At 69.1% G+C, this 54,239-nt stretch overlaps 4 protein-coding genes across 5 annotated transcripts; 2 read left to right on the top strand and 2 right to left on the bottom strand.

Moving 5' to 3' along the window:
* The first annotated feature begins 1,203 nt into the window (after positions 1–1,203).
* On the top strand, positions 1,204–10,723 carry FAAP100 (FA core complex associated protein 100). Its single transcript, XM_052808459.1, is given in 11 exon segments — positions 1,204–1,247; positions 1,764–1,954; positions 2,916–3,034; positions 3,348–4,312; positions 5,528–5,678; positions 6,404–7,076; positions 7,078–7,195; positions 7,630–7,766; positions 9,085–9,201; positions 9,729–9,815; positions 9,936–10,723. Coding segments are annotated over 10 exon segments (2,658 nt in total). The 5' UTR covers positions 1,204–1,247; positions 1,764–1,789; the 3' UTR covers positions 10,062–10,723.
* A 471-nt stretch (positions 10,724–11,194) lies between these two features.
* On the bottom strand, positions 11,195–14,714 carry FSCN2 (fascin actin-bundling protein 2, retinal). Of its 2 annotated transcripts, XM_052808944.1 has the most exons (5): positions 13,542–14,714; positions 12,146–12,302; positions 11,925–12,046; positions 11,673–11,840; positions 11,195–11,584 (listed from the first exon to the last, which is right to left on the bottom strand). In XM_052808944.1, exons 1-5 carry the CDS (start codon positions 14,362–14,364, stop codon positions 11,379–11,381), a joined length of 1,476 nt encoding a protein of 491 aa, XP_052664904.1. In that variant the 5' UTR covers positions 14,365–14,714; the 3' UTR covers positions 11,195–11,378. The 2 variants fall into 2 exon arrangements, with proteins under 2 accessions (XP_052664904.1, XP_052664903.1); XM_052808943.1 differs by having other exon boundaries at positions 11,673–12,046.
* A 3,967-nt stretch (positions 14,715–18,681) lies between these two features.
* On the top strand, positions 18,682–21,846 carry ACTG1 (actin gamma 1). Its single transcript, XM_052807843.1, is given in 9 exon segments — positions 18,682–18,842; positions 19,244–19,376; positions 19,479–19,568; positions 19,570–19,657; positions 19,660–19,706; positions 19,708–19,720; positions 20,068–20,505; positions 20,619–20,800; positions 20,899–21,846. Coding segments are annotated over 9 exon segments (1,281 nt in total). The 5' UTR covers positions 18,682–18,696; the 3' UTR covers positions 21,043–21,846.
* A 3,994-nt stretch (positions 21,847–25,840) lies between these two features.
* BAHCC1 (BAH domain and coiled-coil containing 1) lies at positions 25,841–54,009 on the bottom strand. The gene is given in 31 exon segments (XM_052808964.1): positions 25,841–27,079; positions 27,168–27,404; positions 28,003–28,935; positions 28,937–29,148; positions 30,138–30,311; positions 30,398–30,520; positions 30,605–30,713; positions 30,797–30,844; positions 30,846–30,873; positions 30,981–31,140; positions 31,143–31,245; positions 31,332–31,439; positions 32,189–32,514; positions 32,621–32,785; positions 33,033–33,276; positions 33,373–33,487; positions 34,308–34,409; positions 34,641–34,777; positions 34,899–35,083; positions 36,284–37,003; positions 37,095–37,452; positions 37,844–38,037; positions 38,674–38,832; positions 38,968–39,176; positions 39,280–39,385; positions 39,473–41,200; positions 41,669–41,791; positions 42,890–42,985; positions 42,988–43,056; positions 51,671–52,004; positions 53,876–54,009. Coding segments are annotated over 30 exon segments (7,653 nt in total). The 5' UTR covers positions 51,846–52,004; positions 53,876–54,009; the 3' UTR covers positions 25,841–26,872.
* Positions 54,010–54,239: the final 230 nt, after the last annotated feature.

The raw sequence follows: 54,239 nt of genomic DNA, 5'->3' as shown, positions 1-54,239 counted from the left end.
CCTCGCCGGGAGCTGGCCAGGGCCCTTCTCACTGCGGTCTCCCCTGGCAGCGCCATGTCACGACTTCTTCCCCTCCTGCTGCTCGCGGCTCTGGGCTCTGCCGCCAAGCCGAAGCACCAGCCGGCGGCGTGGGATGACGGAGCAGATGGTAATCCCCCGCTACACGGGACCCCCTCCCCGCCAGGCAGGGGCTGCCGGCGCTCGGGTACAGGCAGGGCCAGAGCTTCCCTGCCCAACGGCGGGCAGCTGCCCCCAGGTGTGGGGCCGGAGGGGTGCTGGGGTGGGGGTCCTGCCCGCGGCCGGGCTCCTGGGGCTGCTCGGGGGTCCCGTCCCGGTCAACTCGTCCCCTCCGGTCCCCGTAGGCGCGAGGGTGCCGGCGAAGGGCTGCGCCAACCTGACGCTGGTCCTGGACAACTGGAAGTTCGCCATCACCTCCCAGATGAGGAACCTGCTGCTCTTCGACCACCAGAACGTGCTCCCCGACTATGGGAGGTGAGGGGGCCGCGGGGAGCCTGGCGATGACCCTCTGGGGGTGGGAGGATGATCGGTGGGGGTCCCGCACCCCTCACCTCTCTCTCCCCCCCCCCCCCCACTCCCGGGGTAGGATCCGATCGCTGTCGGGGGCCCTGGACGATCTATACCGGGACTTCAGCTCCCTGAAGGAGCAGCTGGGGCGGCTGTCGGCACGCTTCGCCGAGGTGGAAGCCTTCGTCGACCAGCTGAGCCGGGCCCGAGGCCCCGGAGCCCCCCCACGCCACCGGGGGCTACCCCAGCCGGCCCGCAGGCCCCCCGACACCCCGCAGTAGCCACCCCCGCACCCCAGCATCGGCACTGGGGGGGGACGACGACGACACACACGACATCAGCTTAAGGAGCCTCAGCCGAGCCCGGGGTGGGGGTCCATCCCAGCGGCTGGGTCGTGCCCCCACCCGCGGGGGGGGGGGGGCGGCTGTGGGTCAGGCCCATGCTGTGGGGCAGGCCTCTGCCCCCCCCCCCCCCCCGTTCGCCATTAATAAAGCCGCTGTCGCCAGCATCGTCTCGCTCCTCTCTGCGCCCCCGAGGTGGGGGCTTCACCTTCATCCCCCCCCTCCTCCTCCTCCGGTACCGACCCCGGGGGGGGGGACACGGGGGGACGGACCGGCCCAGGCCCGCCCATCACGGCTTTACGGCCTGTCGCAAACTCCCCGCCCATTGCGGCGGCGGCCGCCGCGCAGCCGTAAAGCGGAGCCGCCCGCGCCCCCCGCCCGGTACCCGCAACCCCACCGGGAGGCGATGGGGGGCTGGGGGGGGGGAAGGGAGGAGCTGAGGGGGGGGGGGCACTGAGGTGTGGGGTGGGATGGAGGGTTGGGGGGGGGCTGGGCCGGTGGGGCGGGGGTGGGGGCTGTGGGGCTGAGGCTGGGGGGCTTGGAATGGGGGCTGGGGGGGCTGGGGGACTGGGGTTGATGCTTGGGGGGGGCTTGTGGGGTGGGGGGTCTAGGCCTGTGGTATGGGGGGGGGCTTGTGGGGCGGGGGGTCTAGGCCTGTGGTATGGGGGGGGGTGGGCATGGGTCTGGACCTGCGGGGGGGGGGGGGGCTGTGGGGCTGGGTCACCGCACTCCTGGGGCTGTCAGTGGCCTTCTGGGGGGGGCCAGGCTCAGCCTGCACCCCGGGTCCTCACAGAGGGACCCCATCCCCCTCCCCTTCAGTGCCGGCTGGAGCGTGGGTGGCCCCACCACCACCACCCCCCCCCCTCCCAGCGCTGACCCCCATCCCCGCACCCCCAGGCTGGCACCGCTCCCCTCCCGGCACCATGGCGCAGGTGGGCCACAGGGTGGATTACCTGGCCGGTTTCTGCTGCCCGGTGGGGGGGCTGGTAGCGGGCAAGCCCCGGGTGCTGTGCCACGAGAACGAGATCTACCTCTCCAACGGCAGCGAGTTCGTCTACGTCTACGACCAGGAGGGGAAGGTGCTGAAGGTGAGCGGACTGGTAGGGCTGGGGCTGGGGGGGGGGCTTCACCCAAAGCCCCCCGTGCCGGGAGGGTGCTCTGGGGTTGGGGGCCGGTGTGCCAGGACAGGGCGAAGGTGGTGGAAACGCCAGTCGTGTTCCCTGTCACCGGTCGCCCAGTCTAGGGCTGGGATCCCTCCATCGGTGTCCCCCCCATCCACAAACAAACTTCACGAGCCGCCCCAGACCCCCTTACCTGGCTCTAAGGCCCCTTCTGGGGACCAGCTGCCATCTGGCCCCTCTCCTAAACTTGTGAGACAAACATTTAATTAAACTAGAAAGGCTTTTTTCCCTCCCCAAGCGAAGTGACATCTCTTTCATTTCTCACCTACAAAGGGTTTCACTATTGTCTTTGCTGTGACTAACAGCAGTCGTCGTGTTGAGTTATACACAGCTTCTTTTTTTAATTTGTTCCTATTATCATTTCTAAGAAAGCCAGCGCTGTAATGTCAGGATTTGCCTCCTACACTGCACTCCTTCTCGGGAAAGTAGAGCATGTACTGGCTTTCTGGTCGCTATTTTCCTTCCCCTCAGGGAGTGTGAGCGATGCGCTGCCTCGTTACCTGCAGCCCTTCTCCCGACACCCTGCCGCCCTTCACTGAGGGCGGCTGCCCCTCGCCCAGGAAAGCCCAGCTGGGTCCGCAAGCTGCGGTGCTGCCCAGGGATAGATTTAGTCCTGGAAGTTGCTTGTAATCTGCGTTTGCAGGAAATAACGGCTTTAATTCACAGTTGCGTCAGGGTTGCCCGGGAGGGAGCGTTGTCCAGCGAGTGGTTTCTTTCTTTACCCGGCACGGGTGAGCAGGGCTCTGCCCGGCCTGGCAGCCTGGGCACCGTGGGTCCCTCGGCACTTGCACCTGCAGCGAGCCGCCCCATCCCCACTGCCCTTCTGGGTTTCATAGAAAGATGACTTTTTTTCTGCTTTCCCACCCAGGCCGTGTACCGGTGCCCCGACCAGGTGTGGCACGTGGAGCTGCTGCCCCAGCCCCGGCAGCTCTACATCCTCTGTGCCCACAGCGGCATTTACTGCGTCTCCCTGGACCAGCAGAGCAGGTGAGCCGGCTGTCACCCCTGGGGACGCGAGCCAGTCCCGTGCCGTTAGTCCTGGAGTCCTGGGGCTGCTTCTCGCGGCTGGGGTGACGTGTTGGGCTTCCGCCGCTGCCCTCTCCCTGCCCATCCTCCCACAGGCATGGGAAACATTAGGTGGTTTGAAGCTCTGGCTCTCTCTGGATCGCCGCTCTTGCAGCAGATGCTAAAAGCTGTGCTGCGGGGAGCTTGTTTCCGAGGGCCAGGGTAAGAGGCGGCCAAGGGAAGCGCTGGCTTCGCCCCACGGCTTGGCTGAGAGCTCTTCCCTGTTTGCTTGAAGGTTAATGGAGCAGACGGATGGCGACGGCCAAGAAAGCAATTGCCCTTCCGGCGTCTTCCCTGTGGACTCGGATGCCTGCATCTTCCCAGACTCCAGCCTGTGCATGTTCACTCTGCTCAACAACTTCGTCATCACCTTGTCCCAGGCTCACGGCAAATGGTGGATGAAACTGCACGAGCTTCCACACCCCGAGCAGGAGAGTCCCCCGTACCGGCAGGTCAGCGAGGTGGGCTTCTGCCCCGGCCCCCAGCCCGCTGATGAGGGGGACAGCCCGCCCTCCCGCTTCCTCCCCGTGCTGTGCTGCGCATCCTCCCCAGGCACTGTGGGGTCCGGGGAGGGGCTGTGGTGCTCGGGGGGCTTTGTGCTGGAAGAGCCCCTCTTCAGCCTGCTCTTCGGGATCGATGCTGCCATGCTGGAGTCTCCTATGATCCTCTGCGGCTTCCCGGATGGACAGCTCTGCTCCGTACCGCTGAAGGCCCTCAGCTCTTCAACGGCTGTCGATGGCTGCCATGACGTTTCGAACCCAGACCCCCCCGTGAAGATCCTCCATCATTTGGAAGAGCCCATCGTCTTCATCGGGGCCTTGAGAACAGAGCGGAGGGCGGCAGAGGATGCCGAGGACGAGCAGCTCTTTGGAGACACTGGCTGTGACTGCGTGGTGGCCGTGGGCCACTACGGGAAGATGGTGGCCGTCAAGGCGGATCAGAGGGAGGAGGCGACGGTGCCGGAGCTCAGGGAGTACTACTTGCGCGGGCCCATTCTCTGCGCCGCCTGCAGCAGCGGCAGCCGGATGTATTACAGCACGCACTCGGACATCTCCGCCGTCGACCTGGACTGGGTCGGTGATTCCTCCGACCCCGAGGACGCGGAGAGCTGCACCGGCGTCCTGCCTCCCGTCCTGTCTCCGGCCAGTTTAAGTATCTGTAGCGTTGTGGCTCTTTCCTTGTCTTCTCGGGCATCAGAAGGTACTGCCGGCAGCGGGGCGTGCGCTGGGTCTTGGGGTGGAGCGGGGCAGGATAGCTGCCTATTCCGGCCCGTACGTCTCCACCCCTCCTTACGGTCCAGATTGGGCTCCGTCCTCCATCCGTTCTTGTTGACTCCCCTCGTTTTTGTAAGTCGTTTCTGTCGAGCATGCCGACTCGGGCTGAACGCGAGGCGTGCTGGCAGCTCCGGCTCTTCCCTGCCCGTTCGTGGTTCCTCTCTGCTCGGCGTCGCAGGAGGCGGCCGGTCCGCGCAGGTTCCCACGGGGCGCTGGCACCAGCCCTGCCTGTCCCCTTGGGCTCCCCGCACAGAGGGCAGCCTGCGGGGAGCCCCGAACGAGCTGGGATGAGGCTCGCTTCAGAAAGGGGGTTCCAGGCATGCCGCTGTCTGGACCGGGGGCTTCTGCGTGGCCGCTCGGAGCCTGCACGCACTGCGCGCTCCGGCCCCACAGCTTGGGTGCTAATCGTGTCCCCCCCCACAGCGAGGGCAGTGTGCGGTGCCTGATCACGGCCTGGGCGCACAGCAAGGTGCGGTGCTCGCCCTTGGGAGTGGAGGAATGGAGCAGAGGGCCTAGATGGGGGGGAAAGCATCTCGCAGCCATAGCTGAGCCCCTTGCATGGGGCAACATGAGGAGCAAATGGGGCCAGAACAGGCAGGCGAGTGAGGAGAGGTTCCTGGGGCATCCAGGCGAGAGCAAGGCAGGCAGTCCTGCCTGCGCCCGGCCCCGCTTGCTGCCCATGGAGCTGCATGCGTCTCGCCGCTGGGGACCCTGCATGGCAGCGCTGTCTCCCAGGGTGCTGCGGCCCCCCCGGTGCCTCCCCCAGCGGCTTCTGGCCTTGGCTTGGGGGTGGCCAGCTCCGGGAAGCATGGCTGGGGCGGCGGGGCTGTCGGTGAGCAGGAGCTGCGGGGACAGGACAGGCATGGGGGGGGTGCGTTTCCCTTCAGGGGGGCAGCCCCTTCTCGGGGAGCTGCGTGCGAGGTGGGTGTGCTGTCGTGGTCCGTGTCCTGTCTCCGTCGTACCTCTCTACAGATGGAGGCGATACCTCTGGCTCCCGCTGTCTTGGGGCAGGCAGTGCCATCCTGTGCTCCCCTGTCCCCTTGCATCCATGCCCCCCAGCCATCAGGGAAGCCCCGGCTGCCTTCCCGGCCCCTCCACTGCTGCCCCTCATCGCCTGACCTGTCCCCGTCTCTGCCCACAGGTGAATCGGAGCTGCTGGCCTTGTCTGCCAAAGGCCGCCTCATGACCTGCGGCTTATGCAGCCCCGAGGACACCGATGTGGGGCTGACACCCGCCGAGGCTGGCCGCAGGATTAAGGAGCTGCTGTCCGGGATAGGCAACACATCGGAGAGGTAAAGGGCAGGGCTGCTCTTACTCCGCGAGCTGCCAGGTTTATGGGCACCAAGCTGGGTTTTCGTGCATTGGCCGTGAGGTCTCTGTCAGTAACTGCTCCAACATTTACCTTTCCAGAGTGCAGGAGACTGGTTGGGAAACCCCCCTGACCTCAATAGGCTAAAAATAGTGTTTAAGGGCAGCCCCGCCGGCTGCCCCCCTCCCCTGGGTGCAGCTGGCTCCGGCGCTGCGGGCAGGCTGGTGTTTACAGCCTCGGCGGCAGAAGGTGGGAGAGGCAGGGTGCCAGGCGCTCCCAGACGCCCCACCATGCTTGCCAAGTCGGCAGTAACAGGCAGGGCGGGCACGTGCCTCCGGCCCCCGCGGCCGTCTGCGTGTGGGGAGGGGATGCGGGTGAGTCCCCCCTTTCTTTGTAGGGGGATTCCTGGGGTCTGGCTGGCCGGAGCCGCTCTTCAGGGTCAGCTCGGCTGATGGGGGCTCGTGGGCAGAGCAGTCCTGCAGGCAGCGTGGATCTAGCGCTGCCTTGGAGAAGGAGCTGGGGGGGGTTCCTGGGGTGGCTCGTGGCACCGGGCTTGTGCCAGGGGCTGCTCGGCTCATCTGCCGCGGCAGCGCAGCACCATTTGTGCAGCAGTCTTTGGCACTGGCCTCTGCGGTGCTCTCATCGCTGACCCACCATCCCGGCTGCCATCCCTCCTGCTATTTCAGCGCCGATGCTTTGTCCTTGCAGAGTTTCCTTCCTGAAGAAGGCAGTGGACCAGAAGAACCGAGCCCTGGCCAGCCTGAACCAGGTGATGAACGTGAGTGCGGCTTTGCTGTCCAGCCAAGAAGGCCAGAAGCCCATTGCTTGCACTGTCACTGCCAACTGGAGCTGCCTCCTCCTCCAAGATACCGTCACCATCTCCTGTCTGCTGGAGAACTGCAGCGAGTACAGCCTGGAGGAGGGCTGGACCCTCTGTGTTCAGCTCCTGGCCAGCCCCTGTGCCTTACAGGAGGAGTCCGTGGATTCTGCCACCACCTTCACCTTCCCCATTGACCAGCTCCTCCCTGGGAACAAGAGGGAGCTGACGCTGCCCCTCGGCTCTGCTGCGGACACCAAGCTGGACCTGCCTCTGACCATCTCCTGTGCCCTCTACTACAGTTTACGGGATATTTTGGGCAGCGGCTCCGACTCCTCCGAGGCCCTGGACGACCTCCTGCCCGACGACTCACCCATCCTCTCCCCAGACAGAGAGGGGATCTGCCTGCCCCTCAGCGAATGCACCATTGACATGCTCCAGTGCCTCCGTTTCGAGAGCAGCCCCCCCGGGCCAGATGCCTCCCCACCGGCAGCTGCCCCCCCTGCCCCCCCAGACCCTGTGGAGACCTTCCTCAAAGTATCCCAGGAGCAGACTGAGCCTGAGGGGGGTGAAAGCCAGCGAGCTGCCACGCACCTCGGGAGAGGGAAGCCTGCCCCCCTCGGCAGCGTCCATCAGGGTGTCCTCGGAGCTGCTGAAAAATGCGCTGAAAACCTCTGGCTCAGGTGGGTCCCGGGAGAGGAGCATCCCAGGAACTCCTGGGGTATCTCCTTGGGCAGAGGCGCTTGCATCCTGGCTTGTGGCCATCCCAGGAGAGGCCAGGATGGCACTGTCACAGCCTGTGCATGCAGGCTGGGATGGTCACCAGCCCCTTCCTTGGGCGAGGAGGGCTGCGTGACCCCGTGCAGTCACCCCCTCAGCACGTGTCTGCTCGTGGGCTGACATGTGGATGCCGTGGCAGTTACATGACCAAGCTCAGTTTGTCTCAGCGGGGAGGGGAACAGCCCCTGCATCAGTCTTGGCCTCACAGGGGCTGCACCAGGCACACGCCGCTCCCTCCTGCGCTGGCTGCATCGCTCCGGTCTGAGCAGGGCTGCTGAGCCGCAGGGAGGGCATTCAGCAGCGTAACAAGCTCTGCTTTCTCTCCTTTCATCCCCAGATGTCTCGCTGAGCTGTGCCACGCTGCGCTGGCTGCTGGCTGAGAACGCTGGGGCCGAGGCGCTGAGCAGCAGGGAGGTGGCATCGGTGCGCGGCGCAGCGCCGGACGGAGGCGAGGTGCAGCTGCTTGTCCGAGAGGCAAGGAATGGGTTAGCCCCGCAGAGAAATTCGCTGCGCCCCCATCCCACGAAGCTGGCTCCGTCCCGCAGCCTCTCACTCGTGCCAGGGAGCTGGGTGATGTATGGCCTTGCCGTGCTGACCCCAGGCTGTCATCTGTGGGTCCAGACGCCTGGGAGCCTGCTGGCTGCTACGCTGTGGGGCTGGGGCTTGCGTGCTGGGCTGGACAGGCTGCGTTGCCAGTCTCCCTTCTCCCAACCCAGCACTTTCCAAAGGCTGTGGCCACTTCCCTCCCTCTCCGGGCAAGTATGTGTCCCCCAGATGTTCTCGTTTCCCTGCCAGGCAGGGCAGCGGGTTGCTGCTGTGTCTCTGCACAGCAGGCTGGCTTTGTGAGGGCAGATGTCCCCTCACCATCCTTTCGCTGGCCTGCAGGATCCTTGTCTTTGCCACTGCCTTTCCACTGGAGCGGTGTGGCTCCTGTCTGTGGCCATCTCTTGCCCAGCCCTGCTGAGATGTAGTAGCCCTGGGCACTTGCTGTGTCCCGACCTGGTGTCAGGTTCAGCTCTGGAAGAAGTGGGCTTTCCCTGCTGCTTTGGCTGGCTGTGCTTTGCTGGCTCTGCAAAGTGAGGCAAAAACATGGCTGGATTCGGGGTCTAAATCTGATCTGCTGCAGCTCGTCCCCCTTTAACGTGAAAACCCCCCTCTAAGCGCAAAGGGAAAATACTAATTGCTGCCCAGCTCTTCTGCTGCGGCTGGTTGACCCTGTGCCGAGGGGCCCAGCCGCCTGTATGCTGGCAATGACCTGGCTCAGGTTGATTCACGCTTGAGAGCTCTCATATCACCAATGTGATTAGTGACAGTGTTAATTCTGCTTGGGCTAAGCCTGCCGGATTAAATCCGCTGGGGTGGCAGCCTGCGCCTCGTCAGGGAACGGGCATCCACTCACCCCCAGCAGCAAACGGGCATCCACTTGCCCCCAGCAGCACCGGGTAAGACCGGTGGCCGCTCTCCTGGCTGCGGTACATGCCTCAGCTGCCGTTCCCGGCCAAGGCTGAAGGAGTGGGTGTGAGCTGATGGCCCCCGGGCCAGGCTGGGGGCAAATGCCCCTTGGAGGGGCTGGGCAAGGGGTCTGATGTGCCCAGCTGGGCTGGCGGCGTCTCTCCTGCGTTTGCTCATAGCAGACTGCAGAGCAAACGGGTTGGGAGGGGGTGCAGGGAGTAGGGCTGGGGGAGGAGAGCCTCTTGGGGAGCCCTGTGCCCATGGGGAGGGGTCCTGGGGCTGCCCTCGCCCCCTCCCCTGCCCGGCGATGATTGCAGCGAGGATGTGCTCGCTGTCCCAGGTGGCCATGAACGACCTCAGCCCAGCGGGTCCCATCCAGGCCGTGGAAATCCTGATGGAGAGCCCGTCCCTGGCCGACATGTGCAGGATGCACCACGCCGTCATCCGGCGCATCCAGGTACGCTCGGCCGCCGCCGCGGGGTTGTGCCGCTGGCCCCAGCAGACGTGGCCCTGGGGGGAGACAGGGGGGGAACCCTAAGCAAGCCAAAGGCCTGGGGGCCAAAGCCTGGGGACACAGCCGGGCGCGCCGGGAGGGTTTCTCTGGCACCACCGTGTGGCAGACCAGCCCACCATGGCTGGGGAGCGGGACCATGGCGGACCCCGCTCCCTTCCTGAGCCCCAAGCCTCAGCTCTGGGCGTTTGGGCCATGGAGCCCTGGGAGAGGTGCCTGCTCTCTGCCCCAGGAACGGGCCCCAGTCAGTTTGGCAGCTAAACGGAGCGGGGGCCCCTGCGGTATGCGGGGCCTGGCAGCCTTCCCGGAGGTGCTTCGGCACCGGCACGAGGACTGGGGCGAGCAGGGATGCGCGGCTGCCAGGTGGAGAACTGCCTCCTGCCCGGTGCCGGGGCTGGGGCTCCCCGGGGCTGGGTGCTGCCGCAGCCGGCTCTCTCGGCGCCCGTCCCGGCAGAGCTCTCCACTCCCCGCAGGCGCTGGTGCTGGAGCAGGCGGCGCAGGGCTCGGGCCCCCCCGATCTCCGCATGCAGTACCTGCGCCAGATCCAGGCCAACCACGAGGTGAGGACCTGCCGTACCCCGGTCCCCTCCCCATGGGGTCCACACCGTTGGGACCCCCCCCCCCCCCCGCCACAGCCCCGAACCGACGTGCGTGTCTCAAGCTCCGTCTCCCTTGCGCAGATGCTGCTGAAGGAAGCGCAGACCCTACGCGACCGGCCGCCCCTCGGCGAGGAGGGAGACGCGACGGCAGAGAAGCTCCTGCACGTCTACAGGCAGCTGCGCAACCCCAGCCTTGTTCTCCTGTGAGCAGGGGGGTGGCCAGCGCGCCCCGGGGACCCCGAGCCCCGCCGGCCGGGGTGGGTGCCCACCGGGCCAGCGGTGGGGAGAGACCCCCCGCCAGAGGAGGAGCGGGCCCGGGTGGGAGGGCTGGTGGTGAGGGCAGGGAGGCCGAGGCGGTGGTCCGGGTTGGGGGGGGGGGTGTGCGTGTGTGTGTGTGTGCGTGTTTTCGTGGTCGTGTTGTCGGCAGCACCGGAGGGTCGTGGGGTTCCAGCGGCAGAGCGGGGGCTTCTGGGCTGGCCCGGCCTGACCCTGCCGCCCCCCCCCCCCAGCCCGGCCACGCCGGCGGGCAGCCCCCCGGGGTCGTGCTGTCTTGTGGATCGTTCTAGCCGTGGTAGTTTAGTGCTCTCCCGGCGGCCGCCGTGCCATGCCGGCTGTGGGCTGTGCCCCCGTGCCGCCTTGCCTTTCAGGATCAGGACAAACAGGGTGCTGTGCCAGGGTGCCCAGCGGGCGCCCGCCCGGGGGAGCCCCGTTTTCTGCTGGGCAGGGGAGGGGGTTTTCCACTCCCCCGTTGTTTCTATAAATGATCTTGTATTTCTGTGGTGGTGCAGCGTGTTTTGGCCCAGTCCTTCCCCGCACCGCTCCAGTGTCTGTAAATCTGTCGTCTGCCATGAAAACGATCGTGCCGCTCAGCGAGTGCCCGTCTCTTTTCCTTTCCATCTCCCAGCAGGGCCCTGCCAGCTCCCTGGGGGGCTGCCACCGTTGCCCACCCCCCCCCCCCCAGCCCTCTTGCCAGGCTCCTCCAGCCTGGCAGAGGGTCCATGGGCATCCCAGCCCCTCCGGGCTCCAGCTCCCTGCGCAGCCCCTCGGGGTCCTGCCCACAGCGGGTTTGCTTGGCCGAGCCCCATCGCCAGCTGCCCCTGCGGCACCCCCGGACCCTGCGACCACCGCCTGGCAGCTCTCCCTGCGTCAGCCTGGGGGGGTCCCTGTGTCCCAGAGCAGCGGCAGGGCCGGGATGCCATGGCGGGTGGCGGGGGGGGGGGGGGTCCCATGGCGCACCAGTCTCCGTCTGGGGTTGTGGGTGCCGGGCTGGGCATGGGGAGGGGGACGGGAGTGGATCCTGGGCACTGCAGGAGGGGAAGGAAGATGAAGAGATGCCCCGGTGTGATCCAGACTGACTTTAATGCCGTGAGTGGAGGTGGTCGGGGTCACAGCTGCCGTGGATGGTGCCAGCGCCGGCTCCACCGCCATCCTTTGCCTGGGAACGAGCTAGCGTCCCCGGCCAGCCTGGGAGCGGGGCGGGCTGGGGGATGCCGCAGCGGGGGATGCCTGCCGGTGCCCGGCAGGTCAGTATTCCCAGAGCGTGGCCCGCAGCACGGACTCGCTGTCAGCCCGCAGGGTGCCGGCCGGGTCCCCGCGCAGGTACCGGCCATTCTTCCCTTTGATGGCCATGCGTCCCCGCTCCCGGAACTCGAAGAAGAAATCCTCGGAGAGTTCCCCATCGCTGCACACCGACCCGCTGCTCGCCACGTACCAGAACTTGCCCCCCTGGCCTGCAGAGAGTCCCCAGGGGCAGTCAGGAGGGTCTGGCTGGACTCCCGGTAGCCCCCCGCCCCAGTAGCCCCCCGCTCCGTCACCCACCTTGGATCTGGTAGGCGCCGTCACTAAAGCTGATGTGGAAGACGTCGTAGACGGAGCGGTTGGAATCGAGCAGGTTGGAGCCACGGTGGTAGCAGACGAAGCCGTGCTCGCCCCGCAGCACCAGCATCGGGCGGTTGATCAGCTTCAGGGTGAACTCCTCGTCCTCCCCTGCACAGGAGCCCGGCCCTGAGCACCCCGGGCTGGGCTGGGGAGGGCAACACTGGGACCCCCCCACCCACTCCCGGCACTTACCCACAGTGTCGCTGACGGCCGCCAGTTGCCCGTTCTTCTTGGTACAGACGTACCGGCCGTTGCTGGCGCGCAGGGCCACCCGCCGCCCGCGCCACTCGATGTCGAACATGGTGTTGGCAGCGCTGGTGGCAGACGGTGAGCGTGAGCTGGGGCAGCCTGTCCCCCCCCAGCCCCCCTTCCCCGGCCCCCGAAGCCCCACGCCGCGGCACGGCCCCACTCACACTTCGGTGGCCACGGCCTGGATGCCCCCATGGGCCACGAGGGTCCAGTAGCTGCCGGTGTTGGTGTGCAGGCTGCACTTGTTGGTGTCGCGGTCGATCTGGAGCTGGAAGGTCTCGTGGTTCAGCTCCTCGTCCTGGTTCGCCGAGACGTTGACGCCTGCAGGCGGGAGCGACCGTCGGTGCCGGCCACGTGTGCCGATGAGCCGCAGCTGCGCTTTCCCTCCCCTGGCCCCTCCCCAGCAGCGGTAAATCCTTCTGCGAACAATCGCGCTAATTGGGCTGATTAATCTGATTGCTGCTGTGTCCATCTGGTTAGTGCCGCGGTGCACAACCCCCCTATTTATAGCCTGCCCGCCACCGTCACCCGGCCCTAAGCTGCTTGGCACAGGGGCAGGCGCATTCCCGGTGCCCGCAGGGACAGCAGGGCAGCCAGGGGCATGGCACGGCCACCGCTGCCCGGGCGAGCGGGGCCCCTTGGGGACCCCCACGGGCTCTGGAGGCTGTGGTCCCATCCAGTGGCCTGTGCCCGGCTCCCTGTTGCAAGGTCTGGTTGCGGGGGCACAGCTCTGCCCACCCCCTCCTGCCTGCAGCTGCCTGCCCGGGGCTGCCAGGCTCAGCCCCACGCCAGGGGAGGACGCACGCGTAGCTGCGTGTGCAAACACACGCACATATCTCCACGGCTGCGCGGAGCCCTGCACACGCGTGTGCCCGCGGCGCTGAGCAGAGCCCTACGCGTATGGACACGCACGCAGCACTGCAGAGCCGTGCACACGCTAACACGTGTGCGCACGCCACGCTGGGAAGAGCCCTGTACACGCGCGCACACGTATGGGCTGCACAGAGCTGTGCACGCGCTGTGCGCGCACAGCGTTGTCCGCGCACAAACGTGCGTGGGCTGCGCATGCAAACGCATGCACTGCACGGAGCCCTGCTCACACGCACGTGTGTGTATACACACACACACCCCCCCGTGCACACCCATGGAGCCCTGTTCACACACACACACGTGTATACACACAACCCTCCCGTGCACACCCACGGAGCCCTGTTCACACACACAAGCGTGTGTATACACACACGCAAACCCCCGTGCACGCCCACGGAGCCCTGTTCACACACACACACGCGTGTGTATACACACACGCAAACCCCCGTGCACGCCCACGGAGCCCTGCACAGCCCCACTGCTGCTCCCACCCCGACCCCACTGGCCGCAGCCTCCCCTTTGTTGTTATTGTAGGGTCTCCTCCCGTGGCGGGGGTCCCAGGGGAGCTCCCACAGAGCCCTTCATGGCTGCGGGTGCTTTCGGCTGAGCCGATCCCTGGGAATCCCCTTGGGACAGCCGGGGCTCCCGAGGCAGGCAGGGAGCAGGCAGCGGGGTGCGGGCAGCCCTTACCCTGCCGGATGGAGACGTATCTGCCGTTGGCCGCCGTGAAGACCACCTGGGGATGGCTCTCCTCCAGGTCGAAGAGTTCGTCTTTGCCCGGCTTGGAGCTGCGGCCGGATTTGAGGGTGCCGGTGGGCCCCGTGGGTGCCAGGTATTTGCCGTCGCAGTCCTTGAAAGCCAACTTGCCCGCCTTGAACTCGAGGGTGTAACCGGTACGGGCGCCGGGCTCGGGCACCAGCGTGCCGTCGCAGCGCAGGTAGCGCTCGTCGGCGGTGCGCAGGCTGTACTTCTTGTCCTGGAAGCAGAGGGTGATGAGGGCGTCCACCCCCCAGGGCAGGTTGCTGTCGGTGGCGATTTCGTCCTCGTGGGCGCTGAGGTGAGCGTAGCGGCGGCGGCTGACGCTCAGCAGGTTGGCCTGGGGGTGCATGGCCAAGTGCACGGTCCAGAGCTCGCCCTCCGTCACGCTGGGGGCGAAGCAGGAGAGCCGATCCTCCCGGCCCCCGAAGAAACGCCGGTGCGGGGCCGACTGCAGCGCCCAGCGCCCGTCCGACTGGGTGATGATGCTGAAGCGTTCATCCCGACCCGGCTGCTCGGCCTCGCACCGCACCTTCCCGTCCTTGTCGGCACCCAGGTACCGGCCCAGGTGGCTCTTGAGGAAGACGACGGAGCTGTCGGCTTCATCCTGCTCCAGCGTCCAGATCTGCTTGCGCTTCAGGCTGGGCGCCGAGGCGTTCACCTTGTAGCCGAAGCTCTCCGCCGTCAGGTACCGGCTCTCGCAGTTGATCAGCCCGAACTGGATCTTCAGGACCTGGTGGATCCCATTCGTTGGCATCTTCCGCCGGCGTGGGGCGGCCCCCGGGGGGCCGGCGGGGGCTCCCCGGCCCTACCGAGCCCCGGCGTCGCGGCGGGGCCGGCCGGCTGCACCCGCGGGGATGTCTGCGCTGCCCCGGTGCCGCTGCCGCACTGGCCCCACGGGGTGGCTCGGCACAGCACGGCACGGCAGGGGGGCACCGGGGGTGGGCTGGGGGCTGCACCCCTTTTAATTAGCCGCAGGTAGGATTACCAAGTCCAGCCAGATTGTGGCGGGCACCGGGGTGGCCGTAACCTGCAGCGGGGCTTTCACCGAGACCCCGGGCGAGGGGGCACTGCGGCAGCCCCCGGCCGGCTCCTCGGGGTGCGCGGCCAGCCGCGGAGCCGCGGGTGGAAAACTTGGGTGGGAACCCGATCTGGGCGCGGGACGTCGTATCCGTTCCCGGCGGGCTAAGGTTACCGGCCCCTCTGATTCAGCAGCAGGTCACCCCCAGCCGCGCCGCCTCCCGGCCAGCCCCTAAGCGCCTTACCAATTAGCCAGGCATTTTGATTAGTTTAAACCTTTTATCCTGCTTTGGGGCCCTTGGCCTCCATCTGTCCTGTGGCCCCAAATCCCTCCTGCAGCTGTGTATCAGGGTCACGTCCGCCCCCCCACCCTGACCCACTGGGTGATGGCTGGGACCCCCCATCACCCAGGGCGTGGGGTCCTCCAGCGCCACGGGGCTGAGACCGCCTGAAGCTCGTGACAGCGGTGTGGGTGTGCTGCCTTGGCAGGGGACGGGGGGTGCAGGGGACAGTCCCCACTCCTGCCCTGCAGGCATCTTGCCCCCAGCCCAGCTGGGACCCCCCGGCCGGGGCAGGCACAGCCGCAGGGACCCCAGGCCTCGGCCACGCTCCACCGCAGGCTCCTGGGGACTGGCAGGGACGAGCTCTGCCTGCGCTGGCACCGGGCTCTGCCATCACCTGCACCCCAAAGCGCTCAGACACCCGGTGCCAGCCCCTGTGCCGAGGACCGGTTGTGCACCGGTGATGCCGCTGTGCCACACTGAGGCCCCGGCCGCGATGGCTCCCGCTGCCGCCTTCCCCCCGGCCCCGCAGCTCCGGTGGTCAGCGCGGCACCCAGTTATTGTTCCCGAAAATAGGTCCCGGGGATTGGTTGCCTCATGACTTTTTCATGGCTGGGCTCTGTCTTACCACGCCGGGGGGGGTGCCGCGGCCCCCCAGCCGCTGAGTTACCCGAGCCGTGGCTGCGCTGCCTGGCACGATGTAACTGACCCTCGCCGAAACAGATACGGGTCGGCTTTCGGGATGGGGGGGGGGATAAGTGGGTCAGGGCCTTGCAGGGGCTGGGGGGCTCCGGGGGGCTGGGGGGGTCGTGGGCAGCCCCCGGGTCTGGCAGGGCAGCAGTGCTGGCTCTCGGCGGGTGCACGCCGGCACCTGCCTGGCAGAGCAGCCGGGAGCTGTATTTATACATGTTGCCCCCCCCCCCCCAGCCCTCCCCAGTGGGGGTCAGATTCCCATCGCGGGGGGGGGCCTGCCTGGGCCCTGCCCCACAGCCGCAGCCTGTCCCTGCAGCCCCCCGGCCTGGGGACAGCCGGACCCCTCCCCACGCCATTCCCAGCCCCGCTCCCCAGTGCGGGGGGGGGGGGGGGGGGGCGGCTGCTGAGACCCAACATGCTCATGACAGCCCCTCCTGCCCAAGCATCGCGGGGGGGCCGGGGTGGGTGCCCCCCACCCTGGTTTCCATCCAACACCCTTCCCAGGAGGGATGGGGGGGTGCCGGGCTCCCCGGCGTGGTCCTGACCCTGGTGTGGGGCTGGCGGATGGGGGGGTTTGGGGCGGCGGGGGGGGGCTCGGCCGTGCCCCAACAGCCCAGGGGGTCGGGGTTTGGGCTGGAGCTGGGGAACGGGGTGCGGGGGGGTGTCAGGGTCGGGGTGCTGTGCCCGGCCCCATCCCCTGGGGACCCCATCACACACACAAGCCCCCCCCCCCCCGCGCCAACACCCGGCGACGGGAGGGGACGGTGACTCCGTGTCACCACGGCGACGGAGGCTGCGCACAGGCGACACCCACCCGCATCACCGCGGGGAGGGGCGGGCGCCTTCCTCCTCCTCCTCCTCCTCCTCCTCCTCCCCCCGGCCCGGCCGAAGGTCCCCGGGGCGGTGTCGGGGCCGGGCGTCCCGCTGTCACCGGCCCGATCGCTCCTAATACGGCCGGGACGCGCTGCCTGCGCCCGCCCCGCATCGCGGGTGTCCCCCCCCCCGCTCCCCGGGACCGCCCCGGCCCTGCCCGGCCCTTACTCACCGGGCGCCGGGGCTGCCTTGTTTGGGCAGGAGGAAGCACCGGGGCTGGGACCCGGCATCGCCCCGGAGCCCCCCCCCCCCGGTATCGCCCATCCCTGCAGCATCATCCCCCGGTGTCTCCTCCCTGGGAGCACACACCCCCCCCCCCCCCGGGTGTCGGGGGTCCCTGACTCACGGGGCACCGGGGGAGCCACACCAGGGGGGTCCAGCGGTCGTCGCACCCCGGGATGGGGGCTGTCACCAGCGCAGACCCCCCCCCGAGCCAGACCCCCCCCCCCAGCCCGAGGTGCTGGACCAGGGACGCTGGGCCAGGCCGGGCCGCTTGGCACTGCCATGGGGACGTGAGACCCCTCGAGCCGTGCTGGGACCCGTGTGGGACCCCCCCGACCCTCTGCCACCCACTCAGCGCCGGCACCGCCCTGCCCCGCACCCCCGGCACCCCCGTTTTGCTGCCGCTGCACGCTGACACCCCTCTGCGACGCTCGTCCCGGCTACAGCCGGGCCGGCAGCACCGGGGCCTGCCGGGGAAGGCCCGAGCGTGCGGCTTTCCGTCCCCGAGCGGTGCTGGGGAATCCTCGGGAAGACGGCGAGTTTCCACCGCCGGCTGCTCCTGGCACAGGCGGCGGGCGATGGCAAGGCCGGCAGCCGCCACCATCCACGCGCACCAACCGGCGCGGGAGGGGCTGGGGGCACGGGAGCCGCGCTGCGCGGCAGGCACGTGGGCTGCCGGCACGGTCCGTGGGTCTCCGGTGTAGTGTGTGGCTACCTGACATGGTGCGTGGCTACCTGACATGGTGCATGGCTACCTGGCCACGGTGCAGGGATCTCCGGCACGGCGCGCAGCTCTCCGGCACGGTGCGCTGGTGTGAGCCGTGCCCATGACACCCAGCAGCAGTGTGGGGTGCACAGCCCGTGACACCCCCTGATGAAGCAGAGGGGGGGGCTCAGACACAAGGAGGGCTCTGGGCTGGCGGGGGCCGTGGAGGTTGCCGGAGCTGGGGTGCCAGCCGGGGCTGGTGGGGAGATGCTCTGGGTGGGCCGGTGCAGCCGGGGGGTGCCCGTGGGAGATGCCGAACCCAGGCAGGGTGGGATGCACAGCACCAGTCAGTGGGGTGTCAGCACCGTCAGTGGGTGCACGGCGGAGCCGAGGCAGAGTTTTTTGGGGGTGCCCGGCGCTGGCTGTGCGGTGCCGCGGGGTGGGCCGGCACTGCCGGGGTGCCGGGGGTGCCGTCCATAGGGCGCACTGGGGGCACGGCCTGCCTAAGGGTGCTGGCAGGAGCGCTGGCGTTTGGGGGGTGCTTATAGCCGGGGGATGGACGCGCCGGGTGCGCGGCACCGTAGGTGTTACCGATGGGGGTGTGATGGGGCTCTTGGGGGGGGGGGGCCGGAGCTGCCAGAGTTTGGGGGTGCAGCTGGGGGGGGGGGTGTGAGCCGGGGTGCAGAGCGCTGCCCGCGGGGTGCCCGGTTGCCGCCGGTGGGGGTGCAGGTGCAGGCAGGTGGGGGGGGTGGTGTGGGGGGGGGTACAGGTGCTGCCCCGAGGGGTGCCCGGTGCTGCACTGGGCGGTGGGGGGGGGGGGGAGGTAGCGGGTATTGCTGCGGGTCGGTGGGGTGCCCACGGAGTGGGTGGGGTGCACGTGCTGCCCGAGGGGTGCACGTGCTGCCTGAGGCTCTGCACGTGCTGCCCGGGGGGGGGGGGTGGTGTGTGTATGGTGGGTGGTGGGGGGTGAGTGTTGGGGTTGGGGGGGGGGGGGCGCGGGTGCCACCTTCGGGGTGCAGGGCCAGGCCCGGCCAGGCCCCCCGGCGCTACCGGAGGGGAACCGGGTGCCGCCGGGGGGGGGGATGCCCGGTGCTCGGCTGGGGGGGGGTGGGTGCGCGGCCGGGGGTCCCCACCGGGTCCGGGGGGGTCGCCCCCCCCCCCCAACTATCGCCCCATGCAGGTTCCGGGGTGCAGCTTGGGGGGGGGGGGGGGGCGGGGGCAGCCCGGCAGCCACCCCACGTGGCCGGGACGGCGCTAGCCAATGAGAACGCCTGTTTCTGAAAGATCTCCATATATGGCGATGTTCTCGGCCGGGCGGGCGGGGCCGTCGCCCCCCGGGTATAAAAGCGCGGGGCTGGGAGCGGACGGTCTCACTCAGCCGGCGGCAGCGGACAGGCGGCACCATCTTCCCCAGCGCCGAGAGCAGCCTCCCCCGCACAGGTACCGGCACCGGCCCCGCGGCACCGGCGGCCACGGGGGCGTGGCCCGCGCCCCTGCCGCCCCCTTCTACAGTCCCCCGGAGGGGGGGGGGGGGGGGATAATGGGGGGGTGGGGTTCCTGGCCGGGGCGAGCTGTGGCCGTATCGTGTCTATGCTTCCCCCCTCCCCCCGCGTTGCTGGAATGGTGTCGCCCGCTTGAACAGGGTGCTGTGGGGGGGCACGGCGCGATTGGTGGCGGCGGCGGGTGACGTCAGGGCGCGGGAGATTCAAACGGCGAGCGGGGGGGGGGGGGGAAGGGGAGGGGTCCGTCCCGCCGGGGCGGAGGAGTTGGCGGGGGGGGGGGTGGTCCGGGCCCGCCGCCAGCGCGGCCTCCCGGGTTCGCTGACCCGTCCCGCCCCGCAGAGCCTCCGCCATGGAAGAGGAGATCGCCGCCCTCGTCATCGACAACGGCTCCGGGATGTGTAAGGCCGGTTTCGCCGGGGACGACGCCCCCCGCGCCGTTTTTCCCTCCATCGTCGGGCGCCCCCGGCACCAGGTAGGCGGGAGGAAGAAGAGGAGGAGGGAGGGAGGGGAGGGCAGGGCGGACCGGGGCGGTGCTGCCGGCGGGGCGGGCGCTGACTCAGCTTTGGCTTCGCAGGGCGTGATGGTGGGCATGGGGCAGAAGGACAGTTATGTGGGGGACGAGGCCCAGAGCAAGAGAGGGATCCTCACCCTGAAGTACCCCCTTCGAGCACGGCATCGTCACCAACTGGGATGACATGGAGAAATCTGGGCACCACACCTTCTACAACGAGCTGCGCGTGGCTCCCGAGGAGCACCTGTGCTGCTCACAGAGGCTCCCCTGAACCCCAAGGCTAACAGAGAGGAAGATGACGCAGGGTACTGTCGCTCGCCCGGTGGCCACCCCTCACTCTCATCTTGCTCACAAACCTCCTTTTGTTATGGCATCTTAAACCTGAGTTTGGTTTTTTTTTTTTCTCTCTCCCGACATTTTCAGGGTTCTGTACTCCTGGCATTTCTTCCTTGACGCCTCAGGTTTCTTTTGTTTGTGTTTTCTGCCTGCACTCTTTGCTTTTTCCTTCACACACCGTTTTGGTTTTTGTTTGTTCTTTTTTTTTTTTTTTGCATGTCAGCATGTGTGTTCTAATGTGGGTGCAAGTGACCCAGCTCATGACTTGGTGCTAATTGATTTATTTTTTTTTCCCCACCCCCCCCCTTCCTTCCAGATCATGTTGAGACCTTCAACACTCCAGCCATGTACGTGGCTATCCAGGCTGTGCTGTCCCTGTACGCCTCTGGTCGTACCACTGGTATTGTTATGGACTCCGGGGACGGTGTCACCCACACCGTGCCCATCTACGAGGGTTATGCTCTGCCCCACGCCATCCTGCGCCTGGACTTGGCTGGCCGTGACCTGACAGACTACCTCATGAAGATCCTGACAGAAAGAGGCTACAGCTTCACCACCACAGCCGAAAGGGAAATTGTCCGTGACATAAAGGAAAAGCTCTGCTACGTCGCCCTGGACTTCGAGCAGGAGATGGCCACTGCTGCCTCTTCCTCCTCCCTGGAGAAGAGCTACGAGCTGCCTGATGGCCAGGTGATCACCATCGGCAACGAGAGGTTCAGGTGTCCAGAAGCTCTCTTCCAGCCCTCCTTCCTGGGTAGGTGTGGGCCAGGGTGGTAACTGCCAGGGTTGCCTCTGTGGTGTGGGGTTGGCGTGACCCAAATGAGGTGCTGCGTTGGGTACTAACGAGCCTGCAACTCTTCTCCCCAGGCATGGAGTCCTGCGGCATTCACGAGACCACTTTCAACTCCATCATGAAGTGTGACGTGGACATCAGGAAGGACCTGTATGCCAACACGGTCTTGTCCGGTGGCACCACCATGTACCCTGGCATCGCCGACAGGATGCAGAAGGAGATCACAGCCCTGGCACCCAGCACGATGAAGATCAAGGTAAGAAATGGCAAGATGAGGCTGCAGGCCGGTGGTGGTGGGGAGAGGCGGGAGAAGGCTGGGCCACTCTGACCACTGCTGCTCCTCTCCTCTTGCAGATCATCGCTCCCCCTGAGCGCAAATACTCGGTCTGGATCGGCGGCTCCATCCTGGCCTCGCTATCCACCTTCCAGCAGATGTGGATTAGCAAGCAGGAGTACGATGAGTCCGGCCCATCCATCGTCCACCGTAAATGCTTCTAAACGGACTGCTGGCAGGTGCGCTGCGCCTGCTGCATGAGTTGTCTCACTAGTATATGTTTGCCCAGGCAAATCTATACACCTCATGCTAGCCTCATAAAACTGGAATAAGCCTTCTTTCAAAAGAAACTTGCCCTTGGAAAGTCTGTACCTGATGTTAGACGCATGTCGGGCACTGGGAATGGTCGAGCTGTCACTTTGATTTGACCTTGTTATTCGAGTTAACCGTTCCCTCGGTGTACACCTGAGCGAAATACCCTGTACAGATCCGCTCCCGGCCGTGGGGCCGGCCTGGCACCTCGCCGCGGAGGAGAGCCCACGCCTGACCGGGGCTCCCGCAGCTCGCTACACTGACAGTGGCCCGTCTCCCCGCGCCCTGGGCCGGGACCGGTGTGTACAGGGTATTTGGAGTCAGACTTGCCGTACATCCAGTGTGGAGTATTCCAGATTTCCTGTAGAGGCTGGTAGGAGTCCATCGAGAATTCACTTCTGTCGCTGCCGTTCTAGCAAGGTTGGGAAAACATATCGCATCCGAGCCTTACGAACCAGTTCTTCATTCTCCTCCCACCTGTATCCCAGTCGACATCACGGGGCTGAAGTTACTCAACTTGAGTTGCTGAAACTTTGCATTGACACCTGTAAATTTACGCATCGTTTTAATTTATGTAAGATTTTTGTACGTTGCCTTAATGTTCTCACATGACGGTAGGAAACCAAAATTTGTAAGTCATCCTAAAGTTGAGAAATTGTAATGCCCAACAACACATCATTGTGTAAGGAAAATAAAAAAAAAAAAACATACAAAAAGCGCTGCAGTAAAACCCACCTGGGGGGCTGTGTGTGCTGGGGTGGGGGGTGGCAAGGGGGACCTGAGCTGGAGCTCCTGCCTCCTCTTCCAAGGAAGCCGCGATGGTACTTTGGGGGTTAAAAATGGGTGTTTAGGTGCCAAGCAAGGGATGGAGGGGGGTGTGGTGATGGGTGCTGCCTTCCTGGCATTAGTCCTGGGTGTGCAGCACCCAGGTGGAACTCTGGGTGTTGTGGCTCCCTGGTGTGGAGGGTGAGGGGTGTGGGGTTGTTTTGGCTGCTGCTGGGCCCTGTGGCACTGCCAAGCGCTGCCCTCGTTTCTGCAGGGAGAAAGAAACCCGCTAATTAATGAAAGTGCCGAGGTCAGGCAGTGTAGTCGCTGCCGTTAGGACCGTCTGTGGCAAACGTGGCTCTGCTCGTCCTGGCCTTCACCGCCGTCCTATGCTGGGGTGGCATGGGGGGCACTGGCAAAATGCGCTGGAGCCCCCCGGTCAGCCGGGCACGGGCTCCCAGGCTGCCACGTCTTCCCGGTGCCGGGCCGGTTCTCCACCAAAGGCCGGGCTCCTCTTGACCCCTTTGCCAGCGCTCTTCCTCCTCTCCCCTCCTCTTCACCGGCGCAAAGCAGGCGTGAACCAAAAAGGCGTCCGTCGTGGCTGAGGTGGGTGTCACTGTGCCACAAGGACAGCAGGGGAGGACGAGTTGTGGCTGGGGGTGCTGGGGGCAGCCCAAAGCGGTGCCAGCGCCGGACCGAGGCCCCTTTGCTTGCCGGCACTGCGGTGTGGTGAGCCGCAGGGTGCCGTGCCGGGTTCACGGTACCACGTCGTGTTGCGCTGTGCCGCGTTGCTCCGTGCCGCGTTTGCCCCAGGTGGCCTTACCGGTGTGTCCCACGGTGACACCGCTGCCCGGCCATCCCCAAAGCGTCCCCATTCCCCCCATTTTGTCCTTGCCCGCACCCAGGCCCGTCAGAGCCACTTTTGGCACCAGGAGCCTGGTGTCAGCCCCACGCAGGGCCCGGCTGAGCCCGTGGGGGTGACACCGCGGCTGCCTCAGCACAGCCTGGGTGGGGGGGGGGATCACCATCACTGCTGTGCCAGGGACACCGCGTGGCCCCCAGCTGTTGATTTGGGGGGGGTGGGTGCGCACCCCTCCTTGGGGGGGGGGCCACACACAGAGGGGATGGGGGCCGCGGCCGGGCGCAGCTGCGTGTGCGAGCGAGTGCTCAGTGCCAGGGCGATCTGGGACGGGGGTCAGGCCCAGCGTGGGGAGGGGGGATTGGGGGGGGGTCCCCCCCCCCCCAGCAGCCTCTGCCCTGCCAGCCCAGCCAAGCCGTGGTGTGGCCCCAGGGGTCCCTCCCGGTGGCCGGTGCAGGATAAGCCCCCCCCCCTCCTCGCAGCCCCGCGGCACCTGCGCTCACCAACTGGCCAGCACCCACACCCAGCTGTCCGCCCGTCTGTCTGTCCATCCGTCCGGCCCTCTGTGCACCCATCTGTCTGCCCACCCCTCCCTGCACCTGCCCGTCCCGTCCTCCCCCCCCCCCCCCCCCCCCCCGTCCCTCCATTTGCCCACCCGTCCGCCCGTCCATCCTGCCCGGCCGTCTGTCCGTCTGTCCGCCCCCGCTGTCCGTCGGTCGCGCCCTGTCGCGGGGCGGCCGCCAGGGGGCAGCACGGCTCCGCCGCTCCGCCAAACGACACGAGTTCGCGCGGGCTCAGCTCCGACGGCTCCGGGGACGGGCGGGGGGGCCCGGAGCGCCCCGGGGAGGGGATGGGATGGGGGGGGGGGGGCCCGAAGGAAGGGCCCGGACACCCCCCCCCCGTCCCCGTTACACCAGCCCCCCCCCCCCCCCCCTCCGCCGCGGTCCCTGCAGCCCCCCCCTCCCGCACCCCCCTGCCCCCGCGTGTCCCCGCACCCTCCAACACCCCCCGCACCCCTCCATCCCCCCCCCATGCACCCCCCCTCCCCCCCAATCCCCCGTCCCCCCCCACCGTCCCCCCCGCCCCGGGCGGCTGCCGGCCGGAGGGAAAGGGTTAATGGCGCCCGGGTGGTGAGAACAAAAGGGCTCCCCGCCAGCCAATGGGCGCCGGGCTCCGCATCCCGACACCCTCTGGTTGGCTGCGGCTTGGCCAATCGCGGGCGAGCTCTGCCTGTCCGTCTGTCCCCACGTGGGGAGTGTTCTGCTCCCCCCCACCTCCGCTTGCTTCCTCCTGCCTGCACCCTCCTCCTGCCTGCTTCCTCCTGCCTGCACCCTCCTGCCTGCTTCCTCCTGCCTGCACCCTCCTCCTGCCTGCTTCCTCCTGCCTGCACTCTCCTGCCTGCTTCCTCCTGCCTGCACCCTCCTCCTGCCTGCTTCCTCCTGCCTGCTTCCTCCTGCCTGCACCCTCCTCCTGCCTGCACCCTCCTGCCTGCTTCCTCCTGCCTGCACCCTCCTGCCTGCTTCCTCCTGCCTGCACCCTCCTCCTGCCTGCTTCCTCCTGCCTGCACTCTCCTGCCTGCTTCCTCCTGCCTGCACCCTCCTCCTGCCTGCTTCCTCCTGCCTGCTTCCTCCTGCCTGCACCCTCCTCCTGCCTGCACCCTCCTGCCTGCTTCCTCCTGCCTGCACCCCTCCTGCCTGCTTCCTCCTGCCTGCACCCTCCTCCTGCCTGCTTCCTCCTGCCTGCACTCTCCTGCCTGCTTCCTCCTGCCTGCACCCTCCTCCTGCCTGCTTCCTCCTGCCTGCTTCCTCCTGCCTGCACCCTCCTCCTGCCTGCACCCTCCTGCCTGCTTCCTCCTGCCTGCACCCTCCTGCCTGCTTCCTCCTGCCTGCACCCTCCTCCTGCCTGCTTCCTCCTGCCTGCACTCTCCTGCCTGCTTCCTCCTGCCTGCACCCTCCTCCTGCCTGCTTCCTCCTGCCTGCTTCCTCCTGCCTGCACCCTCCTCCTGCCTGCACCCTCCTGCCTGCTTCCTCCTGCCTGCACCCTCCTGCCTGCTTCCTCCTGCCTGCACCCTCCTCCTGCCTGCTTCCTCCTGCCTGCACTCTCCTGCCTGCTTCCTCCTGCCTGCACCCTCCTCCTGCCTGCTTCCTCCTGCCTGCTTCCTCCTGCCTGCACCCTCCTCCTGCCTGCACCCTCCTGCCTGCTTCCTCCTGCCTGCACCCTCCTGCCTGCTTCCTCCTGCCTGCACCCTCCTCCTGCCTGCTTCCTCCTGCCTGCTTCCTCCTGCCTGCACCCTCCTGCCTGCTTCCTCCTGCCTGCACCCTCCTCCTGCCTGCTTCCTCCTGCCTGCACCCTCCTGCCTGCTTCCTCCTGCCTGCACCCTCCTCCTGCCTGCTTCCTCCTGCCTGCTTCCTCCTGCCTGCACCCTCCTCCTGCCTGCACCCTCCTGCCTGCTTCCTCCTACCTGCACCCTCCTGCCTGCTTCCTCCTACCTGCAGCTTCCTGCCTGCTTCCTCCTGCCTGCAGCTTCCTCCTGCCTGCACCCCTCCTGCCTGCCCCTCTCCTGTCTACATCCCTCCTGCCTGCAGCTTCCTGCATCCTGCCTGCATCCCTGCTGTAGCATCCTCCCCCGGACCCCGCAGCCTCCCCCCCTCCTCCCTGCCCCCCCGGCAGCCCCCTCCTGCCCGCATCCTCCTTCCACCCTCCTGCGTTGCTCCTGCAGCCCCTTCCTCCCCTTTTTCCTCCATCCTCCTCCTCTCTCCCATCCTCCACCCCCCCCCACACCCCAGCACCCTCCATCCCCACTGCAGCCCTGGGTCCCCCCCCTCACCCCCAGCCCCTGCATTCCCGCACCCCTGCAAGGCAGCAGGACGGGGTGCCCTCAGGACGGGGTGCCCAGGGGTTTCGCCCCCCCCCCCCCTTGCCCTGCAGCCCCGGCACCCTGCCCGGCTCCTGCATGCACCGAGCTGGGGAGGCCTCTGCAGGCACCCGGGGTGGGTGGGGGGGGTCCTCATAACTGGGGGTGCAGCTGGGAGTGGCCGCACCAGGAGGGAAACTGAGGCACAGCAGAGAGCAGAGCCGGCGCCAGCAACGGTTCATATATTTATTCATAAGCCAAGTTATCAATAAAAAAGTTCCATACTAAAAGGCCTTTACATAGAGTTTGCTGTTCATAAAACCTTTGTGTTTTTAATCCTTTTTTTTTTTTTTCCTTTTTTTTTTATTGTTGGGGTTTTTTTGTTTTTGTTTTTTTTGTCTTGTTTTGTGTATTTTTTTTTAGTGTTTACACTGGAAAAGCCCCCCGCCGCCGCGCGGCCTGTACACATTTACAGCGCGGGGCGACGGCGGGCAGCGGCGGGCAGGGCTCGGCGGGACGGGCCAGCGTCCGCCGGCACCGCGGCCACCCCGCTATTGCACTGGGGCCGGGCAGCGGTGGCGGGACCCCCCGGAGGAGGTGGGAGGGCAGGGGGAGAAGGGGGCCAGGAGAGCCGCCTCCCCCCCCCCAGCCAGCCTGCCACCCACTCCCCCCGCCGCGCTCGCCGCCGCGCCGGGGACCGAGCCCCCCGCCCTGCCGCCGCGTCCCCCCTATATACAGAGCTCCCCCGCTGTCCTCGTCCCAGCCAGGCTGGGGGAAACAGTGCACTGAAACAGAAACGCGACCCCCCCCACCCCTCCCGCCCCATATTATTATTAATTTTTTTTTTTGTTGGTTTTTTTTTTTTTTGTGGGTGGTGTTGGGTGTTTTTGTTTTTTTTTTTTTTGTTGGTTTGTCTGTTTTCCATAAAACTTCCCGGAAGAAATACAATATTTACACGCAAAATAAATAGAACAACACACCTGATTTCTGCTTTACCTGCTGGCAAACAGTCAGAGGTACTAGGGAAAGTATGGCTTGTAGGGGAGCCCCCCCCCGCCCCCCGTGCCCCCCGTCACGACGATGACGCCCCCGTGCCCCCCACCCCACGTCCCCTGCCCCCCCCAATCCCTCCCCGGCCACCCCGGGCTTTGCATAATTGCCGGGAAGGAGCCCCACGACGGAGGGGGGGGGGGCGTGCGGGGTCGGGTCGGGGGGTCTGCCCGTCCCCGTCCCCCTAACCCGCACCCGGGGTGGGCACGGGGGGTCAGCAGAGGATGGGTACCCCGTCGGCGGTCACCAGCCGGCCCGTGGTGGGGTCGTAGGTGCCCGCCAGGTAGTAGAGGTCCTGCCGGTCCTGGTACTTCTTGCTGCGGGTCATTTGCTCGTAGTGCTCCCGTCCCACCACCTGGCACTTGTGGGAGATGGTCTGCACGTCGTTCTCGTCCTCGTGGCACGACTGGTACAGGGCGTTCTGCGAGCGGACGACACGGCGTCACCGGCCGCCCCCTCGCCGGTGTGCCGCCAGCCTCCCCGCCGTCCCCAGCCAGCCCACCCCTCACCTTGCCGTCGCTCTGCCGCTTGCCCAGCTTGGTCTCCTCGGGGTGGTAGAACCACTTGACCTTGACCACCATGTTGCTGCCCCAGGACTCCCACATGCTCTCGATGCGCCCGATGTAGGGCAGGTTGGGCCGCCCGGCCGAGAGGAAGACGGCGCAGTCCCCGATGCGCAGCGTCTCCTTGCCCCGCACGATGGCCTTGTAGAACAGCTTCCGCGCCTTGCCCTTCATGCCCCGCCGCTGGAGGGGGGGGAGAAACGGTGGTGGGGGGGTCAGGGACGGCGCATGGACCCCCAAACTCGCCCGTGCCCGCCCTGCCAGCTCGGTGAGACCCCAGGCACCCGGGAAAAGCAGCGCCGAGCCCCGCGGGGTGCTCCCACAGCACCCATCCAGCCCTCTGCGCCCTGCAGGCGCCCTGCTCCCTGCACCCAAGTGCCACAGCCGGCGTAAGCAGCACCGAGCACCCAAGCATCGTGCCCACTGAACCCATCCCGCGCATGCAGGTACCTGGCCCTGTGCACCCGGCTGCCGTGGCCGGCGCACCCCAGGCACGCTGTGCCCCATGCGCTCAAGCACCCGGCCCCGCAACCCCTGGCACCCTGCCGTGTACCCATGCGCCCTGCACCCGTGCCCCACCGCATGCACCCTGCCATGCGCCCACGCACCCTGCCCTGTATCCCCAGGCGCCCTGCCGTACCCATGCACCCAGACATCCGCGCCCTGCCACGCACCCAGGCACCTCCACCCCGTGCCCACAGGTGCCGTGCCCCGCTCCTTCTCCCCGTGCCGTGCCGCGCCGTGCCGAGCGGCGGGCGCCCGCGGCGGGTGCCGGCCGTACCTGCGTGGGGTTCCCCGACCACCTCCAGAGCTGGCGCGCGGGCAGGAAGGCGGAGATCTTTGGCCGGTTTTCCACCGAGGGCAGGCGCTGCCTCCGGGAGAACTCTTTGGCTTTGGAGAAGCTGAGGGCCTCCTTGCGCTTGAGCTTGGCCTTGGGGCCGGCGGCGGCGGCCTTGGTGAGGAAGCAGCGCTGCGGCGTGCCGCTCTTGGAGCGCAGGGCCTCCGGCTGCGCCAGCAGCGCCGGCACCGGGTGGGAGAGGCAGGTCTGGAGCAGCAACGTGGAGTCCTCGTCCTCGGAGCTGTAGGAGGAATCCTCGTTGTCGGAGGAGCAGAGGCTGGAGGTGGAGATGGAGCCGGAGCTGGAGGAGGTGGAAGAGCCCGAGGAAGAGGAGGAAACCGAGAGGCGGGTCATAAAGCGCGAGGGCACGTCGGCGCCCAGCCCGCCCGCCTCCTCGTCCTCGTCCATGTCCGAGTAGGAGCTGTGGCAGTCGCTGTCGCAGTTCAGGGTGAACTCGGCCTGGCCCGAGTATTTCCGCAGCGCCAGCCCCACGGGCAGCTGGTGCACGGGCGCCCGACCCTTCCTATCCTTGCCGGCCAGGGCCGCGTGGGCATAGCCGTGGCTGGCCAGGGGCCGCTCCAGCTTGGCCCCAAAGTCCTTCTCAGCCAGCAGCAGGGCCTTGCAGTTCTTGTTCTTGGGGGACGTCACCCCTTCGTGGTCCAGCTTGACCAGGTACTCACTGCCTGCCTTTCTCCGGCTGCTTTTGCCCATTTCTGCCTCCAGCCGCTCGGCCTTCTTGGAGCGCAGGAGTTTCTGGGCAGCCGGCAGCACCAGCCCAGCCCCGGCCCCGAAGGAGGCGTAGGAGCTGGCGATGCGGCTGAAGGAGTCGGCCCCGAAGCCGTTGCCGAAGACGGGGGGCGGCGAGGTGGTGGTGGTGGTGCACGGGGAAGATGGCCTCTTTGGCCCGTAGCTTCTTGGCGCTGCCGTTGACCTGGAAGAGGTTCTGCAGCACGGCCGTGCCTTTGCTCGCCGCCTTCCGCTTCGTCTGTGCCACCGCCGACCAGCTCAGCAGCGGCCCGCCGCGCCGCCCCAGGAAGGGGTCGCTCAGCGCTGGCGCCTTGCCGCCCGACAGCACCTCCGCAGCCTTGCCTGGCGGGAGACGGGGGTCAGGAGGGGCAGAGGACAGACGGACGGACGGACGGAGGGAGGCAGGGATGCTCCGGGACTGCCCCCGTCCCTGCACGTCCTCCCCTGCGGGCTGATCTCCGTTCCCCGTCGCTGCAGCGCCCTGTGCCACCCCCTTCCTCCATCCCCAGCCCCGCACCCTTCCCCGCATCCTGCCATACCCCTTTCTCAACCCCCTGCGCCCCATCTTTCCCTGCATCCCCTCTCCCTGCCTGTTTCCCTGCCTCCTATCCTCCCCCCACGCCTGCATCCCAGCATCGTTCCCTGCATCCCAATATCCTTCCCCGCATCCCAGCACCCTTCTCAGTATCCCAGTACCCTTCCCTGCATCCCAACATCCTTCCCTGCATCCCAGCACCCTTCTCAGTATCCCAGTACCCTTCCCTGCATCCCAACATCCTTCTCTGCATCCCAGCACCCTTCTCAGTATCCCAGCATCCTTCCCCACATCCCAACATCCTTCCCTGCATCCCAACATCCTTCCCCGCATCCCAACATCCTTCCCCGCATCCCAGCAACCTTCTCAGTATCCCAGTACCCTTCCCTGCATCCCAACATCCTTCCCCGCATCCCAGCAACCTTCTCAGTATCCCAGTACCCTTCCCTGCATCCCAACATCCTTCCCCGCATCCCAGCAACCTTCTCAGTATCCCAGTACCCTTCCCTGCATCCCAACATCCTTCCCCGCATCCCAGCAACCTTCTCAGTATCCCAGTACCCTTCCCTGCATCCCAACATCCTTCCCCGCATCCCAGCACCCTTCCTGGTATCCCAGCATCCTTCCCCGCATCCCAACATCCTTCCCAGCATCCTTCCCCACATCCCAGCACCCTTCCCCGCATCCCAGCATCCTTCCCTGCATCCCACCATCCCTCACACCAGCGCTGCTGGTGCCACCTCCCTTGGGCACCCCACAGGCAGGTGGTCCGCAGGTAGCAGCCCCCCCCCCGTACCACTTTTCTCCTTGCCGGCCGCCTTCTTGCCCGAGTTCTTGGGGGGCTCGGGGCCATCGTGGCGGTCCGGGCAGAGGCTGGGGGGCAGCTCGCTGGACGGGGGCACGTCGCCGCACGACCGCTTCGTCCGCCGGCAGGAGCTGGAGACCAGCAGCGCGGGGGACGGCTCGGTGCCTGCGGGCAGAGCGTGGGGTCAGGGCCGGCCCCGCTGCCCCCCCCCGCCCACCCCCTGCCCACGGCCCCCGCCCCAGCCCACTCACACTGGATCTTGAAGTCGGGGGGCAGCAGGCGGATGTTGGAGACAGCGATGTGCCCCGTGTCCCCATCGTCAAACTCCACCATCACCGCCTCGGGCTCATCCTCCTCCTCGTCGCTGGAGGAGCCTGCGGCACAGAAAGGGCTGTCGGGATGGGGCAGGGGTCCCCCACACCCCCCCGCCCCGCCGGCCGCCCGCGGCCGCTCCTCACCTCGCACCACGTTCCCCGGATAGAGGCACCGGGATTTCTGGCTCCAGTAGGCGCAGACGCGAGTGCCCGGCGGGAGGCTGCGTCGCGACTGGGGCCGGACGTCGAGGACCTGCGAGGAAGCGGCGTGCTGGGCTCCGCGGGGCGTGCTGCCCGCCGGGACCCCCGCCCCAGCCCCCCCCCCGCCCCGCTCACCGCCTCCTGCAGCAGCTGCTCCTGCGAGTAGATACGCTGCCGGTTCCCCCCGCTCGCCTTCGATGATGATGCTGTAGCTGGAGAGGGGGCACAGAGCGGGGGGGGGGGGGGCTCAGCACCCGACCGGCCGCCCCGGCATCCCCCACCCGCGTCAGGGACCCCCCCCACCCCGGCCCCCGCTCACATGTCGGGGGGCTGGATGGTGCGGACGCTGCCGGCGTAGAGCAGGCTGTCCTCCTTGGGGATGAGGATGTGCAGCCCGTCCCGCAGATCCTCCTTCTGGATGGCACAGACGTGGGGCAGGGGGGAGCGGCGTCCCCCCCCGTGCCGCCCCCCGCCAAGCAGCCCCCCTCCTCCTCCTCCTCTGAGAAGCTGCTGTTGTCATCAAAGTCAAAGTCGTCCTCCACGGTGAAGCTCTCCAGCAGCTTGCTGACCGCCCGGCCCTTGCACTGCGGGAGAGGGAGCTCAGGGTGGGTGGGGGGCACGGCCGGGGGGGGGTCCGTGCCGGGGCAGGGGTCCGGCTCCTGCCTCTCACCTGCTTGGTGGCCACTTTGCTCTTCACCTTGGCCAGCTTCTTGCCCTTGCTCAGGATGGTCTTGGCGCTCCGGGGGGAGAGGGCCAGCGAGAGCGCCCCGTTCTTTCGCTGCGGGAGGGGGGTCAGAGCTGGCCGACAGCCCCCCCCACGGCGACCCCAGCCCTCTGGGGCCCACCGGTGCCCCCCAACCACCCCAGCCCCTGCACCCCATGGGCTGATCGGTGCTCCCAACCATCTCGGTGCCCCCAACCATCTCGGTGCCCCCAGCCCGTGCACTGGTGCGCCCCAGCCCCACCAGCACCCACTGCCTGTGCAAAACCTGCACCCACCCCTCTGCACCCCCCCCCCCAAGGTCCCATCAGTGCTCCCCTGACCCCCCCAGCCTCTGCCCCCATCCCTCTGCACCCCATGGTCCCATTGATGCCCCCCCCAGCCCCACCAGCACCGACAGCCTGTGCAAAACCTGCACCCATCCCCCTGCACCCCCCTCCAAGGTCCCATCAGTGCTCCCCTGACCCCCCCAGCACTCCCAGCCCCTGCACCCATCCCTCTGCACCCCATGATCCCGTTGGTGTCCCCCAACCACCCCCAACCCCTGCGCCCATCCCTCTACACCCCATGGTCCCATTGATGCCCCCCCCCAGCCCCACCAGCACCCACAGCCTGTGCAAAACCTGCACCCATCCCTCTGCACCCCGTAATCTCATCGGTGCTCCCCAACGACCCCGGCACCCCCAGCCCCCGCACCCCACGGTCTCACCGAAGCCATCCCCAGCCCGTGCAAACCCTTGCACCCATCCCTCCGCACCCCACGGTCCGTGGGTGCCTCCCCCCCCCCCTCTGCCCCTCGCACTCACCCTCAGGGCCGACTGCAGCACCTTGCTCTTGCGCGTGGCTTTCTTCAGCCTCTCGCTGGCCAGGCGAGCCCCCTCGTCCCTCGGCCCAAAGTGCCGGGGGTCGGTGCCGGTGAAGAGGCTGCCGGCGGGGGTCGGGGCGCTGGGTCCGCTGGGGGCCGGTGGCCGGAGGCTCTCCTTGGGCTTAGCCTTCAGCTTCTTCTTGCCGCCCTCCTCGCAGCCGCCCGCCTTCCGCCGCGCCGGCACCTTCTCCAGCTTGCCAGCTCCCGGCTTCACCGGCCGCCGCTTGATCTTCACCTCGCCCTCGGGGCTGCCGAGGCGGCAGGGCCCTGGGGGGGGGGGGAAGCGGGCTCAGGGCATGCACCCGGGGAGGGGGTCCTCATCCCCCATGTCCCCCCCCCCTACCCCGGCATCCCCGCGGGGCGATCCCGTTACCTAGCAGTCCCTGCCTTTCCTTCTTCTTCTTCGCCTTTTCGTTGGCCTCCATCTTCACCACGGAGGACGGCGAGGGTCCGAGCACGGCCACGGGCACCGAGGGCGGCAGGGACAAGCCCGGCTCATCGTCGCCGTCCTCGCTGTCTGTGTCCCCGTCGTGCTCATCTGCAAGAGGAAGGGGGGAGCAGTAAGGGACCCCGTGCACCCAGGGGTGGCCCCTGCACCCCCCCCCTCCATGCCCAGGGAGATGCTGCTTCCCCGTGCAGGATGGCATCAGCTGGGGACCCCCGGCACGAGCCACCCCCCCCACCCCTGCAGCTGGATGTACCCCCCAGTCCTGGCCCCTCGTCACCCGCTCCGCACCCCCAGCCCCGCGCCGGACCCTGCACCCCCAGCCCCGCGCCAGCCTTACCTTTGAAGCCCGCCGGTTGGCGGGGGTCGGGGTCCTGCGTCTGGTACTTGGCAGCCTTGGAGCTCTTGGGACGCGACAGCTTCTTCTGGATGCGGCCGGCAGGGTTGGGGTCTTTCCGTCGGAAGGGGCTGATGCCGGCGGGCAGCCCTTTGCTCTTCACCTTCTGCTTCAGCTGCGATACCTTGTGAGCCACCTTGCAGGCCAGCTTGCCTTGCGACCCGCTCTTCTTGCACCGCACCTTCTCCTGGGGGGGGGCACAGGGAGGTTGGGGGGGGGGCTGGCACCCCACCCCCCCCCCAAGCCCCAGGGTGGCATTTGCCGGTGGCAGGTCCGGACTCACCGGGGAGCCCTTAAGGCTGCCGAACGCCGCCTCGGCCAGCTTGCTCCTCTTCTTCTTGGGCTCGGGGTCTCCCCGCAGCTCGGCGCACAGCAGGGACAGGCTGGTCTTCACCGCCCTGGTGGGGAGCGCGGCGTGGGCACGGCGCCCGCCGGAGCCCCCCCCCCTCCCCAGCCAGATCCTGCACCCACCCCAGCTGGATCCCGCACCCCCGGCTGCATCCTGCACCCCCCGGCCACCGCCAGCCGCCGGCTCCCCTCCTGCTTTCCCCCCCTCCCCGTAACCTTCACTCGCTCACTAATGTTTTGTGACATAAAACCTAGAGATTAATTTTTTTTTCTTCCCCCCCCCCCCCCCCCCCCGTCTTAATTGAAGGAACCATTTAGCGCAGATTTAACTGTTATTACCGAACGGGGGGGCCGGGGGCCGTGCGCGCACACACGCTCCAAGCGTGTTTGGACTCGCTCGGAGGATTTATGCAAATGGGCCTGTCGGGAGAGGCAATTTGTAGCGGAGAAGGACAATTATACAGGGCCCGGGAGTGGGGAAACGGCTGCGCCGGGCGGCTAATGGGTAATAATAAAGCGCCGGCAGCGATGAACGCCGCTGCAGCGTGACCAATGGCTTTATACGGCGCAGATAAAGAGGCTTTTATGCAACGCTGCTCCCGCAGCCGGCGGGAGGGGGAACACGGTGCTGCCGCCCAGCCGAGCCCCCCCCCCCCCACTCCGCCGCAAGCGGGTCGAGAGCGGGAACGCGCCGGAGCGAGCGGCCGGATCCCCCGAAACGTGGCTCCCGCTGATGGCGGACGGGGGGGGATGCGACGGGGCGGCCCCCTGAGCACCGCCACCCCCGCGGCAGGACGGCCAGACCCCCCGGCAGCAGGACCGGTGGCCCGTCCCCGGGGACAAGGAGGGCACGCGGCGCCGGTCACTCACTTGACCTTGCGGCTCTCGGCCCTGCCCAGCGTGCTGGAGTGCTTGCGCTTCCTCGGCCGCCCCGGGCCGCGCCGCGCCGGGCTCCGGGAGCTCTCGTCACGCCTGCAGCCGCGGCAAGACCGGGGACACCCTGAGCCGCGCGGCCGCCGCAGGCGGTGCCCCTCCGCCGAGCCGGGCTGAGGATGGCCCCAAACTCATCGCACCGGTGACCGCCACTGCTGTCCCGCTCGGTGGAGGGCGCTCCCTCCCTGACCTCCCCGCTTCCCACAGGATGCCTCCCCCTCTGCCCCCCCCCCTCCCCAGCCTCGGAACCCGACCACGACGGGGACGTACTCGTGGTCATGCCGCCTCTGCAGCTTCACCAGCTCCCGCTGCTTCTCCTTGTAGCGGCGCTGGAGCTCGGCCAGCCGCATCCGCACCTCCACCTCCTGCGTGTTGAGCTGCTCGATGGCCGCCTTCAAGGGGCAAACCTGGGGGCCGGGGTGGGGAGGGGGGTGGACAGCTCGCAGCGCCGGCAGCCTCGGCCCCGGGGCTGAACCGGGCACAACTCATCCCACCTCCCGCCCTCGCCGCACGCGAGGAGACACTCACGGCCTTGGTTTTGGGCGTCCAGGTGTACTTGCGGCGGGGGATGCGGGCGCGGGGCGGCGGGGAGGTGGGCAAGGGGCTGAGCGCGGGGGGGCTGTCCTCCCGGCTGGCCGCCTCCACCAGCGACCAGGCGGCCGCCACCGTGGCCAGGTTCTGCAGGTTGAAGGCCAGCAGGTCCTCGTCCTCCCCTGCCGGGACGGGAGGTCAGCAGGGCCGGCGCGGGACGTGCCCCGGACCCCCGTGCTGCCCCACACGTGCTCTTGTGCAACGGCCCCGCGCACGCCACGGTGGCACCGGCACCACTACCGGGGCCATGCCGGGATGCGGAGGGGTGTCTGTGGGGCGGGGTGTGCCGTACGGCACGGGACCATGCCGTGGGGTGCCATGTATGAGCGGGGTGCCCCGGGGCGGCCGTAGGGTGACGCAGGGGTTGACGGTGGGCGGCGGGACGGTGCACAGGGCGCTGCGTGCGCGGCACGGCCAGCGTCCTCGGGCGGCCGTGGGGCCGGGGGGGCAGCGGACGGGGGGGCGGCTGGGGCCGGGCGTGCAGCAGCGGCCAGCAATGAACTCATCGGCGAACGGAGCCAAGGCCGGGGCTGGGAGGGACGCGGTGACGTGACCCATCCGGCCACCCCATCTGTGGCGGGGAGCGGGGCCCCACGGTCAACCTCCTCCCCCCCACCTCCGCCGCCCCACAGCGTCGCGGCCCCGTGCCACGCACGGCCACGGGCAGCGCCGAGCACGCCGGGCACCGCCGCCACGCCACGCGCCCCGCCGTGCACCACCCGCCCGCGGCAGCGCTGGGGACGCGCGCCAGGACGGCCTTCCCTTCCCCGCCGGGGCCCCCGGGATTCCCTGGGGAAGCCGAGCCGGGAGGGAATCCCGGCGCCTGCCTGGAGCCAGCGCTGGAGCAGAGCCCCGGAGACGGCCCTGGGGCTTCGAGCAGGACCCGACCGCCGGGCACCGTACGGCACCGCACCACCGGCACGCGTGCAGGCCGCTCGCTCCTCGGCCGCCAGCGCGCGTGCGACCCCGCGCAGCAAACGGGCACGCAGCCCCGCGCCGCAAATGCAAGTACAGCCCCCTGCACCGAAAACGCACGCGCAGCCCCCTTCTCCACCGCGCGACGCGTGCGCTGCCCAGCCCTGCTCGTGCAAGAGCTCGTGCAAGAGCAGCCCCGCTCTCGCGCGGGCCCCTCCACGGCGCAGCTCCTCCATTGCACACCCGCTGCGCAACTCCTCTGTTGCACGCCCTGCGCAGAGCACCCGTGGGCGGGCAGCACCGGGACGCGCGAGTGCGGCACTGGGGGGGCAGCGGGCACCGGGAGGACAGGGCACCGCGGGGGGGGGACAGACAAGGGATGCCGGGGGGCACCGGGGGCCGCTCACCTTCCAGGGCCAAGTCGCAACGACGCCGGCGCAGCTCCAGGTCGGCGAGCTCGCTGAGCAGGGCGATGCCGGGGATCCCTGAGGCGTGGGGAGCGGGTGAAGCGGGGGCCGGGGGGGGTTCCCCAGGCGAGCCCAGCGCCGGCAGCTCCCCCAGGTCGATGCCAGCGGCAATGAGCGCTTCCAGCCCGCCGGGGCAGCCCTGTCGCCCAGTGGAGCCGTCGCCATCCTCCTCGTCGCAGCTGCCCTCCGGCTCTGAGCCATCGCTGTTGGCCTCGTCTTCCTCCTCCTCCTCCTCCTCCACGGTGGGGGCCAGCGGGGAGGCCCCCACCACGGGCACCGGGCGCTGCTGCTCCGGCGGGCTCTGCTCCGGCGCTCCCTGAGCCGCCTCCCGGCGCACCCCAAAAGGCACCGGCGCCCGCTCCTCGGCGGCCCCCGCGGCCGGGGCCGGACCCCGCTCCCCGCAGAGGGGTCCCGGGGCGAGGAGGAGGTGATGGCGATGCAGCAGAGCCCCGGGACCCTCGACCATCGCCCCGCCGGCCGGCGGCTCCCGCGGGGGGCCCGGCTCCCGCAACACCTCGCCGGCGGGGCTGAAGGTCCGCGACTGCTCGGGCTCAGCCGGCGGGGAGCCGGCGTGCATAGTGTCAGGGTCAGCCGGCTCGGCGGAGTGCGCCTCGGAGAAGCCCATGCCGGCGGCGGGGTAGCTGTAGCCGGGGGGCAGGTCTGCGGGGAAGCGGGCGATGCTCAGCGGGGAACCCCCGGCACCTTCCGGCACCGCGGCCACCCTCCTCCTCCTCGCCGCCCCGGGTCCTACCTGGTTCCAGGGACTTGGGGTAGTCGCGGGGCGGCTGCCCCTCTCCGCGCTTGTCCTCGCCGTCGCTGCCCTTGCTCTGGACGGGCAGGGGGCTGTCGGCCGGGGAGCGGGGGGCCACGGCGGAGCTGGCGGCGGGGCAGACGGGTAAAGTGCAGGGGGCCGCGGGGAGGGCCACGGGGCACTTGGCCGGGTGCCGCAGGGCCGGAGAGTGGCAGCAAGGGGACAGCTTGGGGGGCCCGGGGGCTGCCGAGGACAGGCCCTTGGCCGGGGGGTTTAAGGCAACTGCTTTGTGGGAGGGTTTGAGGGGCTTCTCGGGACCCCCGTCCTCCAGCTCCAGGGGCTGCTCCTCCGGCTTCCGCTGCGGGGGACACCGAGGTCGGCACACGCCAGCCCCACCGCCCGGCCCCTGCCCCCCCAGCCCTGCCCAGCACCCTACAACCCTGCCCTACATCCCAGCCCTGCCTCCCCCAGCCCCACACAGCCCAGCCCCATAGCCCAGACCCTGCCCCACTGCCTGGCCGCAGACCCCCAGCCCTGCCCCACATCTCACGCAGCAGCATCTCACGCCCCAGCCCCACATCCAGCCCCATATCCCCACTCTACACCCCAAACTCCAGCCAGCCCTGCATCCTCAAGCCAACCCTGCATCCTCAAGCCAGCCCCGCATCCCATCCCACACCCAGCCCCACAACCATGCACCCCAGCCCCCCTGACACCCCCATCCCCGCCGCCCCCAGCCCCCTGGGCACCTGGACGTGCGCCTGGCGCTGGATCTCGAGGGCCTGGGCCGCCCGCTGCTGCTGCTGCAGGGCGTAGAGCTCCTGCTGCCGCAGGAACTGGGAGCGGGAGTACACGGGCAGCTGCCCCGTGTGCTGTAGGTGGGCGCCGGGGCCCCGGCCCGGGTACATCGGGGGCCACAGCGACGCCTGGTCCATCACGTCGGCTGCCGGTGGTGGTGGTGGGGGGGGGGTGTCAAGTGGGGACCCACCTTGGGGTCACCTCACAGACCCCAGTGGTGCCCCCCTAGCCCTGCAACCCTGGCAGCGCCCGCAGGGACCCCATCTCCCACCCCTGCACCTACAGCAGCACCCACAGGGACCCCATCTCCCACCCCTGCACCCCTAGTTCCACAGCAGCACCCCCAAGGACCCCATCTCCCACCCCTGCACCCACAGGGACCCCCATTTCCCAACTCTGCATCCCCAGCAGCACCCACAGGGTCCCCCATCTCCCACCCCTGCACCCCTAGTTCCACAGCAGCACCTGCAGGGACCCCATCTCCCACCCCAGCACCCCCAAAAGCACCCACAGGGACCCCATCTCCCACCCCTGCATGCCCAGCAGCTGCAGGGATCCCCATCGCCTACTCCTGCACCCCCACCAGCACCCCCAAGGACCCCATCTCCCACCCCTGCACCCACAGGGACCCCATCTCCCACTCCTGCAGCCCCAAAAGCACCCCCAGGGACCCCATCACCTCCCCACCAGCACCCCCAGCCCCAAACCCCACAGCAGGTACCCCCAGGACCCCCCGGCACAAGGCAGAGGTGCCCGCGGCCATCCCCCATCGCAGCCTTACCCAGCGTGTGGGGGGTGCCGTGGGCGGGGGGCTCGGTGGGCAGGATGACGAGCTGGGCGGGGGGGTCCTGGGAGAGGGGGAAGACGGGCTGCATGGTGCTGGGCATGGAGGCGGGGAAGGCAGGCGGCAGGTTCTGGTGCAGCGCGGGATGGCCGATGCCTGTCGTGCCGGGGGGGGGGCCGTCAGCACTTGGGGAGGGGGGGCAGCACCCCACTTCTGGGTGGGGGGGCACAGCACCCAGCCAGCCCCCCTCCCACAGCTCCCCCCCCCATCCCCTTTGCCGGCGGCACTGACCGTAGGAGTGTCCCCCCATCCAGATGGAGGGGCTGCGGGTGCGGGGCAGCCAGTGCGTGTGTGCCGGGTGGGCATGGGCGGCGGGGTCCCCCCCGAGCTGCCCCGCCGGCAGCGAGGAGCCCCCGGCGATCATCAGGTGGGGGGTCAGCTCCCCGGGACACCCCCCCGACGGGTGCATCCGGGCGAACTCCACCAGGTCCTTGTTGTCCCTGCGGGAAGAAAGGGGGGGAACACGGACACGGACACGGTGCGTGGGGCAACGTGCCGGCACCATGCGCCGTGCTCCCCAGTCCCCCCCACCACAGCACTTACTGGAGAAGGAGCTCTCGCCCCGGCAGCCCCAGGCGCTCCTCGCAGAGCCGACCCCGCTCCTCCTCTGCCTCCAGGTCGATGAGGTGCATGGGCCGCGCGGTGCCCGCTGCGCCAGGGACGGGACGGCGGCATCAGCGCGGCACCGCCGACCCCCCCCCCCCCGCCACCCCCCACCCTTCCCACCGGCACCTACCTTTGATACCGGCGGCCGCCCGGCCCTGCCGCCCGGAGCCGCCGCCGCCGCCACCGTAGGAGGGCTCGGGTCGTCCGAGCGTGTCCTTCTGCCGCGCCACGGCCACGGCGATGCCGACGGGCGGCTGTCGCACCTCGCCCTCGCCGGGGGCCAGCCCGTCGTGCTCCCGGCCGCGGGCGCAGTCCGGCCGCTCCAGCTCCGGCTGCCCCTTCCCCGGGGGGAATTTGGCGTCCTGGTGGGCGCAGCTGCCCTTGACGCCCCCCAGCCCCACAAAGGGGGGGCCCTTCTGCCCCCCCAGCAGCGCCTGGTTGCTGTATTTCAGCAGGTTCTTCATGGCCGAGACCTCATCCGCGGCGGCCGGCACCTCCTGGCCCAGCACCGGGCCCTGAGTCATCAACGCAGCCTGCTGCAGACTCGTGCCGAAGGGGTCCAGGTAGGGTCCCTTCCGCTCCTCCGCCACGGCCAGGGGGGGTCCCTGGCCCTGCACGCCCCAGGGGGGCAGGGGGGGCCCGCCGTAGCCCAGGGCGCTCAGCTCCAGGGGCTTGCGCTTGCCCTCGGGGCCGGCGCCGGCCGCCTCCGTCTCGGGGTGCTGCTGGTGCCGGATCCGCGCCACTTTCTGGGGAGCCGGCCCGGGCGGGGGGTCCTTGGGGGGGCCCTTCTCTAAAGTGCAGCAGGAGGGGCCGACCCGGACGCCCAGCGGGTCGGGGCGGGCGGCGCGGGAGCAGTCGGGCGCCGGCGGCACCTCGAAGTAGCCCTTCTCCAGAGCACCCTTGGGTGCCGGCCCCCGGCCGGCGAAGGGGGGCCCCTCGGCCGCCCCCCCGCCCAGGTACTCCAGCCCCTTCAGCCGGGCGCCGGGACCCCCCCACTCCAGCCGCCGCTCCGCCGGGCCCTCCGCCTTCAGCGGGTGGTGGTGGAAGGGGCCGCCGTAAGCGGCCGGGGGCTCGGCCCCCGCCTCGGCGTGCCGCTCCTTGCCCTCGACGCGTTCCAGCCCGCCGGCCTCCGCCGCCACTTGGAAGGAGCGGCTCTTGTCCGTCAGGTGTCCCACCGAGGGCACCAGCGTGGCCCCGCTCAGCTTCAGCTCCCGGCCGGCCGGCTCCGGCAGCGGGCACAGCACCTCGGGGCCGGCGTGCAGCTGCAGGCAGGGGAAGGAGCCGGCGGTCGGGCCGAGCGGGGCCGGCCCGGCGGGCACTGCGTAGGAAACGGCGTGGTGCAGCATCTGCCGCCGTTCCACGCATTCGCCGTAAGGCTGGGGCACCTCGGGGGCGCCCGGCTCCCGCTCGCCCCGGCACGGCTCCTTGGCGTTGCAGCGGCCGGCGCGGGGCAGGGCGCTGCCGGCGCAGCTGGGCAGCACGGCGCGACCGGCGTCGCCCTCCAGCCCCTTGGCACCCAGCAGGCAGGAGGCGAGGTGCTTGGGGCGGCCGTCGCCGGCCCCCCGGGGGGGCAGCGCTTCCTTGCAGTGCCCCTCCGGCGGCACCGGCAGCACCGCCTTGTGCCGCTCCTTGGGGTCCTCCTCGGGCGGTCGCTCCTTGGGGTCCCCCTTGCCCACCTTCTCCTTGCCCGCCAGGAAGCGGTCGTAGTCCTTGGGGGTCTTGGGCAGGGGTCCGGCCTCCCGCTCCCGGCTGCAGGAGCCGGCGGGGGGCCCGGGGGCGGCACGGGCGATGCCGGGGAAGCCGTGGCCAGCCGGGAGCAGGGCGGGTTGGGTGGGCAGGTTGCGCAGGTAGAAGTTATCTGGAGGAGAGGACGACGGGTGAGCCCCCCGCGCCACCCCCGCCCCCTCCGCCAAACAACGGCGCGAGTCCGGGCACCCGGGACCGCGGCCGTGCCAGCGCCGGCTCCCCGCTAACGAGGGGAGGAGCAGAGGGGAAGGCACGGCCTAATTAGCTCCATTTCCCACCCAGACAATGTTCCCTATTAAGCACCCGCCACAATATTGTGAAAAGCGAGAGCGGCGGCGGCAGCTGGGACGGGTGCCCACCACCCCGCGCCCGCCGGCCCCGCTCCTCCCCGGGGACCCGGCGCTTGCTCCGCCGACGACCCCCCACCCTGACGCCGGGCACCGGCACCGGGGACGGGCGCTGAGCCCCCCCACCCGCGCCTGGCCGGGGACACGTGCCCCTGCGGGCAGACCCCGACCAGCCCCGGAGGCTGCGGGTTTGCGGTGGCACCGCGGCGCCGTGCCGGGACCCCGGTACCTGCCTTTCTGGCTCTCGTAGAAGCGGTGCTGGCCATAGAGGACGTTGCTGTTGCCGTGGTGGTCCAGGTGGCTCATGGGCAGGAAGGTGGAGGCCAGGCTCCCGGAGAAGCGGGGGTACCCCGGGGCTGGGGACACGGTGGTCAGGGGGGCCAGGGCGCGCTCGCGGGCGCACGGCCCCCCGCGGCGTCTCCGTGCCGTGCCACGGCGCGCACCGCGCCACGGCAGCGCGGCCACGCGCCGCTCCGGCTATAAACGCTTTGCCGGAGCCTGTAATATCCCCTGGGCGAGGGACACCCCCGCTCCCCCCCCGGGAGCTGCCGCCGGGCTGAGACCCCACAGACTCGTGGCGGCGGTGGCCGCATCACGGCGGCTCGGCACAGCCCTTGCAGGCTCGTTAGCCGGCGCGCTCGGATGGGCTGTCCGTCAGCGGCGGGTGCTGTGCTGCCGGAGCCGCGTGCGCTGCCCGGCTCCCCCCGCGCCCCCCCCCGGCACGCCGCGCAGGCCCCGGCACGCCGGGAGCCAACTGGCAGCCGGTCAAACTACCAGCTGGGCTGGCTGCCAGGGCCCCGCGCCAATACCACCTCCCCGCTCCTTAACTCTGTCAGCCCTCGCTCCGGCCGCTCAGGTGGGGGACGGGGATGCCGGCGTGCCGCGGGGTGCCGGGGGCAGCACCGGGCCGCGGGGAGCCCCCGCTCCCCGCCGCGTGGGGTGTCTGCTTAACCGAGGCTGTACGTGCAGCCCCGGGGGTCCCCGCGCTGCAGCCTGCCCCGGCACGGGGGTCCCTGCCGCTGGAGGGGGGCGCAGCCCCTGGTTCACCACCAGTGACACGAGCTGGCCTGGCCTCAGCCCAGCTCCTGGCACGGGGCGGGAGTCTGCAGCCCGGCACGAGGTTCTCCGGCCCGCCCTGAGCACCGATTGCCGGGGGCTGAGCCTGGTCGCCGCGGATGCCCGGGGGGACCTGCGGGGCACGCCGCCGGCCGCGCACCCCCCGCCGCCACCCCGAAGCGCGCTGGGTGCCAACCACGTGCCCGTGCCGGCCGGCTGCCACGACCACCCCGTGTGCCGGCGCCTGGGAGGTCCGAACCCCGTCCGTGTGGGCGACAGCTGGACGTCACCCACCGGCACCGGGCAGAGCCCCAGCCGCATCCCGGCCACCCTGCAGGGACACCCTGCCCACCCACCCCGGGGTGCTGCCACCCGTCCCTGCCCCGGCGCCCGCTCACCTTCGTGGGAGTGCGAGAACCAGATCTGGGAGGTGCCGGAGTGGGGCCCGCGGAAAGCCGGCTCCGGGGGGGAGGCGGTGGGGCCGGCGGGGTGGAGCCCAGGCTGCTGCTCAGGAAGCCCCCCATGAAAGAGGAGGCGGGCGCGTTCCCCATCAGGCCGCTGCCGGCTGCGGTGGGAGAGGAGAGAGTCAGGGAGGGCTGCCCGTGCCCCGGCTCGCACGCCCGCCCCGCCGTGCCGCCACGCTCGCTCGTGCACGCTCGTGTGCACACGCCTGCTGCAGGGCTGTGCGCAGCCCACACTGCATTTGTGCATCCCTCGTGCACGCAACGCCTCTTGTGCACGCACGCTGCTTGTGCACACGCATCCCTCGTGCACGCAACGCCTCTCGTGCACGCACGCTGCTTGTGCACGCCTATCCCTCGTGCACGCAACACCTCTCGTGCACGCACGCTGCTTGTGTGCGCGCATCCCTCGTGCATGCACACCCCTCACATCCCCTCAGCCCCATGGGGCTCAAACACACACTGGGGCGTGAGGCGCAGCAGAGCCGTGCGAGGGGCACCGGTGCCCTGCCCTGACCGCGTGTGCGTGCCCTGGGCACACCACATGTGTGCCGGCACATGGGAGGCTTTGCACACGCGTGTGGCTCCCCACGCTGCTGCTCTCCCCCCGGTTCCAGCAGCAGCTCTGAGCCGCCGTGTGACACCGGCTGCCCCCGGTACCGGGACAAGCCCAACCTCCCTGGGGCCCAGGCTGTGCCGTGCCGTGGCGAGCTGGGCCATCCCGCTGCCAGCATGGGCAGCTGCCCGGCCGCGGCAGCCGGAGCCCTGCCAGTGCCCAGGAGGCGATGGGAGGAGGGCTGGGGACACTGGGATGGCCACCTGTGACTGGGGCAGCAGCTCCCCGGGGCCGCGACACCGTGAGGGGTTGGGGGGCAGAGCCGTATGCGCGTGCACATGCCTGTGTGCACGCGTGTGCAAGGCAGGGGCAGGCGTGTGGGGAAGACGAGGCTGGCATGGGAAGCACAGGGCAGGGGGGGCAGCCCCCACCCCGACTCCGGCAGCCTCCCCCGCAGCCCCGGGGGGCCCCAGCACCCCCCGGCGAGGCGCAGGCCAGCGTTCCCCATCCCGATCCCCACCCCAGCCGAGCCGTGAGATCATGATGGAAACATCGGAGCCGGTGGCCAGCGGCCGGGCAGGAGCCGGCGGAGCAGGGGAGGGGGGAAAGCATCGTCCACCCCTCGCCGCGTGGCCCTACTCCCCGCGTCCCCGTGTGCCGACGTGGGCTGGCGGGGCCGTGGCCGCCCGCCCCCATCCCCGGCACGGCTCGGCACGGCTCGGCACGGCGCGGTGCAGAGGAGCCCGGGCTGGCCGGCCGCCCGGCCGGGGCAGGAAGCGATGCTTTGCTCTCTAAGCCGGCCCACGCTCCCCGGCTAATCCCTCCGGGATGCCTCTGGGATGAGTGTCGGGGATGTGGTTTCAGGCAGCTCGATCCTTCCTGCGCCGGCCGGCCGGGGGCCGAAACCGGGCAGGGGCCGCGTGGGCCGGGGGCACGGCCGCACCCTGCCCGTGGCCCTGGGAACCGGCACCGCTCGCCCCCGGGGCCGGACACTGACCCCCCCCCCACCCCGGACCGGCACACACCGGCACGGGTGGGCACGTCCCGCCGGCCGGCCAGGCTGCGCCAACACATCCCGGAGAAGCCGTGCCCCGTGCTGCCCGCGGGCAACCGCCGCGGCGTGCCCCCAGCCCCGGCCGTGCCGGGGGACCCTGCCGCGGGGCGTGGAGCCGGCAGCGTGCCGGGCGGCTGCGCCGGGCAGGAAGCCGAGGTTTCCAGAACGAGCCTTTTCTGGAAGCTGTGAAACAGGCTGTAAAAAAATAACACACACACACATACACACACCCCCCCCCCCGCCGATGGCGGCGGGGCCGGCTGGCGCGGAGCGTCCCGGCGGGGCTGGTGGGGCCGCGGCCACCGCTCCCCACACCTCCCACCCGCTGACTCACACCCACTGGCACGGCCGGATCCCCCGGCGCGCTCTGGCCCCGCGGCCGGCCGCGCCGTTCCCACCCGCCTCGCACGCCCGCACGCATGCACGCTCGCCCCGGTCCTCGCACGCTCTGCCCCGCGCTGCCACAGCCCAGCGTGGCGTGGCATGGCTCGGCATGACATGGCGCAACTTGGCACGGCACGGCACGGCGCGCGGTCAGAGAGCGGCCCCCCCCCCCGGCTCTGCCCCCTCTGGCCACGGTGTCGGCGAGGACAGGGACGGGTCCCTGAGACCGTGCACAACTCATCTCACTCGTGAGCAGGCAGTGCCAGGCACAGGGCCGTAGGGCCGGCTGCCAGCACCGGGCAGATGGGCAGCAGGGTCCCATCCCACCCCCCCTGCCACCCCCCCGGCAGCGTCAGCCTGGGAACTCCCTGGCCGGGCTCCCCGTGGCCAGCACCATGAGTCAGCCCCAACCGGCACTGCTCCCAGCTCCGGCACCGGCACGGCCAGCAAGAAAATCCCCGTGCCAGGCGCCAGTGGGGAGGGAAGGGTGGCCCCGACCATGGACACCGGCCCCGGCCTCCGGCAGCTTTTCGGGGGCTGTGCGGGGCTTTGCACCTCATGCCCGTGCCGGGAACTCCCAGCAGCTCTGGCGCAGCCACGCAGGCGCCGCACTGGCCCCGGCCACCCCACAACCGTCCCGGCGCAGCCCGGGTCACGCCACGCTCTCCCCCACGCTGAACCGGACCCTGTGACGTGGCCGTGGTTGAGACGGGAAAGGAAACTGAGGCAGTGGAGGGAGCGGGGGTATGCCGGCGGGTTTTGGGGCTGGTGGTGCCCAGGACCCCCCAAACGGGGCGGGGGGAGGCGGCAGCCAGAGGAAAGGGTTAAGAGGGAAGCGAAGCCGCTTCCCCCTCATCACCGCCAAACCGCAGCCGGTGGGGAGGGCGGGGGGGGCTTTTCGCCTTGGCCTCAAATCCACAGAGGGTCACACATGTGACAAGCATGCCAGGTCTCAGCACGACCGCACCGACAGCGCCGGGGGGAGATGCAGGCTGGGGGGGGGGGTGGGCATTGGTGGGACCGGGAAGGTGGGGCAGCAAGGGGCGCTTCCCCCCCCCAGCCACTCTTCGCCCCCGCGCCGAGCGCGGCACAGATGGGAATGTGCCGGGAAGACGGAAAGTTTTCCCCGCCAGCAAGCGGGGCCAGGGCGGGTGTGGGGGGGCTGCGGCCCCAGGGGGGGGTCACTCCGGCCACGGCTGCTCCGGCCTGGCAGGTTTCTGGGCCGGGGGCCGGCGGTGGGGTCCCCAAGGCGGTGCTGCCGGGAAAGGGAGGGGGTCCCCAGCTCCCCTGTCCGGGACACCCCAGCCCTGTCCCTCCCCACAGCTCCGGAAAGGTGGGGGCTGCACCCCACCAGCCCCCCCAGTGTGGGCGCACAGCTGCACCCCGATACTTAGGGGCTTCGTTTTGAGGAGGGGGGCGGGGGGGGCTGCAGCCCCCCAGAGCCCCGGGCACAGCCCGGGCGAGGTGACGGTCCCTGAGTCCCCGCGGTGGCGGAGACGTGCGCGGGGCGCGGGGTTGGGTTACTCCCTCGGCTATTTCGGGGCTGGAACATTCCTAGCGGGGCCAGGGCCGCACGCGGAGACGCCGGGAGCTGGCAGGGACCCTCCCGCACCGCGTCCCCACGGCCGGGCACCCCGGGGAGGTGTCACCCCCGGTCCCTGGACCTGGGCAGGATGCGGCCCCCGGGCCACCCCCCACCACGCTTTGCGACCCACGTGGCCCCTTTAAATATTTGGCAAATAGGAAATAAGTGTAATATAATTTCCTCGGTGTTATAATTTAAGATTAATCCATATTGTTATGGCACTAAATAAATGCTGTAATATTGAAATGCAGTTCAAATTAGCTTGACAGAGTGCCAGAAGTACAATTAAAACGTTATCCGATGGGTAATCACACGGCAGTCGCTCCGTGCTAAGTGCCACTCGCAAGCTGTCAGCTTTCGACGGAGGGAAGGGGAGGCTGGAGCCGCCGAGAGGCTGCGCGCCGCCGCACGCTTGCACGCTCGCCGGGGCCGTGCGCCGCACCGGGGCCGCGTGTGCACACGCCGCTCAGCACACGCAGCTTGCACGGGGCTCGCGTGGCTGACGCGCGGGGCTTGCGCGGGGCTCGCGAGGACGGCGCACGCTGCCTGCACGGCCGCTGCACGCGGCTCGGTGCACGCTCCTTGCACGATTGACGCGCGCCGCTCGCGCCGTTGGCGCACGCTGCTCGGTGCGTTGCCGCCCGTGCGGCCGGCACGGACGACTCGCACACCCGATGCATGACTTGCACACCGGACACAGGCGGCTTGCAAAGCCCAGAGGCCATTTTGGGAGCAGCCGCGAGCCCGGCACGGGCTGGGACCACGGGGAAGCCGGGGAAAGCCCAGGGGGTCCCGGCGTGCCACCCCACACAGCCCCACAGGGGCCTGTTGTCCCACGGAGGCCAAGCACGTGGACCCCCCCTGGGGAACCCCCCGAAACTTGGGGCCCACGGTGGCCCCGTATCACGTGCAATCCCCTGCAAAGCATCACACCCGTGGGGTCCCGGGCTGCCCGTGCACAAAGCGGGAGAGAGCAACCCCGAGGGGCTGCGAGGACTCGTCCCTTCCCTCCCCCCGGGGTCAGGGGACCCCAGCACCCAGTGGGGTCCGATCCTGCCCCGGGGCGATGCTGCGGGGCAGGCAGGGCGGCAGGCAGGGCCGCGCTGTGCCCATCTGTTTCGTTTTAGGGAGCGGATAAAGAAGAACTCCAAGAATGAGATTATTGGGTGAGTGTTTATTTACCGCGGGGGGCGGGGGGGGGGGGGGGCCACGCAGCCCGTGTGAATCTCTGCAGTCACCGAATCGCCAAATCCTGCTATTTTTATTTTCTGCTGTAATTCCCTGCTCGGCTGTCGCGTATCGCTGCCATCAGCGCCGGGAGAGGAAGCAGCTGGGGGGGGGGGGACGGGGACATTCTGGCTGAGGGGGTCCCGAGGAGCCAGGGGTGCCCAGAGGGGCACCCAAATGCTCCGTGGAGCCTGTCCGCACCCCTCGTCCCCATCTCAGGGATCAGCCATGCACGTGGCGCTTGGTCCACGGAAACTGGTGGTGGCACTGCCGGCGGGACTGCCCCCAGCCCCCCCGGCACGGGACCCCCCCAGGTCAGACAGCCCTGGGGCTGCAGGCACAGGAGGCAAAGGCCGGGTGCCCGCAGCCCGGGGTGCTGAGACCCCCTTCACCCCCCCAGTTTGGGGCAATCAGCACATTTACCGGCGGTGACCGGGGCTCACGGCAGCTGCCCGCATCACGCGGCGCGGCTGCTCGAGCTGTCCGTCCCCCCCAGGCCCCAGCGTGCAGCGGCGTCTCCGCACGGATGCAGCTAATCGCTAACGAACAGATGAAACCACTCTAGGGTAATTCCACAGGATCTGGGGTTCTCCGCATCCCGCTCTTCCCGCCGGACACGCGCGCGTGTGTGTGTGTGTGTCCCTGGCCACCCCGGCACGAGTGTGGCTAACGAGGAGCAGACGAGTTAATCTCAAAATCTGTTTTAACTTTGACACCTACTTTTTAAAATGCGGCACATGCGGCGGCGCGGCCGGGCTGGCACGCGGTGCTGAACGGGGGAGCTGGGAGCCCCCGCGCCGCGGCCGTGCCGGAGCCGTGCCGGTGCTATGCCGCGGCCTCCCAGCCCCTCGTCAGACCCCGTCTTCGATCATTAATGAGGAAGCTGCGATGTGGAGCGGCTGCAGTGCCGGCACCCAGCCCCACATCGCCACCCCGGCCGGGGGCCACCGTCCCCACCTGCCCCCCGCCAACCCTCCCCTCAGCCGTGCCGGGGAACCGCACAGCGCCCGGCCTGCAACTTAATCCAGGGAGGGGGACAGCTGCGGGAGCCCAGCCGGCCACCAGCGCCACGCCGCCGGCTCACCGCCCCGTCCACCGTCACTGGCATGCACACCTGCACCGGGATGCACACCCGCACCACCACGGCCGGGCTGCACACCGGCACCCGGCTGCAAACCGGCACCGCCACGGCCGGGCTGCACACCCGCACCAGGATGCAAACCAGCACCGGGCTGCGAACTGCCCTGGCCAGGCTGCAAACCGGCACCAGGCTGCAAGCCGGCATGCAAACCGGCACCACTGGGGTCAAGCTGCGCACCGGCACCGGGCTCCACACCGGCACCGGGCTCCACACCGGCACCGCCACGGCAGCGGTGCTCCCGGCAAAGCCCGGCGCTTGTGTGAGCCCCCCCCGGCGCTGTTACACATTGCAATGTGCCGAGGGCTCCGCCGCGGTGACAAACAGCCCGACGCAATTTCAACTATGTATTAGTCCATAAAAACGTCAGAAGGGCAAAAATTGAGGCCCCGGCATAAAGCATGGGCTCGGCCGAGCCTCGGCCGAAGCCTCCCGCCCCCCCGCCTGTGGCGGGGGCGTTGGGACCACCGGCCCCGCTCGGCACAGGGATCGGTGCGGGCGTGCCAGGGCGGTGGGACCGCGACCCCCAGCCGGGCTGCGTCCCCGGCAGCGCCACGATCAGGGAGCGAGGGCTGCACCCTGGGCTGGGCTCCCGGCAGCTCCGGGGGTCCCCGTCCCCCCTGACCCGCCAGCACCGGGCACAGCCGCGGTTCCTCACGCTCTGGCCCCCAGCGCCGCCTCGTGCCATCATTTGCATGGTCCCGGTGCCAAAACCAGACGCAAACCGAAGCATTTGTTTGCAATAACTGCGCAGCCCTGAATTATGGCTTTAATAAAATCAAGCTAAACAGTTTTTATCTCCCCTTCCCAGGGCGGCCTCCGGCCCCCGGCACTCGGCAAAGGCTCCTGGGAGGTGTAGTCCGGCCCGCCAGCGGGAGCCATTTGGGGGAGCGTGGCCGGAGCCCCCCGTGGCCGGCGCGGTGCCCCAAGGCTGCCGCGTGCCGCGCCGGCCCCGCCACCGCCACGGCCGCCCGGCAAACCGCGGGCTGGCTTTATTTGCTGGGTGGGGTAATTATCAATCATCGGCGTTAATTACCGCTCCGCGCGCTGCCACGGCTCCCGGCCCCATGGCACGGCCGTGCCGCGGGGACGCCGGGGTGCCGGGCCTGGGGACCCTCCTCCCGCCGGCCCCAGCACCGCGCTGGGCACTAAATTATCATTTTTATTTGCTCAAGCAACGTTCCCCTACGCGCGGGAGCCTCCGAGCGCGGCTCGCCGGGATCGGCTCCGGCTGCGCCGGCCCTGCCAAAGCCGGGAATATTTTTAGCTCTTTCTGTTGTTGGGTTTGGCTTCTCTCTTTTTTTTTTTTTTTTTTTTTTTTTTTAAGGCAAGTTTCTGCCGGGGTATTTTTAGCCTGATCCATGTTATTTTAACAACCTCCATTGCATTCGGGCTCCCATGTGTCGCCCAGGCCCCGGCGGACGCGAGGGTCCGGCCACCGCCGCCATGGGGATACCGCCACGCCGAGAAGCCAGAGGGAAGCCAGCGGCACCCCAGCGCCGGCGTCCCCCGGGGATCCCCACCCCCGGCCACCACGAGCCAAGAGGGGCTGAGCCCCCACCCTGGTCCCCCACCCTGGGGACGGGCACCGAGCCCCCATCCGGGTCCCCCACACCCCAAAGCTGGGGAGAGGCCAGGGTGGCCCCCACCCCCCCCCCCAAGCCTGGCGGTGGTCCCGGGGGGCCCGGCCGCAGCGCGGGGGCCGCCAGCACAAAGCGAAACCGCCCCGGCTGCGGGCCCGATCCGGCGCCGCCTCCCCGGCACCCCCCGGTGCCCCCCGCTTTCCGCCTCCTTCCAGGAGCCGCGGGCCCCCGCCGCCACCCCCCCGCGCCGGCCCGGCCGTGCCCCCCGCCCTAATCCACGCACTAATTGTAATCCCATTAAAGCAGATATAATTTTATTAGTATTCACAGCTCATCAAGGCGGCGACAATAACCGGCGCTGCCGCTGTGCCGCGGCGAGAAAACCGCCTGCGCCGGCGGGAAGCGGGGGGCCCTGGGCAGCGCCGTGCCGAGCCGGCACGCTGCTCACCAGATCCGGCCCTGCTCCCGCTTCGGCTCCGTCCCGGAGCTCGGTGGCAGCAGACGGGCTTCCCGCTGCCTGCGCCCCGCTGGCCGCCCCCTGCACCCTCGAAGCCCCCCTCCCCGCGCCGTGCACCCCGCTTTAGGCACCCTGCACCCCGCTTTAACCCTGCACGGCCACAGCCGAGCGGCCTCCGCGCACGCCGCCGCAGACAAAGCCGAGCGAGCGGGCAGCGCGCGCCGTGGATGCCGGCGCGGTGGCCGGATCCGGCGAGCCCCATCCCGGTGCCGGCACGGTTGGCCGTGCCGTGCTCGGCCGTGTGCCGCGCTTTGTCCGTCTCCGGCAGGACACCAGCTGCAGAGGCGAACGCACACCCTGCAAACCCCTTCTCACCCTGACACTTCGGCGCTTTATATAGAGCCGGGGTTTGCTGACCTTTCCCCACCGCCGCTGCCGCACCACGGCACCGCCGCGCCGGCCCCGCGCATAACGGCCTCCTTGTTCGCCCAGAAAACGCTTCCTTGTTCAGGCACCGGGATCTTGCCGGGCCGGCCCGGGGGTCGCGCTCCTCCCGCGCCGGCAGAACGGGCGAGCAGGGAAATGCCCCCCGTGGACGTCAGCCCCCACCCCCAAATCCACCGGGTGCGGTGACAGCGGGATCAGCACAAAGGGGAGGCTGAGCCCCCGGTGTCGTGCCGGACCCCCGCGCCCCTCCCGGCCCCCCGCGCCGCGGCCGCCCCGGCCCCTCTGACCTGTGTGCGTGGCCATGGAGATGGGCGCGGGGAAGTACTTGGTGGGCTGGAAGTGTCCGGGGGGCTGCACGGCACCGTGTGCCGAACCCGCCACGCGCCCCGTGCCGTGCCGGTGGCCCAGGCCGCCCCGCTCCGACAGCAGCCGCGGCGGGGGCGCGAAGTCACGGCCGTCCATGCCGGGGGCACCCACCCACCCGCGCGCTGCCCACGGGGGGCACGGCGGGACGCCGACGCGGCTCCTCGGCGCGGCCGGCGATCCTCAGCGCCGCGGCGGGCTGGGTTCGGTGGCGGCGTGCCGCGCTCCGCGCCGGGGCTCCCGGCTCATCCTCCGCTCCTGGCGCAAGGGAGAGAAAGGAGAGCGTGAGAGCACGGCCAGGCCGGGGGGGTTCCGCCTCCCCCCCCCCCCCAACACCTCCCCAGGGCCCCCGTTCCCCCCAGCGCACAGGTCCCCAGTTTCCCCAGTACACAGCCCCCTTTTTCTCCGGTATCCCCGGTGCACGGGCTCCCCGATTTCCCCGGTACCGCTCGTTCACGGTCCCCGATTTCCCCGCCATCCCCGCAGCACAGCCCCCCCCCCCCCGCTCCCCATTTCTCCCCTACCCGCGGTTCCCAATTTCCCCAGTAACCCCCATGCACGAGCCCCAGTTTGCCCAGTACACGGCCCCCCCCGTTTCCCCGGTACTCCCGGAGCACGGCCCCGGCCTCCCCGGCCGCGGCTCTCCCCGGGGCCCGGCCCCGCTCCCCCCCCGCTCGGGCCCCGGTGCCACCCCCCCACCCTCGCCGCCGCTCCGGGGCCCTTGTGCCCCCGGTGCACGGCCCCGTCCTTCCCCCGCTGCTCGGGCCCCGGTTCCCCGGTGCTCGACTCTTTTACATTCCCCCCCCCGGTGCTCGGGCCCTCGGTTTCCCCCCACCCCCCCCCACCCCGGCGCACCGACCGTAGTTCCCCGGTGCTCGGAGCCCGGTTGCCCTCGCTGTGCGCGGGGCCCCGTCTCCCCCCCCCCCCGCTCCCCGGTGCACGGAGCCTTCCTCTCCCCCGGGCTCGCCCGGCCCCGGTTCCCCGCCGCACGGCCCCTCCTCTCCCCGGCTTCTTCCCCTCCCCGCTTCCCTCCGCCACGGCCGCCGCGCTCCCCGGTATTTCCCCGGTGCTCGGGGTTTTACGTGTCGTCGTCCCCCCCCTTCTCCGGTACACGACCCCGGTACCGGCTCCCCTCCGCGCCCCACCGGAGCCCGCCCGAAGCCGAGCACAAGGCCGCCCGGTGCGCCGGGCCCGCCGGGGCATTGTTCTCGGCAGCGCCGGGGCCGGCGGGCCCGATCCGGCGGAGAGACCGAGCCCCGCCGGGGACGGGGCCGGGGCCGCGGCGAACAAAGGGGCGCGGAGCAGCGAGCGCGGCCGGGGGCCACCGGTTTCCCACCCATCATCCCCCCCCCCCCGCTCCACGGACCGGGGCTGCGCGGCTGCGGGCGGCGGAACGAGCGCGGCCGTATTGTGGTGGGGGGGGCGGCGGAGCGGCGGAGGGCAGCCCCGGGGAAAAAAAAAAAAAAAAAAAAAAAAAAAAAAAATGCACGGACAGCCGGGAGGGGGGAGGAAAAAACAAAAAACAAAAAAACAAAAACAAAAAAACCAAAACAACAAAAACAACAAGAAAAAAAAAGTGTGTGTTTTTTTTGAATAAAATTGAAGCAAAGCAAAAAAAAGCAATTTTTTTTTTTTAAGGTAAAACAACAACAACAAAAAAATGATAATGCAATGCAAAAAATTTTAATGGGAAATCGTTTAAGGGAAAAACATTTGACGCGAAAAAATTTCAATGCAAAAAAAGGTTCGACGCGAGAAATGTTTTAATGCGCAAAATTTTAAGGCAGGGGTTTTTAACGCCAAGATTTTTTTAAATTTTATTTTATTAAGGCCAAATATATTGTAACGTAAAAAATTAACGCCCCCTCCCCCAAAAAATAGTATTTTAATACCAAAATATAAATTAACGCCAAAGAAAAAAAAATATTGTAACGCCCCAAAAAAAAGCCAAAAAAATATTTCAATGCAAAAAAAAAAAAAAAAAAAATGCCGGAGAAAAATTAAGGCGCCCAAATAAATAAAAAAAAAAAAAAAGAAAAACAGAATAAACCCTACCAAAGCGCCCCCCGAAATTCCAATAACCCCCCCAAACACCCCCACCGATCACCCCGACCACCGCAGTTACTTACCGGAGGGGCGTTCCGCGCGCGGGGCGAGTGCGGTCCCGCCGGCGCGGGGCGGCCCTGGCGGGGTGCGCAGCGTGCTCCTGCCGGTGCCCGTGCACTGCCCATGCACCGGCTGCTCCTGCAGCAAAGGGAACCGGGGGGGGGTGGGGGGGGCGGGGGGGGTGGGTTGGGGGGGGTTGGAAAGGGGGGGGGTGGGGGGGGGGTGGGGGGACCCCGCCGCGCCTCCCCGCTCACGCCGCGCACTCCGCCGAGGCGACGCGCCCCGCATGCTAATAAGCGCGTGCCCCCCGCGCGCGCGCGCGCGCGCGCGCGCCCCCGGTGATTGGCCGCCGCGCGGCGCTCGCGCCCCGCCGGCTTGCAATCCCCT

This window comes from Harpia harpyja, chromosome 14 (assembly GCF_026419915.1).
Source record: "Harpia harpyja isolate bHarHar1 chromosome 14, bHarHar1 primary haplotype, whole genome shotgun sequence".
Lineage (NCBI taxonomy): Eukaryota > Metazoa > Chordata > Aves > Accipitriformes > Accipitridae > Harpia > Harpia harpyja.
This window is presented reverse-complemented; position numbering and strand designations above follow the sequence as displayed.

Coding starts and splice junctions, on each gene's coding strand:
- FSCN2 (XM_052808943.1), bottom strand. CDS start 14,364: ATGCCAACGAATGGGATCCACCAGGTCCTGAAGATCCAGTTCGGGCTG. Junction 12,303..13,541: donor ATACGTCTCCATCCGGCAGG/GTAAGGGCTGCC, acceptor TCCCGCCTGCAG/GCGTCAACGTCTCGGCGAAC. Junction 11,585..11,672: donor CGGCGCCTACCAGATCCAAG/GTGGGTGACGGA, acceptor GACTCTCTGCAG/GCCAGGGGGGCAAGTTCTGG.